Here is a 67,405-nt window from a genome sequence, read left to right on the forward strand (position 1 = left end):
GTTGAAGACTCTATACGCCTTTGTATTTGAGTCATAACCTAACAAAAAACCTTCTACAGCTTTGGGAGCAAATTTAGAATTTCTACCCTTCTTCACTAGAATGTAGCACCTGCTCCCAAATACACGAAAGTAAGATACATTGGGTTTGTTACCGGTTAGTAGCTCATACGAAGTCTTCTTGAGGAGGCGATGAAGGTAGACCCTGTTGATGGCGTGGCAAGCCGTGTTCACGGCTTCCGACCAAAAACGCTCGGGGGTCTTGAATTCTCCAAGCATTGTCCTCGCCATATCGATTAGCGTCCTGTTCTTCCTCTCTACCACACCATTTTGCTGTGGTGTGTAGGGAGCGGAGAACTCGTGCTTGATCCCTTCCTCCTCAAGGAACTCCTCCACTTGAAGGTTCTTGAACTCGGACCCGTTGTCGCTCCTTATCTTCTTCACCTTGAGCTCAAACTCATTTTGAGCTCTCCTGAGGAAGCGCTTGAGGGTCCCTTGGGTTTCAGACTTATCCTGCAAAAAGAACACCCAAGTGAAGCGGGAAAAGTCATCAACAATAACTAAACCATACTTACTTCCTCCTATGTTTAGATAGGCGACGGGTCCGAAGAGGTCCAGATGTAGCAGCTCCAGGGGTCTTGATGTGGTCATCACATTCTTGCTGTGATGCGCTCCTCCCACCTGTTTACCTGCCTGACAAGCTGCACAAGGTCTATCTTTTTCGAATTGTACGTTAGTCAAACCTATCACGTGTTCTCCCTTTAGAAGCTTGTGAAGGTTCTTCATCCCCACATGTGCTAAGCGGCGATGCCACAGCCAGCCCATGCTAGTCTTAGCAATTAAGCATGCATCTAGACTGGCCTCTTCTTTTGCAAAATCAACTAAGTAAAGCTTGCCGTCTAATATACCCTTAAAGGCTAGTGAACCATCACTTCTTCTAAAGACAGACACATCTACATTTGTAAAAAGACAATTATATCCCATATTGCATAGTTGACTAACAGATAGCAAATTGTAACCAAGAGACTCAACTAAAAACACATTGGAGATAGAGTGCTCATTAGAAATTGCAATTTTACCTAACCCTTTTACCTTGCCTTGATTCCCATCACCGAATATAATTGAATCTTGGGAATCCTTATTCTTGACGTAGGAGGTGAACATCTTCTTCTCCCCCGTCATATGGTTTGTGCATCCGCTGTCGATAATCCAGCTTGAACCCCCGGATGCATAAACCTGCAAGGCAAATTTAGGCTTGGGTCTTAGGTACCCAACTCATGTTGGGTCCTACAAGGTTAGTGCAAATATCCTTAGGGACCCAAATGCAAGTTTTGTCTCCCTTGCATTTTGCCCCTAACTTCCTAGCAACTATTTTCCTATCCTTTCTACAAATAGCAAAGGAAGCATTTAAAGCATGATAAATTGTAGAGAGTTCATTCATTACTTTCCTAGGAACATTAACAACATTTCTCCTAGGCATATTATGAACAACATTTCTCCTACCAACATTTCTATCATGCACGTAAGAAGAACTAGAAGCAAACATGTCATGAGAATCAAAAGCATCATATGCGTTACATCTCCTATAAGCATTTCTAGATTGTCTCCTATCATGGTACATAAAGGCATGGTTCTTTTGCACACTACTAGCCATAGGGGCCTTCCCTTTCTCCTTGGCGGAGATGGGAGCCTTATGGCTTGTCAAGTTCTTGGCTTCCTTCTTGTAGCCAAGTCCATCCTTAATTGAGGGGTGTCTACCAATTGTGTAGGCATCCCTTGCAAATTTTAGCTTATCAAAATTACTCTTGCTAGTCTTAAGTTGAGCATTAAGACTATTCAATTCATCATTAAGTTTGGAGATTGAAACTAGGTGTTCACTACAAGCATCAATGTCAAAATCTTTACACCTATTGCAAGTTTCAATAATTTCTACACAAGATGTTGATTTACTAGCTATTTCTAACTTAGCATTCAAATCATCATTAACACTTTTTAATTTAGAGATGGATTCATGACAAGTAGATAATTCACTAGAGAGCATTTCATTCCTTTTAATTTCTAGAGCAAGAGAATTTTGTGCACTAACAAATTTATCATGCTCCTCATATAAAAGATCCTCTTGTTTTTCTAGTAATCTGTTCTTGTCATTCAAAGCATCAATCAACTCATTAATCTTATTAATTTTAGATCTATCTAATCCCTTGAACAAGCATGAGTAATCTATCTCATCATCATCACTAGACTCATCCTCACTTGAAAAAGCATAAGTACTAGTATCATGAGTGCTTACTTTCTTCTCCCTTGCCATGAGGCAAGTGTGACGCTCGTTGGGGAAGAGGGATGACTTGTTGAAGGCGGTGGCGGCGAGTCCTTCATTGTCGGAGTCGGAGGAGGAGCGATCCGAATCCCACTCCTTTCCGATATGTGCCTCGCCCTTGGCCTTCTTGTAATGCTTATTCTTCTCCCTTTTGTTCCCCTTTTCCTGGTCACTTTCATTATCGGGACAGTTAGCAATGAAATGACCAATCTTACCACATTTGAAGCACGAGCGCTTCTCCTTTGTCTTGGTCTTGCTTGGTTGTCCCTTGCGACCTTTAAGCGCCGTCTTGAAGCGCTTAATGATGAGGGCCATCTCCTCATTATTTAGCCCGGCCGCCTCAACTTGCGCCACCTTGCTCGGTAGCGCCTCCTTGCTCCTTGTTGCCTTGAGAGCAATGGGTTGAGGCTCATGAATAGGACCGTTCAACGCGTCGTCCACATATCTTGCCTCCTTGATCATCATTCGCCCGCTTACGAACTTCCCCAGAACTTCTTCGGGCGACATCTTGGTGTACCTAGGATTTTCACGAATATTGTTCACCAAATGAGGATCAAGAACGGTAAAGGACCTTAGCATTAGGCGGACGACGTCGTGATCCGTCCATCGCGTGCTTCCGTAGCTCCTTATTTTGTTGATAAGGGTCTTGAGCCGGTTGTATGTTTGAGTTGGCTCCTCGCCCCTTATCATTGCGAACCGTCCAAGCTCGCCCTCCACCAACTCCATCTTGGTGAGCAAGGTGACATCATTCCCCTCATGAGAGATCTTGAGGGTGTCCCAGATCTGCTTGGCATTGTCCAAACCGCTCACCTTATGGTACTCGTCCCTGCACAAAGAGGCTAGCAACACAGTAGTAGCTTGTGCATTTTTATGAATCTGTTCATTAATAAACATGGGACTATCCGTACTATCGAAGTGCATTCCACTTTCTACAATCTCCCATATGCTAGGATGGAGAGAGAACAAGTGACTACGCATTTTGTGACTCCAAAATCCGTAGTCCTCTCCATCAAAATGAGGAGGTTTACCAAGTGGAATAGATAATAAATGAGCATTAGTACTTTGAGGAATACGAGAGTAATCAAAAGAAAAGTTCGAATTGACCGTTTCTTTCTCTCGTATTCGTTGTGGTCGTCGTCCTTTTGGGAGGAAGTAGACTCATCGCTGTCGTAGTAGACGATCTCCTTGATGCGTCTTGTCTTCTTCTTCTTCCCATCTTTGCGTCTGTGGCCCGAGCCCGAGTCGTTGGACTTGTCATCCCTTGGCTCGTTGACGAAGGACTCCTTCTCCTTGTCGTTGATCACGATTCCCTTCCCTTTAGGATCCATCTCTTCGGGCGGTTAGTCCCTTTGTGAAGAGAACGGCTCCGATACCAATTGAGAGCACCTAGAGGGGGGGTGAATAGGTGATCCTGTGAAACTTAAACTTATAGCCACAAAAACTTGTTAAGTGTTAGCACAATAATCGCCAAGTAGCTAGAGAGGAGTCTCAACAAAACACAATACCACAAGAGATCAAACACAGAGATGACACAGTGGTTTATCCCGTGGTTCGGCCAAGACCAACGCTTGCCTACTCCACGTTGTGGCGTCCCAACGGACGAGGGTTGCAATCAACCCCTCTCAAGCGGTCCAAAGACCAACTTGAATACCACAGTGTTTTGCTTTGCCTTTCAATATCCCATTTGCGAGGAATCTCCACAACTTGGAGCCTCTCGCCCTTACACTTGAGATTCACAAAGAAATACGGAGTAAGGGAGGAACTAGCAACGCACACAAGACTCAAAATCAGAGCAACAGCACGCACACAAGTCGCAACAAGAGCTCGCAACACAACTCAATGAGTTCACAACTCAAGAAGAGCTCTAGATGTTATCACAATGAACCAAATGCGCGGAATTGATGTCTTGGTGCTTAGGAATGTTGTAGGAATGCTTGTTATCCTCCTCCATGCGCCTAGGGGTCCCTTTTATAGCCCCAAGGCAGCTAGGAGCCGTTGAGAGCAAATCTGGAAGGCTGATCTTGCCTTCTGTCGACTGATGCACCGGACAGTCCGGTGCACACCGGACACTCTCCGGTGCCCGATTTCTTTCCTTAAACGGCGCAGCCGACCGTTGGCCGCCAGAGAGCCGTTGGCGCACCGGACATGTCCGGTGCACACCGGACAGTCCGGTGCCCCCTTCTAGCCGTTGGCTCGGCCACGTGTCCCGCGCAGATCGCGCGGCCGACCGTTGACCCGGCCGACCGTTGGCTCACCGGACAGTCCGGTGCACACCGGACAGTCCGGTGAATTATAGCCGTACGTCGCCGGTAAATTCCCGAGAGCAGCCAGTTCGCCCGAGTCAGTCTGGCGCACCGGACACTGTCCGGTGCACCACCGGACAGTCCGGTGCTCCAGACCGAACAGCCTTTTGGCTGTACACAGCCAACTTTTCTCTGACTCGATTTCTCCTGTTTCAAGCACTTAGATGCAATACATTAGTCTTTAAAACAATGTACTAAGGCTTAGAAACATACCTTTACTCTTGATTTGCACTTTGTCCATCCATGGGTATAGATTCACATTTTAGCACTTGTGTTGGCACTCAATCACCAAAATACTTAGAAATGGCCCAAGGGCACATTTCCCTTTCACCCCTTAAAAACGTCAAAAAAATAGTTAAAAAATATTATTGTAAGTCTTTGATACCCTTTTATGCCTATATTTCAATTATCGGTATGGCTTTTGAACTATTTATATTCTACATAGTGGATGGTTTCAACTTAATCCATGCATTTAAGTCTTAACATCGTACTTAGGGCTTATTCGTTTCACCGTTAATCCATGCAGATTGAAGTGTAATGGGATGGATTGAGATAGATTTTGACTTGTATGAATTTAAACTGACTCGATACCATAAAGATATATAATCAAGACATTCATGCCCCTTCAAAAAAAACGTCAAATAAAATAGTTAAAAAATATTATTGTAATCTTTGATACCCTTTTATGCCTATATTTCAATTATCGGTATGGCTTTTGAACTATTTATATTCTACATAGTGGATGGTTTCAACTTAATCCATGCATTTAAGTCTTAACATATTACTTAGGGCTTAATTGTTTCACCGTTAATCCATGTGAATTGGATGGTATTGAGTCGGTTTAAATCTATAGCAAGTCAAAATACATCTCAATCCATTTCAATACACTTTAATTCACATGGAATTAGAATAACCGAACAAGTGTATATACCAAATCACATTAACAATTTCACGGCTATTACTGAATTGCTAAAACAGATCTACAGAATTGTATATGAATATTTTTGGACGGCGTACACTAAGTTAAAATCCTAGATCCGGCAGAAACGGAGGACTACGACCCGTTACCAGGATATATCTACGCGAAACAAAACGACGGAGTTGGAGTCACGCTCACACGACGCTATCTGCCAAGCACCCAAGATCGGCCTAGATTATTTCACGAGGACCCTGACCCTGACGCCGACAACACCGGGTGCGAGAACGCATACGCGAGCAACCGATTCAGCCGACAATATAATGCAGACCGAGACGGAGGAGTCGATTCGCACCTGAGGAATACAAGGAGCAACGCACGGGCAGCCGGCAGCCACGACCACGACCATGAGCGCAGAGGTCCACATGCATGGTGGCCTCAATCAGCAGAGAACAGAAACATCGCACGGCTCTGAGGTCGAAATCACCGGGTCCGCGACAATGGGGGCCCTTAAGGTTGCCTGGTTAACAATGCATTTTTACTTGAGCAGGCGTGATGAAAATTTTGTTTTTTTGAAAAGGGAGGGGCAAAAGATTTGCCGGTCCAATATATTAGAGAGGAGAAACACTTACAAGACACTCACGAAGACAAAAAAGGGGGGAGGGAAGAAAGAAGAAGGGCAAAACTCAACCACCTACTGCTAAATACAACTCCGAGACCACCAGGCCCAAACTAACCCAATAGAGCACCAACTAGCTCTTTCACTAAAGAAGCGACCTGATCTGGATTCTTCTGCTGATTCCTAAAGATCCTGTTGTTTTTTTCTAACCATAAGCTCCACAAAAAATAGATCAGAAGCCCGTCGATTTTTTTTTCTAGATTGCCTATTACAGAGACCTCTTAGATTTCTCCACCAACCATACAGGTGATGAAAATTTCATAAGGGGAAAAATGAAGAGGAGGTAGATGGCACCAAAACTTTCGTATACACAAGGTGCTCAGCCGCTCAGGCCATCAACATCGTCAGGTACGAGGATCTTCCTTGCACTCCAATACAATATCTCCATCACCGACGTGCTAGTTAGTACCTAGTATTGGCTGCGATGGGTATAGGCTCTAGGCTGGTCCTATAGTTGTTGCTCAAGTGGCTGATGATGTGCTCTCTTGGCTGTCCTTTCGCCTTCATGACTTTGGGAAAGCGTATTGGAGGACTTGTTCAACGATGCGCAGCCGTGGACGCCTGGCCTCTAGCAGCTCGACAGGCAATGGCGCAGGGCCGATAATATGATTGGAACCGACAGGTACTCGCGCAGGGCCGATAATACGATTGGGGGGGAAGGCCCTCGAATCCTCCTCGATCGCATCGCGGATGTGGATGCTGTTGGGCCTCGGTCTTAGTTGTCTTTTTCCACCTCTATCTGCGGTAGTTTGCAATGCTCATGTAATTGTCTTTTGTTATTTTTTTTTGTTTATTTATTTATCGTCTCCCTCGACCCTCGATTCCAAATTATAAACTATTTATATCATAATAAAAATAATATATCAAAAAACCAATATATATTGCAACTTTAAATAGAGTTTGTGGTCTTGCAATTGGAAATAGAGATGGAGGGTGCATCAGTGCCCAGTTTTCCAAGATCGTGCAGACCGCCTACACTTTTGCCACGCTTTGAAGGTAACGATCTCAAGGTATAAATGGGTTTGAATCTAACAATCTCAGATCAATAACACATGGGCCACTACGAACATAATCCAAACTGGACCAGAGTATTTAATCAAATTGGCAATGGCCTGTGACAACTGACATTCGTCAGGGGAAAAAATGAACGGCCGGAGTAAAAAGACGCACGTGAGCAGGTTCAGGCCTTCAGGGGTTCAGTGCTCTATGGCCATCAAAAGATGCATCAAGCTGGGCTGGGCTCAGCATTTTTCTTACCAGTACCGCAAGCACTTGTCCCTGACAGCCTCTGACTTCCTGAAAGCTTCAGGATCAATTCAGGCAGGCAGCGGTAGTCGTAGCCTTGTTCGTCCCTCCAACTTGGAGGAAAGGATGCCACATACTCAAGTTTGGCATCCGCTGATCCACACAGGAAAACAACCGTGTCAGCGGAATAAAATATAACCGGTGCGTTTAGTAGCCTGTCAGATTCCAGCATACTCCTGCTGCTAGCTATGTGGCACAACAAACTTTCAGCGTCTCTGGGATGTCAGTAACCATCAAACTGCAGTCTCAGGAGTTAACAAACAGAATGCAACCACTGATTATTACGATAGAACTGGAAAACAAAATACGGCACGTGAATCTAATGGCTGAGCCTAATTGGTAATTGTCTGCACGCGGATGCTAAAGCAAACAAAAGACATGTTCTCCTGGTCCTGTAACGCAAGACATGTGTCATAAACAAGTTACGCATTTGCATGACAGGCAGACACAGCAGCGACAACAAACCTTTTGAGCTATGCCAGCCTCATTCTAACCTTCCAATCCTACCAAATCATGGCCCAACCCATGCACGTATACCTCTGACAGGACCCCACCATGAGGCGAGAGTCCAAGGCCACATGGACTACAGGTGGAAATACCTGGAACACTGCATTGCAAGCAAATGTTCTCCCCGCTGCCTTTGGTAGCAACAGAAGGTACAGAAATAGTTGAGAAAGTTATGAGGAACAGTTGGAAGGATAGGCTGCCTTTCCAATTTAAAGGCACTGCCATCGTTTCTTCAGCCCCATGACAAGCTTCCACACAGTCACAAGCAACCACCTTGCATAGTTCTTAGCCTCATGGAATTCTGCCCCTACCCTGCATTGTCTGCCCTGTGAAGAGAGAGACCAGAGAGAGAGAGGGCTTCGATGCTCTTCTCAGGCTGCAGGTCAAGGAGTGAGAACAAGAAAGCCTTCTTTGAAGTTGGGTTGTTGAGGTGCTCTGAAGAAGTATTAGCGTGTGTTCCATCAGTCAGTTCTCTCATAATTTCATCTTCCTTTCCTTGTGTTGTCCTTGGCCTCTCTTTCTGTGTCCCTGCACTCTCTTGTTATGGACTCCTCTCAGCTTACTGGGGACAATGCTGAAGAGTGCAACAGTAATGAATCTGGGTGGACGATGTACCTGGGCTCCCCAGTGAACAGTGATGATCTCAAAGCCAATGGCAGCAAATGGAGTAATGTTGGCAGTGGCTGTAGCAATGGTAGAAGCAAAAACGACAACATGGATTATGATGATGGAGACTATGATTCATTAGCTTCTGATGCTTCCACAGGACCAGCTCAAGTGAAGGTGCTTAATGGCAAGGAAAAGAAAATTCATGAGAAAAGAGACAATTCCATAGAAGAACAAGATAGCGATGAGCAAGACGAACAAACCAAGCTCCCTAACAACTGTGACAAAAAGGCAGGCAAGATGAAGAAGGAAGAGAAGACCACCAGAAGGAGCCACAACAAGAGACGTAGTTCCTGTTCTTCACGAACAAGCTTCTTTAGGTAACTGTTGTAAAACCCTTGTAGGATGTCTCCCAACCATTTACAATCTAGCTAAAATCAGCATGGGGAATGCAAATCTTTTGGGATCTTAGGGCAAATATGTACCCCTTAGATACTCTTATCACCATCCTCATAGTATCATATAAAAAAGTGCATGTATTTATATAGATATTAACAGAGGGCACTCTCTCCAGATATATTTCGAAGGTTGTTCTCTATTTAATTGCTTTTTTACTTCTTCCCAGTATGTGTAGGGTTTGAAATGTTTTTATATGGCTGCAAAGTGGCAATTTTACTAACAGAAAGAGCTACTAAACTCTATGAAAGAGAGAAATTTATTTTGCCGATTAAGCATCCAGGGTAAACCAATTGACACCAGGGGTTCATTTCTGGCCGTTAAACATGCGAATTAAACAATGCACATACTATTTATATGAGACGTAAATCTTGAAAGAGAGACTGATTACAAAAACTATAGTACAAAGTACAAACATCTCGTTTACAAACCAGCATAAAGAAACATACACGTGGTACAAGAGCCTATAGCTATCACCTGATGTGTGCAATCGACTACTCTTTGCATCTGTAAGTGCTATAAAGCAGTTGATTAAAGCACCTCCTCTGCAATTGATGTGGAGGAATTATACCAGCAACAGTATTACGATCCCTGAAATCGAGCAAGAAAGCCTTGATTGAACTAGTAGATACAAGATGAACCAAAAAGTATATCTAGCATGACAGATGAAAGTCAATGTAGAGTTGTAGACGCTATATGAGCATACAACAAATCTACAATGTCAACCGTCATGATAAATGTTAGTTCATTATCACTCTGCTCATGATGTTTGCCTCGCAATATACAGCTTTCTACGAAAGCCTTGAACATATTATATATACAATTCAAGCAAAAAAGAAATTACATACAGCAAAGATACCTAGAAAGGATTGTCTGAATAGTGTCTGAATGGCCCACACTAGAATATAGAGATATCAAAGTCCTCAACAGGTAGGCAGATGCAGGACTTGTGGAACTCCATAGGCACAATCTTCAGTCAATTTCAATCAGGACCTTTCACCCTGAATTATCTACTAGGGGACCAATCACAAGACAACCAGTGCAACATGGGCGATGCAAAAATTCCCAACCTAGTAGGTTAATTTGTGAAATGTTAAGAAATTGCAACTATAGGACTATAGGTACACATTTTGGCAGCTTCTAGACTCCTGAGCCTAAACTTTAGCATCAAAGGAGGAGCCAATATCGACACTAAGACTAGCCATGTTATTGGTCCTCAAAATTTTCTCCGCACGCCCGCTCATGCCGATGCCAAGAACCATCAGCGATCATCAGAACAGTGTTCTGCATTGATGCTTGGACCAAATCATCAGAACCATCCCTGGTGGTAGGAACAAACGCTGGCTGTGAAATAGTTGTTTATTTGCTCAGCATCAAAGCAAGAAAACTACTCAACTCATGCTTTTTATGATTAAACATCGGTGACCACAATGGGATGATTCAATACTTGAACGCTCTCTCCCTTTTTTCAGCTTGATAGAAAACCGATGCTGTGGATAGTCTTATGGGTACAACAAATCTGCCTAGACAAGTGTCATGATAGATAGTTGTTCCAGTTTAGTGTTTTAGTTTCAGTCACGTGTATTCCTTGAACAATGTGCGGTGAGTTTGTGTCTTGTAAATATTTTCTATCCTGCGTATCCAAGAAAAAAGTTGTCATGGTAGATGCAGGTTCATATCCCTCTGATGATAATGTGTGCCTATAGCAGTATAAATCTTTCTATGGAAACCTTGAACATACACAATTCAACTGAAAAGGAATCTTCATACATCAAAGTCATTCAGACAGGATCATATTGAGTAGTATCTGAATGGCCCAAACTGGAATGTAGAGGCCACAGTCCTCAACAGGTGGACAGGACCTGTGAAGCACCATAGGCACAAATGGAAGGAATTTTTCACTCTGAAATATCTACTGAGGAACCATTCATAAGGAAAAGTAAAAGACAACCTAGGCAACATGGAGGATAAAATTCATCGCCTATACTTGAAATTGTTCGCTTAACAGGCAACTGCTAGAGCCTAAATTTAAATTTTGGGATCACAGATGAGATTGCTTCAATATCCCAGTTAGTAGTTAGTACGTCTGTTTTTTTATTTTACAGAAAAAGATGGAGATTCTAATGCAATGCAATGCAGCACAATACACACTCAAATGCTAAGGAGATACGGCTAACATTCCTGAATGGTCTCATGTTACCATCTACAGTTCAGAAACATAGCACCGAGCGCCATGTTTCAGTTCCACACAGAATAAGCCATACACAGCGCAGGTGAATTTGTTCCGAAACCCAGTCTAGTGGCCACGAAATGAACCCAATCAAATCGGGAAGCACGCGCGTACGATTAGGAACGTACCCAGAGGTTGAGACGCGTTGGTCGCTGTGGAGGCTATGACTACGCGGCGGGCTTGGAGTGGTGGAGGAACGCCGCGGAGCAGAGCAAGGTAGTGATGAGGGCGAAGAACCCGAGCGCCACCGCCAGCGACATCCCGGCCACCGCCAGATCCAGCGCTAGCTGTGCGCCGTGGAACAACACGCCCAGCGCCATCGTCCTCGGCTCGGCTCCCCTCCCTGCCTCCCTAGCATGCGGTGGTGTCCAGCGCGGTCCTCTCGCTCAAGCCTGCGCCTCTTTCATCGCGACGCGCGAGGAGGGAGAATGGGGGCGGGGTGGAATGGAAGAGAAGCGGCGAGTGACACGCGGAGCGGCGAGGGGCGGGAGCGGAGGCGGCGACACGACCACCTGGCCCTGGACCTGCACCAGACGTCCAGACCCAGACACGCACGAGTGTCCGACCGCGACCAGATTCAGGACCAGAGATCGGGCGGACGCCCTGCACTGCACCTCGCTGAGACCGCTCGCGGTAACGACTGCCGTTCACCATCCGATCAAGAGTCTGACGGCCGAGATCATCTGCTAGTGCCTAGTACACCATAACCGGAGCTAGTACACCATAAAGCCCGGTCGTTCGGCAACCTGTGGGAAGCATCTCAACTTCACAAAAATTATGAAGCTGAACCCTTAAACTTGTTTTTTATATCAAACAATCTGCATCCAACAAATCGCAGATGGACAAAGGATCAACCGTTTTGGTGACGAAAATTGACCGTTTGAACTTTGGAGGGGAGAAATTCTCACAAATACCTAACCAAAACATCTTATAATAATTTGAAACTGATAGAGAACATGTAACAGACGTATGATTAAAAAGGCACAAAGGGCATATTTGATTCAGATTTTTTTCTTGCCAGCTTTTTCTGAGAATCTAGGTGTGATAAGAATTTAGCTATGAAAAGAATCTAAATATCATTGTGATTACATGCAAAGGAACATAAATGTGTCTATAAGGTTCAGGATCTAGAAAAGTGACAGATTCATACTATTACAACGACTTGACCGATTATGTGTTTATGTTGATTTTGGATAGTTTTTACCACGAATTTTATAAAATCTGACTAAAAAGTTAAACGTTTAGCAGTCCGCAACAGCTTTTAGTGGCCAGAAACTGAAAAAAGCTGAAACAAAAGTCCAAAACCAGACAGAAAGGAGAGAAACCAAGGGAATGTCGAGTGCCGTAGACAAATGATCTCTAACTGAGATGGAATAATTGGTCTGTTATTCGGGCAGCTACGAAGTCAACAAAACGACCTGCCAGAAAACAACTGATGTACAACAAACAAAGACCAACCCAGTACCACGCGGTAACAGTGCATCACTATCCATCCTTCTACAATCTACCTTTGCCAGAATAAAGTGTAATTGTAACATCGTCATTCCAAAATCTAAACACCTTCAAAATAACCAGAGCAAGTTTTGGTTTCCAGCTATTGTAATCGTAACACCTCTTATTCTTCTGTCACTGCCATGCGACTCGATCTTCGTCGTTGTCATATATATTCCTACAGTTTTGCAAAGCTAATGCTCCCGACAGCCAGTATAATCAGAAATTACAACTGGGTAAATAAAGTGAGCAACCTATCAAGTAATGTAAAGAATCGGAACATAGAGCTGTTGGCCTAGAAGCCTGAAAACGGTACGAGGCCAATTTGGAGCAATCATGCGGAACAAGCTTCACGACAGGTAGGGAGGCCGCCCGATCGTACTGCAATCATGTTAGTTAGGTAAACAAAACATCTACTGGCTTCCAGCAAAACAGAACACAACATTGTCATCATACTCAACAGAGAGATTTGAAACGCTAGACTCCAGCTCTGCCTCAGTTAACGCATGATTGGTTGTAGGGGCGTCTCGCACCAGCATCGTGCCAGCCTGGGCCGCTGGAAACGAGGGGGAGACGGGGAGTTGAGTTTCCGCGCATGCAGGCTACCCAGTGGGGGAAAAAATCAACGCTGCATGCATGGGAGCAGGCGGTAGAGATGCTCTGCAGCCATCCAAACACGTGCCAAGCGTGATCAACGGAAGCGTAGCCAACCAATCAACCAATCACCCGTTAGCCTCCCAATACGGGCGGTTAAGTGGATTCCTTCCCCAAGATTTGGGAGCATCCGAGGGGTTTATATGTGGTCTCTTGTTAGCATCATACGAGGCTGCCAGCCTCATTGCCCAAAGACTCTCCTCCGGTGACCAAGATACGGTGGCACCCATTGTGGCACACCATCTTAGGTTCAGTAAAGCTGTCGCAAGGAATTCTTCGCCTGCTTGGAATGCCCTTATGATCCTGAATTCAGCATCAGGTTCTTCACTGAGGATTAGATCTTCAAAAACAATTCTTTTCTCACTAGGAATGCCGGCATCCTCAGATATCATTCTCATGCTGAGGACTAGCAATGACTCAATTGCAGTATTGTACAGTTCATGCTCCTCGTAGGCACAAAACGTGTACCAAAGTGTTGATGGATCAGGTTGGATTTTTGATCGATGTATACACTCCAAAATATATTCAAGGACATGAATTTGACCCTGTGAAGAATGTCCAAATGAGTTTAACTTCAGCATCATTTTAGCATGGGGAGAAAATATATGATTTCTATCATAAACATACTCTAGCATATGCACGTAAGAGTACTGTGTTGAAAGTCTGTATGCCAGGCTGAAGTCCTTCAATCTTGCATATATCAAGCAGATCCAGAGCCCCTTCAAAATTATCATTTTCTAATACAACCTATCTTACACCATGAAAAAAGCATGAGATCGATCAAATCCCTATAAGTCAACCCAACTAATATGTAATCAGTAATATAATTGATCTAAAAGACATGTACTACTCTTAGCCAGACTTACCTTCAGGAGTGATGTAAAAGTCACAACCGTAGGATTGAAACCATCTCGAAGCATCAAAGACAGCAAAGCACTAGCTGATTTGAAGCATGGCAGCCATTTGCAGCACTCTATCATGGTATTATAAATTGAAATATTAGTTGGAAGACTGCATGATCTCATGATTTTGAACATCTTTACTGCTCTGTGAGTCTGCAAACCAGAAAAAAAACATGGCTCAAAATTTGTAATGTAACAAGTTCAATATCTGCAAAATGCAGCCATGCAATGAAATTTCAGACTGGCACCAAAGTACCAAACCAAGATGAACCAGTTCCCACAATATGGAGTCTTCTACCATACTCCCTCAACTGCAAGCTGTAAATTGTTTCAGTTTTGTCAAAGTGTCTAACTTTGACTAAGTTGGTAGAAAAGTACATTAACATCTAGTCATCTACAGTTTCAAACAAATACACCATCGAACTATATACCACGGTTTATCTAATGAATCTAGTATGATGTTCTAGATGTTTATGCATTTTTCTAAAAACTTAGTCAAAGTTAGAGAACTTAAGTGTTTAACGCAGGACAAAACTAGAACGACTCACAATTTGAGATGGAGGGAGTACTTTAAAATTTCAACTAAAAACCCCAAATTTATTATATATTTAGATAGAACAAAAGAAAATACCTGAATGCTGTATAATCCGTAACACAGAATTAAGCAGGTGAATGAATCTTTTAGAATTTTTTTATTATTGATTTCATGTCCAATTTAACGGTGATTTCTTAACATTGTAACTAAAACTTCTTTCGTAGTTAAGTAACACCGTAACTACAACATAATTGGTCACTGCACTTGGGATCTTCCCATCAATTTTGGTGAAATTAAAATGAGCCGAAATAGCTGTTACAACTAGATTTACATGCTTTACAAAGAAAAGAGATAAAATAATCCTCATTTTGTCACATCAGACCAAACTTAATAGGTTGTTGATACATACTTCCTTCACATCAACCAGAGCATGCAACGCAGTGCTGTAGAGATCACTCTTCTGATGAGGATTTATGTTCCACAGAGTATTTTCTGCTATATTCAGGTACCTCAGCATTTCCTCTATCATCCCCTCAGCTCCAAAAGCTCGTATCTGAAACAGATAAATAGAACATTCAAAGGATTTTTCAGCATAAGCACTTAGGGATGTGACTGGAAGTTAAAACACAACCAAATCTGCCTACAGAGCTTACTACATTGGAGCGGAATCCTTTGAGCCTTGGAAAAGAATTTGGAAGAGCTGGGCAGCCCCTAAGTGTAAGGTCTTTGTATGGCTTGCTATAAACAATAAATGTTGGACAGCCCACAGACTCAAAAAAAGGGGTCTTGATTATCCTGAAAATTGTGTTCTATGTGATCAAGAAGATGAAATTGTGCAGCATATTCTATCAAATTGCGTTTTCACAAGACAGTTTTGGCATAATATATTAACTCCAATTGGTTTCTCTATTGTGGCTCCTAAGAGAAGAGATTCCTGTTTTGCTGAATGGTGGAGGAAGGCTTCAGCTAGGATTCCTAAAAGCAAAAGAAAGGGCTTTAATAGTGTGGTCATCCTTGGGGCTTGGAGTCTTTGGAAGCAGAGAAATAGGTGTATTTTTTATGGAGCTCGGCCCTGCCTTTCTACCTCAGAGGATGGTTTCAAAGATGAGATGTGGCTGTGGTTTTTTGCAGGAGCCAAGAACATGCGCTCTCTTTTTTATCCTGGTTAGAGGAAGGTTTTTTAGCCTCTTTGTATGCTGTGGTGGTGGTGTGTTGTGTGTGGCTGGTATGTGTATGTGTGTGTGTGTTTGGTGTGTGTTTGGTGTGTGAGCCTGTTGTGTGTTTTTGTGTGTTGTGTCCTGTTTGTTCCAGGCCTCAGGTCTTTTCCCCTCTCCTTTAATATAATGATACGCATTCGAGAGAGAAAAAAACACAACAAATACCAGAAACTTTTAGTCTTTTACAAATGGCATGATGATAATTCAATCAGTAAACTGTCTGTGAGAACCAACTGGCAAGATTTTGGGTTATGACATTCAGTGAGAACTAGCTGGCGAGAAATATTCAGACTTTTGACAAAACAACAATGATATATATCCTGTTCAGATGGTGCATTCGATTGCCATAAAAATATAGTACTAAATTGACCACTGGAAGTAGTAGTGGACTTATTACCTTTAATTAATAAATCTCTCACAGTTCACAAGGAAATTTAGATAGAAATAGAGAATATTAAGAAAGTATAAATCAGCTATTTTCTTATTCTGACAAGCTAAAGTATGATGTGAACAATGTGAAAAGGCCAACAAATGGAATTGATTTCTAATTTGATACATACAATCGCCAAATATCTTAGATCTCTATAGTACATGAATAAAAAAAAGGCTTACCAAGTTCTTCATGGACACAAAGCTGTGTTGGATTCCATTGTTAAACATGTCCATCTCAATGATACTTATCCTTTTGGAAACATCGACATGAGAGAGCACATCTCCTTGTTCATAAGGAACATTTACATTTCCAAACAGAGAAAACAAAAGTTCATATGTCCTGAGAGTTGGCTTCATGTTCACATGTTTCATTTTAGCTAGTATGCGGACAGCTCTTTCTGGTTCATTCTGCCAAAAAAAGGGGGGGAGGGGAGGAAAATCTTAGTTCATTCTTGTTAATGAAACAGAAACTTTAATTTGATAGGTTGGTGCAGTGCCAACAATATAAAACTACTTTCTTTGGATGTGATGTTATGTAGAGCATCAAGCATTTGAAGATTCAGCGCAAGGGACAGAAACCCAATATCATAAAATATATTTCCAGATCCAATGCATTACCATAATCGCACATCCAGAAAGCAAAGCATTAAAGGAACCTATATGCTTTGGTTTTATCTCTGAAATTCTTTCCAAAAACTCCTCAGCCAAATCCAACTGTAAACTATTGCTATGACCCTCTGAGAGAGCAGCAAGTGTATCACTGTAAGGTTCAATGCCCCTTCTCTCCATGGCGTTAATCTGGAAAGCAATAAATATAAGATATACATGAGAAAATAATGACATCTCCAAATAAAATTGATATTGTCTGATAATGACATCTCCAAATAAAATTGATATTGCCTGATAATGACATCTCCAAATAAAATTGATATTGTCTGAAATGTGGACTATGCAAAAGGGCCTCTAGCTGAGTTGGTTAGGTGGTCTGAGTAGCAGTCCTCAGGTCCTGGGGGTTCGACTCCCTGTGGGAGCGAATTTCAGACTATGGTTTCTCGACCTGAGAAGGTATTCTTCTTAATATAATGCCCGGAGGCTATCTTAACACCCGCAGGTCGAGTTTTTTTTTTAATGTGGACTATGAAGTCAAGTTTTTGATACAAGTAGAAGTACTTAAATTTATCTTGTAAAAGTGATGATGTATTATAGTTCCATTGTTTTGTTGACATATAGATAATGTAGTAGCCAGACATGCACATTTGAGACTAACAATGTTTTAAGAAAGTAAAATGAACCATAGTTAGAGGGCATAATAGCAATATTACAGGTATATTTCAACTTTGCATAGTGGCTTTTGAGAAGAGTAGGTAAAAATAATCTTAACGTTGCAGTATTCTTAATATTAATTGGACAGACTAATTCACTTTAGGGCCTTGTTTGGTTAGGCCATTCCCAACTGGAATCATGGCCCCATCCACGGGGATGATCCTAGAGCGGATTCAATCCCAGCCCACCGTGAAAGTGGTGTTCGGTTAGCTGAACCGAGGATTATGCTTGGCCTATTCCAGGAGATTCCCCTCCCACCCTGGCCTGGTTTCGACCTAATCCGCATGAGTCACAGAACAACTCCCCCATGGAGGTGAGAGCATATGTCCTTGCATTGCTGCAGAGGGCTCGCGACGGCCCAAGCACTTCAAGGGACACGTCGGCTACAAGCGCCACAGGGAAGCGTCGCCACGGAGGCAAGGTACAACGGCATCTCGACAGCAGGTCACAGTTGGTGATTGGGGTATATGTGGATGATTTGATAATCACTGGCACCAATTGTGAAGATATCAAGCGGTTCAAGCAGGAGATGGCAGCTGTTTTCAAGATGACAGACCTTGGTTTGCTTCGGTATTATCTGGGTACTGAAGTAAAGCAAAGCAAAGAGGGAATTTCACTCAGCCAAGGAGCATATGCAGCACAGATACTGGAAAGAAATGGGATGAAAGAGTGCAATTCGTGTCAAACACCCATGGAGACAAGGTTGAAGCTGAGCAAGTTAAGCACAGAACCCCTGGTGGATGCTACTGCATACAGGAGTATGGTAGGGAGTCTGAGATACTTGGTCAATACTCGACCAGACCTTGCATTTGCTGTTGGTTATGTCAGTCGATTTCTGGAGGAGCCACGCAAGGATCATATGATGGCTGTGAAACATTTCCTGCGATATGTGAAGGGGACCAAGAATTGGGGTCTGTGGTTTGGTAGGAATAAAGGAAAGGAGGCTGGACTGATCGGGTACATTGATAGTGATTATGCTGGGGATATTGATGGCAGAAGGAGCACGACTGGAGTAGTCTTCTTCCTTAACAACAGTTCAATCACCTGGACTTTGATGAAGCAAAGAGTAGTGGCTCAGTCAACCTGTGAAGCAGAATACATAGCTGCTGCCAATGCAGCTTTTCAGGCATTATGGCTTGCACGGGTTCTGGCCGAAGTACAAGGAGCAGCAAGGAAAGCCCCAATGCTTAACGTGGACTATAAATCAGCCATTGCTCTCATCAAGAATCCAGTGCTACATGGTCAGAGCAAGCATATTGAGGTGAAGTATCATTTTGTCCGGGAGTGTGCTGATAATGGGCTGGTCAAGGTGGATTTCATCAGGAGTGAGGAACAGTTGGGGGATTTCCTGACAACCACTAGGCAAGACCAAGTTTCAGAAGATGTGTTCTAAGGTCGGGCTGGTGGATGTAAGTAGTTTGCACCACAAGGCTTAGGAGGAGATTGTTAGGAAAGTAATCCTTGATTGGTGCTAGTTTACTTATCTGTTTTAGGAAATAGCAGTTATGGTAGTGTAGTGGTCCTATATGAACAGGTGTGATTGACAGTCCAGATATGGACGTCTGTATCAGGTCTGATTGAAACCTGATTTTGTTTCCTTGTAATCCACTATTAATATACGGCCTTAGAGGCTGAGAAAAGGCAGTCATTAGGACCGCACAAAAATACCTGTGTTCAAGTGCTCGTGTGTGTAAAACCAGTGAGGGACATACCTGTCCGACTTACCTGGGAGTTGGAGCTTGCCGGCAACCTGGTTGTGGTTGTCTCTCCGGCGTGACTCTGTCAGGGCCTAAGCCCATTACAGTTAAGACACACACGTCTAACCAATGATTTCAAGTCGGCCGACTTGCTAGTCGATCCACCTGGGCGACCAGACGACTAATCACGATTAGGACGACGATTAGGTCGACTAATCGGGTCCTGGTCGACCCGGGCGTCCATACAGTCGTCCTGCATATTTACAGGACCTATATATATAATATATATAGCATATAGGAGGCAATACCACACATAGCAAATATGAATATTGAATACTAGAACTGGACAGATCAGAATTCAGATTTCAGAACATCAGTCATACCAGTCACTAACACAAAGAATGAAAGAAATTGAGGTTTGTAAAGGTGCAGAGATGAACAGAAGGGTGCAGTGATGAACAGAGGGGAATTCAAGAGAGGAACAGATCACTAGGAGAGGGCAGCCGCCGGAATCAAACAGTTTGCTGGTAGAACAGGGAGAGGGGCAGAGCGTAGCAGACGGTTTTACTAAACCCTAACACTAATGGGCCCTATTACCAGCCCATTAGTTGTTCCCACCCAAACTGGGCCACAACCGGGAGTCCACGGCAAAAACAGATCCTAGTCGTCCCTACCCAAATTGGACAACTAATCGCGCTTAGTCGACGATTAGTCGGACGACCAGACGATTAGTCGAGCAGATCGGGTCGGACTTCCTAGTCGCATCAACAAAACCGACTTGCCCGACTAATCGCGATTAGTCGGACGACTTGAAATCATTGCGTCTAACAATTAGTATAAATGATGTTTTGATTTGCTTGCCTTAACCTCTGAAAAGAGAAGAGCAATGGCCATAATTGTAATTTTTGTGCCAGTGCAACTGTATCTTGTGTTTGGTCGCATTGAGGCAAACATGTCCCATACTTCAATTTCATATTGTTTAATTACTATATTATATGATTGCATATCATTTTTTCATCCCCTTATGTGATAATTTGTATCTTTTTGTTGGTAGCAGTGTTCTAAAATTCGTTATTAATCGGCGATTAATCGTTTTCGACAGACATCCGATATGATTAACAGGTAATCAGCTAAGTAATCAGTCAACCCGATTAATCGTTAGTTGACCCGATTAATCAACTGTTGACCCGTTTATCGACCATTGACCTAGCCCATTCAAACAAAAAGGCCCATTAGAAGTCTGGCACGATGGCCTAGCAATGTTGTACACACCACATATTCCTCTTGTGAAAGAATTTGGAGCACATTTGATATGGTAACTCAATTTGTCCAATGTCATATTGTCATCAATTAGACTAAAAATAGCCTTGTCTATTCTAAATTGTTTGACTGATTCGATTTGCAATGTAGGTGCATACCAAAAGAAGAAATAAGATAGATGTACAACATGCAAGTGATCTTGTCTTTGTTCAATTAAATGCAAGATTGCTTAGCAAAAAAGAGAGAAGCAAGACTAAAAATGTCGATGTACTTCTACCTAATGTTGCTTCTAATGTTCAAGACTGGCCGGTTGAAGGATGTGACGATATTGATGAAGAAAATGAAGCTATGCAACTTTGTAGAAGTTCAAGAGTTAGAGAACTTCATGAAGATGGTTTTGAGTCTGATAGTGAATGTGAAGACATCAAAATACAGGATGAGGATGTTGAGTTTGAATCAGACCATGATGAAGTGCTCCCAACAGATGATTATGAGCAAGACGATGAAGATTGATGATGGCTAGTTGTCTATATTTTATATCCTAATTATTACAATGCACATTGACACTACAATTTGGTCGATTAGTGCCTACCGATTAATTTCTGATTAATCCCTGATAACCGATTAATCGCTCATGTCCAGCTTGCCGATTAAATTCCGATATCCGATATATTGAACCTTGGTTGGTAGGCATGTACTGGACTAGTTGTGGGAGGAGGTTGATAAGGTTAAGGGTGTTGTTCTGTACACTGCTGTTCTGCCAGAGCAAAATATACCATTGTCTAGATCCATGGCGACAATCCATGTCCCTCGTCATGTTCAGTTCTTTTGAGAATTGAGATGTACAAGTCTTTTGAGAGTTATAATATTTTATTTTATGAACTTATTGTCCAGATCCATGTTCTAGTCATGTTCAGTTCATTGTCCAACTAGGTCCATATTCTCGTAATCTAATGCTTTATTCATACATTTGTCATGCATGTATTAACAGTAAGATGTATGTACATCTATGTAAAGCTGGAACTGTGATTGACAACCTAATACAACTGAACAGGAAAAGAACAGAGAGATTAACCGAACACCATTTGGACAGAGAGTGAGAATGGGGAAGAAAGGATTTAATACTCGGTTCGAGTGACAAGGGAGGGATCCACTCAGTCCCTCTCTGGATTGGTTCCACTTGGGGATTCAACCCCTCCAACCGAACATGGCCTAATGGAAATAGAAATACGTCTAATTGGTTTAGTTAAAAATAAAATAAAAAATGGTGCATGTCATCATCAAGTTAGTGAAATGTTCTTTCAGGCTACAGGATCATAAACGAAAAGCTGCTGGTAGCATACCACTTTGTTGGCATATGCAATTCCTTTCCCAGCTATCACGGTTTTAATAAAACCGTCATATGTATAACTTGTTGGTTGCAATCCAAGTTTCTGCATCTGCAAAGAAAAATCAAATTACCAATACAGTTTGTAAACACATGAGAATTTTTGCGAATATTCTCATTTCCATTACCTTTTACACTAATGACAATTAACAAAACTACAAAGAATTCATGAAAATTCAGAATCAAATTTCTCTGCAGGACTAAAACTGTTTGAAGAATAATCGTTCAAAGAGATTTCATGATCTATGTTGGTGTCAATCTTAAGTAGGTGAAATCTGTTTGGAACTGTGCCTGTGCTGAAAAAAAAAGGCTAAAGCCCATATATATATATATATATATATATATATATATATATATATATATATATATATATATATATATATATATATATATATATATATATATATATATATATATATATATATATATATATATATATATATATATATATATATATATATATATATATATATATATATATATATATATATATATATATATATATTATATATATATATATATATATATATATATATATATATATAATACGGCGGCACTAAAATGCACCTGGGTGCATTCTCTATATTGAATGCACCCACCTGCAATAACACCTCGAGCACGCCTCGGCCTCCTGTATGCGCGCCTTCCTGCCCCCCGCCGCCGCGCGCCTCCCTGTCCCCGCGCCACCCTCTCCCCCACCGCCGCCGAGTGCCACCCTCTCCCCCACCGCCGCCGAGCGCCACCCTCTTCCCCACCGCCGCCGAGCGCCTCCCTGTCCCCGCGCCGTCGCGTGCCTCCCTGTCCCCGCGCCGCCGCGCGCCTCTCTGTCAGCGCGCCTCCATGTCCCTCGCATTAGGTGTGATTGCAACTGTTGTATAATTCTACCCAAATATCTGTTAAAAATGTAAACACAATGATTGCAACTGCTGGTGTGTTGTAATTGCAACTGCTGGTGTGGTGTGGATGCAACTGCTGAGTTGCTCTGATGTGATTGCAAGTACTGAATAACTCTGGAAATTTTGTTAAAAAATATGATTGCAACTGCTGGTCTGGTGTAATTGCAACTTCTGGTCTGGTGTGATTGCAACTTCTGGTCTGGTGTGATTGCAACTTCTATATAACTATGTCCAAAAATTTGTTAAACAAACAATGATTGCAACTGTTGTCTGGTGTAATTGCAACTGTTGTCTGGTGTAATTGCAACTGTTGGTCTGGTGTGATTGCAACTTCTTTATAACTATGTTCAAAAATTTGTTAAACAAACAATGATTGCAACTGTTGTCTGGTGTAATTGCAACTGCTGGTCTGGTGTGATTGCAACTTCTATATAACTATGTCCAAAAATCTGTTAAACAAACAATGATTGCAACTGTTGTCTGGTGTGATTGCAACTGCTTTCTAGTGTAATTGCAACTGCTGGTGTGATTCCAACTTCTATATAACTATGTCCAAAAATCTGTTAAACAAAACAATGATTGCAACTACTGTCTGGTGTAATTGCAACTGCTGGTCTGATGTGATTGCAACTTATGTGAAGAGGTTGAGTCGTTCGTGGAGAAAGAGGGGCGTGGGCAGGAAAGTGAAAAGGTTCTGTCGGGAGCGGGCGGGAGCGACGAAGACGTGCGGGAGGGACGAAGACGGACGAAGACGACCTGGGTGGGACGGTTGGCTCGGACCTGGCGCGTAGGTTCGGCCTGGGTGCATTCTCTATATTGAATGCACCCAGGTGTAATATATAAAAACAGTATATATATATATAGGCAGGAATGCATGAAGAGCCTTAAACAACGAGGAAAATACATATACACCTAACATCCCCTCTATTAGAGTGGATTGTTCCTATTGGGCCTAGGCCTTGTATCCAGCCCACTATCGGGCTACTATTCGTATTACACGCATATTTTGATATATTGTTCTTCTCTCTCTGCACCCTTCTACCCTAACCCTAGCCGTTGGCCCTTCCTTGCCGCTGGCGGCTGGCGCTGGCTATGGCTGGCCACCAGCCGTCGCGCTGCCCCTCCCCCTTACCGATGACACCTCCTCCCCTCTTCTCAGCCAAGCGGCTGCCGGCGCTGCTGGCCCCTGTCCTAACCATCGGGGGCTCGACCGGTCCTGTTTCGCCTCCACCCGCCGCCAGGGAAGTCGCCGGAGCCCCACCCCCTACGACGGCCTCATGATGAGGTTGTCGCTGCCCACTCCACCCTTGTCGCAGCCCTCACCGCAGCCAAGTCCATCATCTCGACCGCGCAGGAGCGCAAGCAGGTCGCCACTCTTGTCTGGGAGCAGGAGTGCGCTTCGGCGGATGCCCTTGCTCGTTAGCTCGCGGAAGCCGAGCGTCAACTGGAGGCGTCGCTGTCGACTGCATGCCCTTCGACTCCACTGATGTCAACGCCCCCACCCCCCTCACGAAGCCTCCATCGTCGCCGAACTTCACGCTCAGGCAGCTGGTATCCAGAACACCCGCTCGCTAGTCACGGTTGTTCTCGACCCATCCTCCAACTACGCTCGTTGGCGTGACCATGTACACCTCACCTTGCAGTGTTACGCTCTCGACGACCATGTCCTCACTGACAGTTGCCTTCCTGCGCCTTCCTGGTGTTCGCATGGACAGTGCGGTTCTGTCTTGGATCCTCTGCACTATCACTGTCGAGCTGCAGGACATCGTCCACGAGCGTGGTGGCACTGCTCATCAAACCTAGGTTGCCATCGAGGACCAGTTCCTCGACAACCGTGAGGTCGTGCCCTCTACCTCGACAATGTCTTCCGAATCTTCATCTAGGGCGACCTCTCCGTCACCGAGTACTATCGCCAGATGAAGGGCGTGGCCGATGCTCTCCGTGACTTCGATGAGCTTGTCCCGACCGTACCATCGTCCTCAACCTCCTTCGTGGCCTCAACGAGTGCTACGACCACCTGCAAACTTGGATTGTGCGATATGTTTCGTTCCCCTCCTTCCAAAAGGTTTGAAACGACCTCCTCCTTGCATAGCTCACTAAGGGGGCCTCGATTCCCCCTACCCCACAGCAGGCTCTCTACAACCTCGGTCCTAGCGGGTCGTCTCCGCGTCCTGCACCCTTCACTTCAACCGGTGGGGCCTCATCGCCGCGTCCTCCTGTCCCCTCTGGCCCTCCTGTCGACTATGGTGGGGGCAACCATCGTCGGCACAAGCGTGGTGGTGGAGGCCACGCTGGAAGCGGAGGTCACAGTTCTGGCAAGCGTGGTGTGTCCTAGTATTTCCCTCTACAACTCGTGGACCGTCCAAATCACTATGTGGCCCACCATCGCGCCACCCGTCGTCTCACCATGCACTCTATCATTTCATCCTTTAATGGTCCAGAGTGTCCTTTTGGGCCCTAGCCTTTGGCTCCACCGATGTTGCCGCTGGCACCACTTCTCCCTCAACCACCGTTGTCGCCCCACATGGCTCTGTCGTGCGTTGGGGCATGGGACCAGCTGTCTCTTGCTAATTGGTTTAGCACGATGACCTTGGCCCCTCCTACGGACATCATCGATTGGGTGGCTGGCTTCGGTGCCTCGTTCCATACCACTCTGAACGCTGGTATCCTCTCTTCTTCCCATCCTCCCCATCCTACATATCCTTCCTCCATTGTTGGCAATGGTTCTCTTCTTCCGGTCGCCTCCATCGACGTCTTGATTCTCCCTAGTCCTTTTCGTCTTCGCAACGTTCTTATTGCTCCTGGCATCATTTAGAACCTTTTGTTTGTTCGTCAGATCACACTGACAATTCATGTTCTATGGAGTTTGACCCTTTTGGTTTGTCAGTGAAGGATCTTGCCGCTCAAAGTCTTCTTGTGTGGTGTGACAGCTCTGGGCCCCTGTACACCCTTCGCTTTCCTGCATCCACTACTTCGCCATCTTCGTCAGCCTCACCTGCTTTGACTACTACCGCTTCGTCCACTAGTTGGCACCGTCGGCTCGGTCATACATCGTCCCGATGTTATGTCCAAGGTGTCTAGTAGTTTTGTCCTCTATTGTACTCAAGGCCACCATGAGTCTTTATGCCATGCTTGTCAGTTGGGTCGTCATATTAGGCTCCCTTTTCCTCACTCCACTCAAGTCGTGCGCCCTTTTGATCTAATTCACTGTGATTTGTGGGCCTCACCTGTTCAGAGTATTTTGGGTTGTAAGTATTATCTTGTGATTCTTGATGGTTGCTCCCACGAGTATTCTGTTGCACTTGAAGTCTGATATGTTCCCCCACACTTTCTCACTTCTTCGCCTGGGTGTCCACTTAGTTCGATCGCACCCTCCAGGCCATTCAGTCTGACAACGGGAGAGTTTGATAACTCCTCATGTCTTATTCCTTTGCCATGGTGTCCAGCTCCGGATGTCATGCGCCTACACTTCCCTCCAGAACGGCAAGGTTGAGTGCATGATTCACACTATCAACAACGTCTTGCGCTCCCTGCTTTTACTAGCCTCAATTTTTGTTCGGTTCTAGGCTGAGGCTCTCCACGCCGCGACCTACCCACTTACTCCCTCCGGTGGTCCTATTATTTGTCGTTTAGGACAATCGCACGATCTCCAAAATATAGCTTTGACCAATATCTTTTGTTAAAATACAAATAAACTCTTAATACATTTATACTTTTATAAACTTATTTTTTAAGACAAATTGATGCATATAAATATTAGGTTTCAAAACTAAATAATAAAACAGTTATTTGTAGTCAAAATTGTATAAATTTGACTCAAACCTTGTCGGAAACGACAAAAAATAGGATACCAGAGGGAGTAATCGTCTTCCCACTAAGACGATCAGTGCACCCACCCCTCACTTTGCCTTATTTGGCTCCACTCCTACCTATGAGCAGCGGGGCAGTGGCAGGCTGGATGAACCACACTGGTCGTGCGGCGACGAACGACAAGTAGACCCTAGACCTAGCTATATTCCATGTTTGGAGCTGTGCTTGTACTAAGAAGGGCTAAAGCCCAAATATGTACATAGACAAGAATGCATAAAGGTCCTTATACAAAGAGGAAAATATATATACACCTAACAAAATCAAACACGAAGTTAGAAAAAAATGTCCAGTAAGCAAGGTTGAGATCCTCCATCGACGAAACAGCAATCCTCCTATTCTACGATCAAACACAGTGCACCAAAGGAACCAAACAAGTTAGCAAATGCAATGTTGCCACATGGCATTTCAACCATCCAAAAGATAGAAATCCTTAAAAGTTTCTGAGAAATATTTAAGGTGAAGTTCAACACATAGATTGCATGGTCATTATATAGACTGGAATATAGGTCTATATATTCATTACCTCTGTAAATAAATGCTCAGCTAACTGGCAGTTGTTGAACGGTACACATGCATGCAAAACATCATTGAACGCCCATCTCAAAATTTGTTTTACTGTGCTTGGTGCAGACTTCAATGTATTTGCAACACTCGCATCTACTACAACCTTATAAGAAAGATTGTTGCCTGAACAAAGCTGAAACAAGATAAGTTTTATATCTCTCATTGGGACTATGACTACACTAATATAGTGGATGTCTGCATGGTCTATGAAATGGAATGCAGACCTGGCCGAGTTTTCTCATCAAATAGCTCAGGTTGAGCATCAACCAAATGTTCGCCGGTAGCCAGCTTCCCTTGGCATGATGGCAGGTTGAGATCTTCAAATTCATTCAAAGCAGGTACAGGAATGTCTAGTCTCGATGATCGGTATCTTCTTTTAGAAGACACCCTCAGATAGTCACAGCTTTGTGCAGCAAGGGCTACCATATGCTGCAATATGTGATACGCAGATTGAAGGTCACCTAGCGCAGTTAAAGCCCTTATAAATCTCCTTTGCGTGACAATGCTTGGGCTATAATACCTAGAGCACTCCTTCCAGATATCATAAGCTGCAGGCAAATTTCCCTGTAACACTGCAAGCTAAAAACACAAAAGAAACTAATATGTGAAGCTGCTACAGTATATATAAATATAAAAATAAATTAATGATGCTAGAATGAACATTCAAGCTGAATAAAGAAGAAAGCTGTCACAACATTAGTTATATTGGCATGCAAGGGCTAGTATGTTTTCCAACGACTACGGTACATAAATATATATAGTAATGGCCATAGTTTTTAAGGCATTAAGGCAAGGTAAGACGAAGAATCCCCTTTTTACCTTTCAAGTGGTAAAGTGTAAGTTGATGCCTTAAATATATTTAAAATAGAATAATATTGATATTTGAGAAAGTGTTTAGGACAAAAATATCAATGAAGAGGAAAAATATACAGAAAAGAAAAAAGGAAAAGGTTACTAGCCCAGGCAGCCCATCAAAATTAGGTTAGCACACCCCAGTCTCTAGGTAACACCTTCCAGCCAGCTATTCCCCTTCCCTCCCCTAGCCGTCAGGATCCCTCTGCTCGCCGACAGCCACTCCCCTGCTAGGACGGCACCAATCTTCCCTCCCCTCCCCTCCCCTCCCCTCTCCTCTTCCCTCTTTCCGTCATGGGGCGACGGTGGTCTCGCCTGTGGCCACCGCCGCAGCTGCTCTGGGCGTGCCTTCCAAGCTGCCGGCGCTGCCCTCAACCCGCCGCCCGCCGGCGCGTCCACCCGGGCACCCTGTCCGGTCGCCTTCCCCTCCCTGGCGCGGGCGCCATCGGCCAGAGCCCTCTCCCACCAGCCTTAGGTGTCAGAGCAAGGCGAGGGTGACACCTTACCTCACCGGACCGCCTAGGCGACGCTTAAGTGTCGCCTAGGCAAGACCTTAAAAACTATGGTGATGGCTACTGCACATATGAAATGTAGTATATTTCATGAAAGAAACAGAAAATAAAAGGGCACGAGAACTTCCATGCGAGAAAACTAAAATTGAATCAGCAATAATACTAAGAAAAAAATGGTTAAGCCACATAGATAAAACAATATGCGAAAAAGGAACTACTTAGGCAGCAACATGTCAATATTTTTTTAAAAAGTGGACCAAAAAGGAAGCAATATGATGAAAAAGTTTGGTATGAAAGTAGGCTTGTGACCACAACAGAAAAATCGGGTGAGTTGATGTGGGCATACAAGAAAGAACATTTCTTCATACAAACCTTCAAAAGCTCACAGTATGTTATTTCAGACTTCCCAAGAAAAAGATTTTCCAGTATCTCTAGACAGTTTTCGGCGTCCTTCAGATTTGCTCTACCACAGGCATTTAGAAAGATATTAAAAATCGGTGTAGTGGCATGAGTGCTTTCTTTCTCCCCTAGAAGAGCCAGCCAGTGAAGTGCCTATATAGGAAAGAAGATTCTGAACTTGCAGACTGCATGGAGCTAAACTATTCATTAAGCTGTCAAACATATAGCACACATAAATGCAATTAAATTCCACTGGATCATGCACAATTTGTCAAAAAATCAGTAATAAACTTACCGGAATATCCATCAACTCATCGAAGTAACACACTAAAAAGGGTCAAAATCCTTTAAATGTGGAGACAAGCATGTGATTAAGCCTGTCTATCTTATATTTCGAATGGAAATACAGTGTGCAGTATACCTATTTTTTCCGCAAATCAGCATTTTTTTTTGTTAGCTAATTTTATGAGACACTTGTGCAGCAGAATTTACAACTTCCAATTCACCTCTATTACAAATGAAAAAATAAAAATACACAAAGAAGCTCCCTGCAAGCTATCAGTGTGCAGGAAAATATTTGTAGCTGTACCCTTGCACAAAAGGGTGGCAACAACAACAGAAGCAGCAACAATAAAGCCTTTCAGTCCCAAGGTGGGCTAGCAAGGACAAGTTATGATTTTATGAACATAACGGACTCACTCAACCAGTATCACGAACATGGGTCTGTTATCTATGGTGCGTCATTTATGGCATTTGGACTAGACATCCAAGCTAGTGTCACAAGAAAATGGAAGTTTTGTGGCAATCTTGTGGTCTATTTATCTTTAACAAAAGAATATGGTGTGCTACTGATATTGCTATTAACTTGAGAAAAGAGAAGTACTATGTACCTCCTTCGCATATCCCCCTCTGCTCAGAGCTCTAATGACATATCTGTAGATACTTTTACTCATGCCAATGGCCTTCTCCTCCATGAGTTCCAAAGTTTCCATAACAAACTAGAAGTATTGGAAAAGCTCCAAATGGAGTTCTAATCAAAATGACTGTATCAAAGTCATGTTGTGGTAAAAATAAAAAACATGCATTTAACAGTAGATTTACCAAAGGATCAGGTGCCTCTGCACAATACTCCAATATATAAGAAAAATCTTCCTTGGTCAGTGATTCCTTAGTGTGATGAAAGTTCGAAAGAATCAATGATGCTCGCTGCCGGTCACCTCTACGGAGGGCATTGACGACTTCTGATTGCATGGGTCTAACAAAACTAGTCTTCCATGTAAAATCATCGTTCTCTGTAATCACTGTAAAATTGTTTACTTACTGATATGCACAAAATTCGCATAGAGTAATTCTGCTAATTGAGGGTAATATTCAGCTCGGAGACCATGGTAAGATGATAATAAGAGTCAACAGGCATGGTATATCAAAGTGAAACTTGCTGTAGGCAGAGAACAATCAGTCATACCAGGCAGTGAGCCAAGCCTCTGATGAACAAAAACATATATGCTATGCAGGCAAAGACAAGGCATCAAATATACAGGCATATAAACAAATTAAACCATTTTTTTCATACACTGACAACGTTCATCTGAATTGTCTGTAGCATTTCCAGATTAATAATCATACAAGCATATCCAAACACGAAACCAACTACAACATTCATACAAACCAATAACAAAAACAAAATAACTGAAAGTACACTTACTGTTTGAACAAGTTGGGGCGTCTTCAGAGTGAACACTTGCTGCATTGGCCTGCGCCTGCAAGAACTCAGTATTATTAGCATCTAATCCACACGCAAATAAATGAAACAGCATGGAGCGTCAGGGAGAAATCCTGCATATTACGTGAGGTGAGTTGAACGCCGCCGAGGAGTTCGTGCACCGGCGAGCGGCCCTCGATCTAAATGACACGGAAATGAAGATGATTGTGAGAACACCACGTGACCCGCCCGAATCATTCATTCCTTGGATAGCTCGCTTACAGTATCCTCTGCATCGCAGACAGCGAAGAGGGGAGGTGAGCGCCTTTCGCCGGCGGACGGGGCAAGGATCTCTGGGTTTGCCGCCGCACAGATCGAGGTGGCGTGGAGGAAGCGTGTGAAGTGGAAGCAGTATACACCGCGCAGCCTACAAAATGGAAGCAGACGAGAGCGACACCGGCGACGAGGGGTTCAGCGATGCTGCCACCGGACCTCGGGCCGAATCCTGGCCGTCTGTTGTGATCCAAAGGACGAGACGCCACCAGCACACAACTGGCTCTTCTCGCAGGCCGTGGAGCTGGGCTGGCACACACTCCTGGCCCAGCAGAGCACGTACGCCTCACTCTGTTAGAGCGTGGCTTTGTGTTTTTGGCGTGGTACCTCTTTTTTTGGTGTGAGATCAGTGCCGTAACACGGATGATCGCCAAATCGACATTGATCCTGTTGGAATAAGTCTCGTGGTTTGTGGGAAGGACAACAGCAGTTTTTTGGTCTTTGCTACAGGACAGCAGTCCTGCAGTCTGTTGGTCCTTGCTACAGGACAGCAGTCCTTGCTGCAGTGTGGTGTGGACAGTCCTTTTGGTCTTTACTGCAGTATGGACAGCAGTAGTGGTGTGGACAGTCCTTTTGGTCTTTGCTGCAGTATGGACAGCAGCAGTCCTTGCTGCAGTGTGGTGCAGGCGGTTAGCATCTGCTTTTGTAAAGCAGTCCTTGCTGCAGTGTGGTGTGAACAGCAGTTAGCATCTGCTTTTGTAAAGGTGTAGGACAGCATCTAGTGTAGCCATAGTGTAGGACAGCACCTCAGGAGCATATGATCGGCACCTCGGCAGCTCCTTGGGCTATAAGTATGTATCCCAACCCTTAGAAGGGTATGGCATTGTGTAGTGTTTGAGGAAATAAACAGAAAATTGCTCCAACTCATAGTGTCATCCTCTGATGAGAGTTAGAGTCCCTCTACTTACAATTGGTATCAGAGCAAACTATCCTGCAGCCTAAACATCTCGTGCTCATCTCCTTCCCGCGCCTCTCCCCACACTCAGTCGGCAGCAAGAGCTTCAACTGTTCCTTCCTCCCCTGCTCAGACGAGCAGCCTTTCGTCTGAGACAGCCTCTTCCACACGCAGCGACCCCTCACTAGCCCACCATGTCCCTACGCTCGGCCATTTCGAGTGCGCGGCGCCAGCAGGAGGCCGAGGTCGCCGCGGCACAAGAACGCGAGCGAGCAGCAGCGGCGGCTGCAGCAGCGGCGAGGGCAGCACGGTTGGCGGCGGCGGAACTGGCAGCGGCGAGAGCGGAAGTAGAAGCAGCGGAGGCGGCAGATGCTGCACGTGCGGCGGCAACAGAACTCGAGGTTCTGCGCGGCAGTAGAGCTGGCAGCTCTACTTCTGTCGACGACAACACCGATGAAGAGCTCAGACTGGCGAGGGAAGCAGCGCGAGAGCATGCGGCACAGTGGGCAGCCGCACATCCCCATGGGGGCGCGCGTGGCGGCAGCCCGGATAGGCGCCGACGCGCTGACGGCGCTCCAGGCGGGGGCGCACGCGGCGGCAGCCTAGACGGGCGTAGACGCGCCGGCGGTGCTCCCGGCGGCGGCGACCGAGTCGACGGAGATCGTGGCCTCTACAGGCGGCGCGGTTCTCCCTCACCAGATCGGTACCATGGTCGCCGCATGGCCCAGGCCATTGTCAGGGACATCGGTCCCGGCAGTGGGTGGCCTACCCTCACCAAGACCAACTACGTCGAGTGGGCCGCGGTGATGAGGGTACGGCTCCAGGTTCGCCACATGTGGGAAGCAGTTCGTTACGACGACGTCGACTACCACGAGGATCGGCGGGCGCTGGATGCCCTCATTGTTGCAGTCCCGCCCGAGATGCACTTTTCGCTTTCCCAGAAGCGGACTGCCAAGGAGGCCTGGGACGCCATCGCTGCGACCCGCATCGGCAGCGATCGTGCCCGCAAGACCACACTGCAGGCACTTCGCAAGGAGTGGGAGAACCTGGCCTTCAAGCCAGGTGAGGATGTTGATGACTTTGCTCTCTGCCTCAACACTCTGTTGCAGAAGATGGTGCAGTTCGGCGATGACACCTACGATGAGGAGAGAGCTGTTGAGAAGCTCTTCCGTTGCATCCCCGAGAAGTACAGGCAGATTGCTCGCTCGATCGAGTCTCTGCTAGACCTCTCTACGATGACGATCGAAGAGGCGATTGGTCGCCTCAAGGTGGTCGACGGCGACGAACCACAGGCTCTCTCTGGGCCTATCACTATCGGCGGGAAGCTACATCTCACTCGGGAGCAGTGAGAGGCCTGCCAGGGTGACAAGAAGAAGGGGGAGTCCTCCTCGACACGAGGCTGCAAACGCGGCAAGCCGCGCAAGGCGCGTGGAGGCGCCCAGGCCGGGGCGCGAGGACATGCTGAGGGTGGTGCACGTGGAGGTGCCCAAGGCGGCGCCATCGGCAACAAGAAGTCGGCACGAGACGACGGCTGCCACAACTGCGGCAAGCTTGGCCACTGGGCCAGGGATTGTCGGCAGCCACGACGTGGCCAGGCCAACGTCGCACAGGCGGAGGCGGAGGAGGAGGCCCTGCTCCTGGCACATGCAAGCATCGAGCCATCTCCAGCGGCACCGGCCGCAGCGGCACTCCTCCACCTTGATGAGTCGAAAGCACGCGCTTTCCTCGGCGACGGCTCCAACAAGGACATGATCGAAGGATGGTGCCTCGACACCGGCGCCACTCATCACATGACCGGCCGACGGGAGTTCTTCACCGAGCTTGACTCTAGCGTCCGAGGCTCCGTCAAGTTTGGGGACGCCTCCGGCGTAGAGATCAAGGGCGTCGGCTCAGTCGTCTTCACCGCCGCGTCTGGTGAGCACAAGCTGCTCACCGGAGTCTACTACATCCCCGCGTTGAGGAACTCTATCATCAGCTTGGGACAGATGGATGAGAACGGTTCGCGCGTGGAGGTCGAGCACGGAGTCATGAGGATCTGGGATCCCTCTCGTCGCCTTCTTGCCAAGGTACGCAGGAGTGCAAATCGGCTTTACATCCTCAATGTGAAGGTGGCACAACCTTGCTGCCTTGCTGCTCGTCGAGACGACGGGGCATGGCAGTGGCACGAGCGCTTCGGGCACCTTAACTTCGAAGCCCTGAAGCGGCTCAGCGTCAAGGAGATGGTACGAGGCCTGCCGTGCCTTGACCATGTGGAGCAATTCTGCGATGTCTGTGTGTTGACAAAGCAGAGACGACTCCCCTTTCCCCAGCAGTCGAGCTTCCGAGCCAAGGAGAGGCTCGAGCTCGTGCATGGGGACTTGTGTGGCCCGGTGACACCAGCCACACCAGGAGGACGACGCTACTTCTTGCTGCTCGTCGACGATCTCTCCCGCTACATGTGGGTGATGATCCTTGGCAGCAAGGGAGAGGCTGCGAACGCCATCAGGCGTGTGCAGGTCGCTGCGGAGGCGGAGTGCGGCTGCAAGCTGCGCGTGCTGCGCACCGACAACGGCGGCGAATTCACGGTGGCTGAGTTCGCGTCGTACTACGCGGATGAGGGCATTCAGCGCCACTACTCCGCGTCGTACAGCCCGCAGCAGAACGGCGTCGTCGAGCGGCGCAACCAGACGGTTGTGGGGATGGCTCGGGCTCTCCTCAAGCAGAGAGGAATGCCAGATGTCTTCTAGGGAGAGGCGGTGGTGACAGCGGTTTACATCCTCAACCGCTCGCCCACCAAGGCTCTCAACGGGATGACACCGTACGAGGCTTGGCATGGGCGCAAGCCGGCGGTCTCTCACCTACGGGTCTTCGGCTGCCTCACGTTCACCAAGGAGCTTGGCCACATCAGCAAGCTCGATGATCGGAGCACCCCGGGGGTGTTCATTGGCTACGCGGAGGGCTCGAAGGCCTACCGCATCCTTGACCCAAGAACACAGCGTGTGCGCACGACGCGCGACGTAGTGTTCGACGAAGGGCGAGGATGGGCGTGGGACAAGGCGGTGGACGACGGCATGACTCCGACGTACGACTTCACCATCGAGTACGTCCACTTTGAGGGAGCTGGGGGAGTAGGCAACTCTTCTCCGAGCAGGTCTACCCCAGCCCCCAAGTCTCCACCGACTCCAGTGCCACACTCTCCAGCTCCTGCTACAACGAGCTCTTCACCACCACGCACTCCAGCACGACTCCGGCTACAGCGAGCTCTTCACCACCACGTACTCCAGCGCCGACGGTACCCTCTCCGGGAACGTCCTCTTCGACACCAGCTCGTGTCGAGCACGACCCAGTGGAGCTCGTGACCCCGCTCTCCCGCGACGAGGAGCGCGTCGACGCGTGCTACGACGGTGAGCCGTTGAGGTATCGAAGGGTGGAGGGCCTTCTCATCGACACGTCGGTGCCGGGCCCTGCGTCTCGCATTCTGGCAGGAGAGTTGCATCTTGCATGCGACGATGGTGAGCCTCGGTCTTTCGCGGAGGCCGAGAAACATGCGGCTTGGCGTGCCACGATGCAGTCGGAGATGGATGCGGTTGAGACGAACCGCACTTGGGAGCTCGCTGATCTCCCTCATGGTCATCGCGCGATCACCCTTAAGTGGGTGTTCAAACTGAAGAGGGATGAAGCCGGCGCCATCGTCAAGCATAAGGCTCGCTTGGTGGCACGCAGTTTCTTGCAACAGGAGGGGACCGACTTTGACGATGCCTTCGCCCCTGTAGCACGGATGGAATCCGTGCGACTCCTCCTCGCGCTGGCAGCCCTGGAGGGTTGGCATGTTCATCACATGGATGTCAAGTCGGCGTTTCTTAACGACGACTTAAAGGAGGAGGTCTACGTACACCAGCCGCCAGGTTTTGCGATCCCTGACAAGGAGGGCAAGGTGTTGCGCCTGCGCAAGGCTCTCTATGGCCTGCGACAGGCACCGAGGGCGTGGAATGCCAAGCTGGATTCCACGCTCAAAGAATGGGTTTCACGCCAAGCCCGCACGAGGCGGCCATCTATCGGCGGGGCAATGGAGGAAGTGCCCTGCTGGTGGGTGTCTACGTCGACGACTTGGTGATCACCGGCGCCAAGGATGCAGAGGTGGCAGCGTTCAAGGAAGAGATGAAGGCCACCTTCCAAATGAGTGACCTGGGGCATCTCTCCTTCTACCTGTGGATTGAGGTGCACCAGGGGGGCTCCGGGATCACACTTCGTCAGACCGCCTACGCCAAGCGCATTGTTGAGCTGGCTGGGCTCACCGACTGCAACCCAGCTCTCACTCCGATGGAGGAGAGGCTGAAGCTGAGTCGCGACAGCACGACGGAGGAGGTGGATGCTACACAGTATCGGCGTCTTGTGGGGAGCCTTCGCTACCTCGTCCACACACGGCCGGACTTGTCATATTCCGTCGGCTACGTTAGTCGGTTCCTGCAGCGACCGACGACGGAGCACGAGCAGGCTGTGAAGAGGATCATCCGCTATGTTGTGGGGACTCTCGACCACGGCCTCTACTACCCGAGGTGCCCTGGGGAGGCACACCTTATCGGGTACAGCGACAGCGACCACGCCGGCGACATCGACACAAGCAAGAGCACGAGCGGGATCCTCTTCTTCCTCGGCAAGTGCCTCATTAGCTGGCAGTCGGTCAAGCAGCAGGTGGTGGCCATGTCCAGCTGCGAGGCCGAGTACATAGCAGCCTCCACCGCTTCGACTCAGGCGCTCTGGCTGGCTAGACTGCTCGGTGATCTTCTTGGGAGAGACACTGGAGCGGTGGAACTCAGGGTGGACAGCCAGTCCGCTCTAGCGTTGGCCAAGAACCCCGTGTTCCATGAACGGAGCAAGCACATCCGGGTGAAGTACCACTTCATCCGTGATTGTTTGGCAGAAGGGAGTATCAAGGCGCGCTACATCAACACCAAGGATCAGCTTGCGGACCTGCTCACCAAGCCCCTTGGGAGGATCAAGTTCGTTGAGCTTTGCTCCAGGTCCGGGATGGTCCAGCTAGCCAACAAGACGACGCACAAGACTTAGGGGAGAATTGTTGGAATAAGTCTCGTGGTTTGTGGGAAGGACAACAGCAGTTTTTTGGTCTTTGCTACAGGACAGCAGTCCTGCAGTCTGTTGGTCCTTGCTACAGGACATCAGTCCTTGCTGCAGTGTGGTGTGGACAGTCCTTTTGGTCTTTGCTGCAGTATGGACAACAGCAGTGGTGTGGACAGTCCTTTTGGTCTTTGCTGCAGTATGGACAGCAGCAGTCCTTGCTGCAGTGTGGTGCAGGCGGTTAGCATCTGCTTTTGTAAAGCAGTCCTTGCTGCAGTGTGGTGTGGACAGCAGTTAGCATCTGCTTTTGTAAAGGTGTAGGACATCATCTAGTGTAGCCATAGTGTAGGACAGCACCTCAGGATCATATGCTCGGCACCTCGGCAGCTCCTTGGGCTATAAGTATGTATCTCAACCCTTAGAAGGGTATGACATTGTGTAGTGTTTGAGGAAATAAACAGAAAATTGTCCCAACTCATAGTGTCATCCTCTGATGGGAGTTAGAGTCCCTCTACTTACAGATCCAGAATAAAGGAACATGTAATGAAGTATGCATCCACATCTCTTCCTATGTGTCTGCTCTTCCTCGATTAACTAGCTAGCTAGGCTGCACTTTTTTTGTTGTATGTATCTGATTCTCCTGATTTAGGGCTACAATAAATCGATGGTGGACTTTGCGCATAAAGCATCACTAGCTTAGCTAAAAATGGTTGCCTCTGCCTTTCTTATTAAGATTTTGTTGAAACAGACTGAAGGAACCTTTGTCTTTTAGATGGAAAAACAATAGGTGTGTAATGGTATGCAGTTTCCTTCTTTGTTTTTGTTCACTATCACCAAAATCAAATATTTTGTATTGTAGGAAGGGTTTGTTGCCTATTTTGTCACCTAAAATTGTTGATGATAATATTTCAAAACGATGACATAATTATTCAGATGATATTTCATAATAAAAAGAGTTCAATTGTTGTTCTTTTCTCTTGTAGGGATCAATCACCTATGATCTTACTAGTGAATTTTAGTTTAAAAATCAACATGCTTGCTTTTTGTACAGCCTTAGATGTTTGTCTTTGCAGATGGAGAACAATATAAGCTTTGTGTAGACTTTCCACTTGCAGATGAAGAATGCTATGAGCTTTTCGTTTTTGTGGCTGAAGTATGAGCTTTTGGTGTGCACCGTGTGAAGGTGAATAATACGATCACTTTTATAAATTGGAGCATGGTCATTCTGGAATCAACACTATCTGATGTTACACTTGAATTTATATGTACTTTGCAAGTGTGAAACTTGTTTGACTTTTTCATCCAGATTTCACAAATTGGCACAAAGATTACAATAGCACGAGAGCCTCACATTGACACAATTAAACCTGAAAATTAACCCAAAAAAACAATTGTCGTATTTGATATTGATTCGCAATCTCGATCTAAAATTATTTCCTGTATAATCAGAATATTCTCTCATTCTACTCTCAAACTTGATTGTTGTGCTGCTAGTGCTAGAGCTTTCTATCCGGCGAAATTAGATGGGCCACTTGTCCAGCCTACGAGTAGACCATAGCCTGCGAGACGAGCCAGTTGTGTGCTAGTGGCCTGCTGACGCCTGGTCCCTTGGATCACAACAGATGGCCAGGATTCAGTGACTGCAAACGGATGTCGAGGGGCCCGACGTCAGTTGAACTAAATTAGGGATGAAAACGGTCAAAACAATTGAAAAAATAGCTAAAGTGATTTTGTTTTCAAATTTTTTAACAGGATGAAAACAAAAACCCAACAATCGAAATATGGTATCGAAATCGTCGAATTTTCGAAAACGATAAATTCTAGTCAGAAAGAAAAATATTTTGTAGTTCCAAATATACATAATAAAGTGGTATATTACCTAATTTTTAAGATATTAAAATACATAAACAACTCTTCTTCATCATTCATACTATTTAGATTAATTACAGTTTTGTTTTTCTCTTATTCATTCACCTAAACACAACAAAAGTTTGTAACTTGCATAAATTATACACTATGTATCCCATATTATATAAAAAGCGGTATCATCACGGCTCGGAAACAAAAAATATAAAAACGATCGAAAAACTACCTAAAATGTTTTCATGCCATTTTTATTCGGTTCTTGAACAATTTGGAAATGAATAGAATTGGAACTGGACGGTACGAGATTTTTCCGTCTCGTTTTCATCCCTAATCAGAATCCATAAGCGAAAGGGTTGTTTTGGTGTGGGCTTAATAAGAAGCGTGTGCACCCCAATTTATACATATAAAAAATATCCTTCATCATATTGAATCGTCCAGATCTCTCTCATTTTCTCTCTCGCTCACTCACTCACATCTAACGGTTAAGGACCTCTAGGTCATCCCACCCTTGTGCACGCACCACATGTGTCCTCACGCGTACCACCAGGTTTTAAAAATTGTTATTATCAAGAAACAAACGTACCAACACACATATTTTTTAGATCCAGTCTGGTCCATGCTATATGGGCTGAGAACCACGACGTTAGCGTAGAGGAAGCAAATGAACAACGAGCAGTCGTGATTGCGCTTTCCAAAAAACTGATATGGCCCCTACTTCATGCAAGGACACGAGGGGATGTAGGCTTCGGGGACTTTGCTCTTCCAAACCCGTTGGCACGTCGACGGTGGCATGGGGAAGACGAGGGCGACACATCACAATGGAACTGGGAGATGAAAAACTCTGTACGGGGAACGACACCTCACCTCGTCCTCATTATATACACATGACACGGCTAAGGTAAGTAAGTAGTCGCGTGATCACAACACTAATATGATTGACCCGCAATCAATTAGATCAATCAGAATTAATATGAGAATAATTGCTTACTATAATAGGTCAACACAATTTTCTCCATGCATGCAAAAATATCGAGCAGCAAAATGAGGTCGCACACTCGTAAGGGTGGACGCAAGAAATCGTCGGACCATTCACGTGCATATCGTGCGGCCGCGCCCATTGTCCCGCCTCGCGTGTTTAATTTCCCTTTTCCCTCTTCAATAGCTTCAATCGGGTGGAGAAAACTTAACTATTTAAGTTAGTCTCACTCCATCTAAAATAGCAATGTGATACTAAATCTACCACCATATCATGTATGTGAGTGGGCATTTTTTATGTACGTGTTGTTGTTTAGCATTTTAAAGAGTCAAGTTATCTCGAATCTGACTAAATTTATATGATAAAATAATACCAAATTAGTTTCTATTGATTATATTTCGCAGTATACTTATTTGATGTCATTTTTTTTTTGTATTTTTGGAGGTTTAGTCAAACTTGTTTTGATTGTCAAGAAAGCTGAAATGATTTGTAATTATAATCGGGAACGGAGAAGGTAGAATATACCCGTAGACATATAGGGGGCAAAAAAAATGAAGCGGAGAAACAACCTGTGAAAACATATTTTATTTCGTATACTATAGTAACAGAAGCACCGTATATATGGAAGCTAAAATGCGAAGATAAGAATGAATTTATTCAGTAGCGGCGTCGTGTTGCGGTTGCGGCTCCGAGGAGGAGCTTGGCAGGGCGGCGTTCTGCGGCTGGGTGAGGCGCTGGAGCTTGGTACCGAGATCGGTCTTCTCCTTCTGGAGCCGGGCCTTCTCGCGGCGCATGTCGCTGCAGCCCCTCACGGCGCGGTTCAGCTCGTCGAGGAGGCGGCGGTTGGCGCCGCGGAGGTGGACGACCTGCGCCCACAGCTCGGTGAGCTGGCGCTGCTTGCGCATGCGCGACCTCCGGGCGGACTCCCGGTTGGAGGCCATCCTCCGCCGCCTCCGCTCAGCCTCCGCCGTGCCGCCGCCGCCGCCGTCATCGGCACTGCCGGACCCGGCTGGGCTGTTGCCGGCGGCGACGGCCGCCGGAGCTTCGTGGACGACGGGTTGTTCGAAGGTTTGGGCCGTAGAAGGCCAGAGGTGGTGGAACGACGGAGTGGGCGGCAGCGGCGTGGCGATGATGTTGCTGTGGTGGTAGTAGTGAGCGTGGAATGCCTGGTCCGGATTCGAGAGGTAGCTGTGGAGGCTAGCCACTCCTCCATGGTAATGGTGCTGGTGCTGGTGCAGCATGCGTGCTTGCTGCTGGGGACCTTCGAGGGGTGAGGTCGTCGTTGAGCTGAGATCAACTCGTCTCGATCGATGTGTGGCTGGCTTCTTGGTTGGTTTTTGCTCTGGCTGAGCGGAGGGACACTTGGTTGGTGAAGGCCTTTTTATAGCTAGCGTACCACCAGGGCCGTGCGGGAGGGAGTTCAAACCGTACAGTGGAACAGGGCCCCCAAATTTTTAAGGGCCTCCAAATTTATACACGTATAGCCCATATATAATATAAAAGTAGGTTATGCAAAGTAAATAGATAATCTTCCTCTTCTGCCAGCGGTTGCGACGTTTCAGCCTCTCTCGCCTCTGGCCTCCGCCGCCAGGCACCCTTCGGGTCTGCACCCAGCACCCCATCCAATCCTATCCCTATTCGGCTCTTCCCTAATCATGGTGACGTGACAACAATAGTTGCTAGCCTGCTACCGAGTTAGTGAGTTGCATGCTCTGCTCTGGCTCTTGAAGACATTTCCTGCTTGTGTCCGGAATTCTAAATCCTAATCGCCTGCCAGTACCATACTGCTTATGTCTGGAATTCTAAATCCTGATCCCTGCTTGTCATCCGGAATTACGAAGCATCAAGGTAATTTTCCAAAAAAAATCCTCTGTTAATATATCCTTTAATAATTATAATAGTTTAATTGTTCTTTTCATCTTTTGTGTGCATGTTTATTAATTTACTAGACGTCTAGTATTTCAAGAGCACAACAAAGACTTATTGATTTAGTAGAGCAGAGCTTTTCTAAACTAAAACTATTGAAGTCTTATTTATGACACAACAAAGACTTAATGATTTAGCCACAATAGCACGGAGAGTGGATTATTGGACAAGATTGAATATGAGTATATCATTGAAGAATTTATTTCAAGGAACAATAAGAGAATGAAGCTGTTCAAGTAAATTTCATACAATAAAGAGTTAAATAGGTATTTTTTCATAAACTTCATTTCTATGTACTACAATTCAACATTTTAATACTTACAGTTCTGTTTTTAAATAGTTTAGTAAGAAAAGTTTTTTATCCAATAGTTTTGTACAGGGCCTCATTTTCTCCCGGCACGGCCCTGCGTACCACAAAGGTTGCCGTTGCGGCGTCGTTGCCCCCTAGCCTTGCATTGGCCTTGGCCTTGCCCAGCGCCCCAGCCCGAGACGAGAGAGAAGCCACCTTGTCTCGCCTCTCCTCCTTCTTTCTCTTATAGGAGTATAATATTATTCTGGTAGACCATTTGGTTTTGTCCATTTGGTAGGTACATGGCCATGGGGAGAGCGACCTTTAATCCTTTCGCCTTTCATGCTCAACAACAACATGCCACCCCTTCCAGCTCTGGAGTCTGACCTAATACTCTTCAAGAGAACATTGGCATTTTCTTTTTACCCTCTTGCGTGCATCATCCATGACTTGACTCGCATGAGTAGCCTTGTCTAATGGTAAAATGTATTCCGGATAGCGTTCGTGTGCGTTCATGCATGCGCCGAACTTTCACCTGTAATATATTCTCCATTCCCCCCAAGATGCCTGCCCGGCCGGCCGGGCGGGTTTTGCCTGGTTCATTAGTTTTTAATTATTACACCTGCCGCATGTACGCAACGCACCGTGCAGATCGACCGACACCCATGACTTTGATCGAGAGTTGCAGCTGCTGATATCGTGAGCCTTTGATAAGTACCAGCTTTATATCACTTGTGTGTAAGGGCTCGACAGCTAATGAGAGGATGACGGATCGGTGCCTCAGCTCGTTCCTTTTGTGCACTAGCTAGTAGCGCTTTACTGATACTGTGTATAATAATAATTATAGTTTCTTCTTCTTCTTCTTTTTTACCTCGTTATTTCTCCTTTTTTTCCTGTAAAGGAATAGAAGAAGCAGATTTCTCTTTGGTTTAGGAGACCGTATCCTGTGCGCAAGGAGCGCTGCTGTTTCCATGAGTAAAATCAATCTAGACCACACCCTCCACATCTAACGGTGCTGCGTCAGGGGATTTTTGTAAAATGTTCTTTACAACTCTGTACATTTTACAAAAAACTCCTGACGCAGCACCGTTGGATGTGGAGGGTGTGGTCTGGATTGATTTTGCTCGTGGGAGCAGCAGGGCTCCTTGCGCATAAGATACGGTGTCTTGGTTTAGACCGTGCTGTTTCGCCTGTACGTAAATATAATTTCTCTGAGACATTCAAGTAGCGATACAGACCAAGAGCATAGTCCTCTCCAGACTGGCACAAGAAATTCCATGCGTGCTTACCAACACCTGTACCCCCAGATAAAGCTCACAGCGACTCAGCAGCGTTGTTGATATGCATGCAGGCGTCGGCATCTCCATTCCATGCCGTGACAGAGACAGAGCTGGAATACTGTTGCACTATTCGCGGCAGCTGCTGATTTCGCGGCTCAGGTACGCCACCGGACGCATGCTTTTGCCAAAAAAAAAAAAGAAAAGAAAAGAAGCATGGACGCGGAAATATTTGGGCGATTAAAAAAAACGAACCCCACGGCGCAGCGAGCGACCAACTAGCGACAGGTTTGGGCTGGCGAGACTGGGACGGATGCTTGGGCGTCCGGATCGGACCGTTCCTCGGCTAATTGAATTGGCTATCCTGCTCTGCTTTCCTTGTTGCCGACCGTGACGCCCCTGTCCAAGTCCAACACGTTGTTTTCGGCCCGGCTTTTCTTTTAGGCCCTGTTTCAATATTAAGAGATAAACTTTAGCAACCTTTTTAGCTATTTTAGCAATTTGGTGATCTAAACAGTAGAGCTAATAGTGGTGTGATAAAATTTAGCATATATTATCTTATAAGCTACTTAAGAGGTGCTAAAAGGAGCTAAAGGTAGGCCATAGAATCTAATTTTTCACCAATACCCTATAACCTCATTCTCTCTCACTCCGTATTAGAGGCATGTGTGTTTTTTTATTCTAATATACTAAACTTTATTAAAGTAGTCTAAACACCTCAAGGAGTTAAACTTTAGCATTTCAATTCATATGATAAAGTTTAGTAGGAAGCTAAAGTTTATCTCATGAGATTGAAACGAGCCCTTAGTATACGTGCATGCATATACGATCATGTGGTTCGGAGATCTAACTTTTGTGAACCGTAACAGTGCCGGACTTTTTCTTGTTGTGACTTTGTCAGTGAGTACCACCATTGGTATGATCGTGTCCTGATCGATGTAGTGGCCGCCATGGAACGACGATGAAAGTCAAGAACCAAGGGCAAGGACGAGTAAACGTAAGTTTCTCAGTTCATCAATTTTCTGGCAGTTTCAACTTTCAAGTATTATCAGCAGCTCAACAGGAAAAAAAAAAAATCAGTGCAGGGCGGCGCTAGGATATGTGCTCCGAGTCACTACCAGGTAACAAGGACACCTGACCCTAATCGTTCATGTTTTTGCTTGCCAAAATATGGGGCCGTCAACGTCAATTGACTATAGGCAGGTGTTATGGCAGATTCTAATCGTGTACTAGCTCCAAGAATTAATTAGATGCAAACTTGCGGATAAAAAACTTAGGTGATTAGACCAACTCCAGCAAAGGGCCCGTATACGGGCAGCTTCCGTAAAATATGCGGCCGAGGCTACTGTTCACACGGCCAGCGGACTCCATATTCGAGCGCGGAGAACATGCGGTGCCGGTGCTCGCTCCCTTTTCTCGCGTCCTCTCTCTCTTCCCCGCACTTCAACCGTCGCTTTTGCAAACGAGGTATGTCTCCGCGAGTTCGTTCATCCGGACGTCGAGATGTAGATTCCAGATTGACCTCATTCCTCCTCCTTCAAAGTTTCGATTTCGGCAACTGTAGGTTGAACGGCGACGGTTTCGTAGCCAAGCTGGAGCGGAGAGGGGAGCGGCGGCGATCGACGTCTCCGGGTAGTGCTTGCTCCTCGTCGGCGATTGGCCCTTCGAGCCCTCGGTACGCCGTCCAAATCCGAACTTCGGAGCCCTCGGTGCCGCGCGCGGACGATATGGTGGGAGACTGCCGCCGGTCTTCGCTGCTGCCGAAGTCAAAGCAGCACGCAGCAGCCACGGTCGGACGGAGACAACACCTTGAGCACGGTGGCTTCCAACATGGCCTAACGGGGTCCGTTTTCCGACCGTTAGTGGCAACAGAAACGGCTGCCCTTCCCTCCACCGAGTACGGAGCCGTATACGGACTCTGCTGGAAACGCCTCCTCGCTCCGCCTACGCAAACACGGAGGGCGCTCCCTATAATACGGATATGGAGGCGCCGTTGCTGGAGTTGGTCTTACACTCGGGAGGAGGCCAGACCGTGGAATGGGGATAACTACCTCTATATACCCTCCATAATTACTAGGAATAAAATATCTGATTAAAATATCCTCTAACAGATCCTTTATTATTTGGTTATTAAAATAAAGATTTATTTCTATTTCGAATATCCAGTTAGTCAAAGATAGAAAATAAGAATAACTCTCTAGCTACCGTGCACGTAAGATACACAACTATTGAAAAGCGATTTTTTATGCAAACGACTTCAAATAATAATTTAAAAATGTGAGCTTTAGAAGACTCTTAGACTCCGTTTGTTTTTCTTTATTTTGAAAATTTAAAATCTACTAATGGAGTTATTTTTTTAGAATGTGATATTCTACAACTTTCCAAAGTTTATATATAAGTCTATCTTAAATTCATGGGGTGAGAGATGTAAATTGATTCTATAAATTTACATGTTACTTTTCTAATGTACGATTTATAACACACTATTCTACTTGTTTCTTTATAGCATAAGTTTAGTGTATAACTATTTCTCTCATATGATTTATGATAATATACAAATATTTATATAAACAAATATATTAACTTATTTAGTTTATGTCTAAATTATGGTTATTTGACTGGAATTCAATTCTAATGAAACAAACGGGCGTTAGAGATGCTCTAAGCTGAGGACACTTTCTGATGTTTTTTTTATCCTTATTCATTTCTTCTTGGCAACAATTTTGAAACAATAAATGAATTTAAAACACCTAAAAAATGGGTAGATGCATATTCATATACACGGATTCACCTTTCCCTGAGAGGAAGCACGATAACCGCATACCATCCCCTTCAGAGCAAAGTTGAACATGAGAGGAGAAGAAAGAAAAGGTGAACACATACAGCTCGAAATGATAGGCTGGGAGTCGAGATTCCATATATTTGTGGCGCATCACGCTCTTGTATAGTTCGTTTAGCTACCTTGCCTGCTTGATAGGGCCACATTGTTGAAAATCTTGTGCGATAAGTTCTGCTTTCCATTTCTCTAAGGAAAGCTCTGCTAGCTACTTTAGTTTCTTTCTCTTTGAAAAGAAAAATTATTCAGTTTTAGAAAAAAGAAAAGAATGGTTTCCTGTTCATGAAAATGAGGTCTGCTGTTCAACTGACGAAAACATAAAGTTCCAATAATGAATTCCCTTAATACCGTTGTTAGCTATATTATTTCATAATATTTAAGAAAGCTCAATAGGCATCTCATGGTATGTCCCAACGCTGAATCTACCTACCATCACGGAATGTATTAAGAAAAAACTAAAACCTAGAAATTCTTACAATAATCATAAACATCTGAAATTTAATTTAGTAGACTCCATTGAATATGGTCCGCTGCATAAAAAGGGTACCTATCTCTATTATTATAAAAAAACATAGAGTGTCTTTCGAAATTTGCATCTTAATTACCCACCTCTATTATCATGGAACATTCTAACATACAGAATGCATGTCTGAATTACCCATATCTATACTTAAGGAATAAAAGTTTAAATAACTCTTAAATTTATATATAAATTATCCACTGACCCTATATTAGCATTTTAATGATACATATATACCATTATGAAATATAATACAAACTAACACCTTTAATTTGTATCTAAATTATCCAACTATATTGCCATAAAATAAATTGAATTATCCCCCAAATCAACATGTAAATACTAATATAAATTATTAAAAACAATCAAATAGCCATAAATTATGAATTACACACTTATACTAATGTTAAATAAAGTAAATATAATTCTACATGCCATGATAAGTGTCGATACCATAAACATGGGGTACCCACTTCTGCTGGGTCAAGACGAGACCCCTTTGGCTTCCCATAACCACTGAGCTACTGGCTAACTAGCCCGACTCAGGGTTGGGCCCACCATATGTGACCTCGGGCCAGCTTGACTCGTTTCCTAGGCTAGACTAGTGTTGGGAGTATAGGTCAGGCTTTTTGGACTAGCACGAACACGACCCCAAAACAGGAGCCTAAAGCACGGTCCCGAACAAAATAATATGGGCCAAGCTAGTATCGCCCGAAGGCGGGCCTGGGTTGGGCCTCAAATTTCGGCCTGTCGGGCCCCAGCACGTCACACATGTATGGATCGGCATGACCCAATTAAGCCCATATTGTTTAATTTCTTTAATTTAGTAAGATATAGATTTAATTTGGTTATAATATTTGGACCCTTGCGAATGGTTTTGGACCCGCGTGTGTTATCCGAACCTCAAGCTAGGTGAGGTTCAGTGTCGCCACATGTCCGGATCATGACGAATGGGGCTCGTCCCCCTCAAGCATGTTTCGGACCCCCAGTCAGGGGAGGTACGGGGGTGCCATGTCTCCACACATTCCTAGGCCTCCTCCCTACGCAGACAGAAGTTTGATGCTGAAGCGGGACCGAGGACGCTTGACATAAGCCACCGGGCGGCGCCTAACGTAAGCTTCTGACATGGAGCATGCTAGCATTAAATGCGGATGGGATGCACGCTTGCTCGCGTCAGTGGTAGGTGACGTGCTCCCCGCATTAAACGCACGCGGTGTCTCCAGTCCGCAAAGCATGGGGTACAATGTTACCCACGCGTTACCAAGGCAATACCATTGACTCAATGCGCTGCATGGACACCCTTCATTATTACTCATGTTGTTCCCCCGCGTTACCGAGGCAGGGTGGAATATGCGGAGAGGATATGACGACACCGTCCATAGACCCCTACGCACGACAACCTACCAGACTACGTCGCAACCAACGCCTAGGCCTACACCTGTGCTCTGATTAGACGGGGCAAGAGAGTAGGATGCCAGGAGACCACACGATGACCAAGGGAGATACGCGCCCAAAAGATCTACAATGGCTAGCTCTACCCGACGCTTCACGCTTCATATTATAGTAACTTCTGGGTCCACCTGTAAGGGCCCAGTTCCCTCGTAACGTGCCTTCTTGGACTATAGAAGGGAGGGCACCTGTGATACATAGGGGGAGCTTATTAAGACCCACTACACTCAAGCTCTCAAGAAATACAACTCTACGGTATTACGCTTCGGCGGCCCGAACCACTCTAAATTCTGGTGTTCTTATGTTCGTCCTTCCAGTTAGGGAAGAAAACGGACGGAAAAAATCTCGTCCCGACCCGCCCCATTTCCACATTTAATCTGCCCGTTTTCGGATTTCCGGAAAATACGGGTTCAGGACGGGTTACGGGTTGGCCGTCGACGGGAGCGGGACGGAAACGGGAAATACTATTTTCTGTTTGGATTGTCGGGATCCTGTATTCGGTCGGGATATTTCCGTATTTATTCCAGATTTAACTCGAAGCGGAGTCACCAGTTGTCACACCCGGTTTTAGAAGGCAAACCGAATGCGAACCATGTACGTGCCAGGATCAGTTATTCACGTACACAGCAGTTACATAATATGGACATCATCACACAGTGCTCAAAATAGTATTAATAAGGGAAATAGTCGATTACATCATACGTCTGAGACGTCCATATAGTTCTTACAATAAATCAAAGTGCGGAAAAGAAACGTAGATAACCGCGGCCTTCACAGGCAGCCAACTGGGGGTTGCCGCTAACCCACACCTAGAACTCGTCGTAATCATGGAACTCCTGGAAGTCTCCTTCCACAGCTTCATCTTCGCCTGAGCAGTGGTTGCAATGCTGACAACCTGGGGGGGGGGGGGTTTGGTGTGTAGAGCAAGGGTGAGTACACATCAACATACTCAGCAAGTATCCTGTTTGGCTGTAGTGGACTAGCTGTATGTGGGGATAAGTCAAGCAGTTGCTTTTAGTTGGTCAGATTATTACTTACTAGTAGAAAGCCAAGTTTTAGCATTAACCCAAGTTATTAACCCGAACGTACTCCTTTCCAAACGGAAAGAGTACCACTTACCAGCACCATAGTCATAACCAAAACCATCAATCTCATAACCACCTGTACCAAAGTATCTCTGATCAAGTACCACTAATCATTGGAGCTCCCTTGGCCGCTCATAACCGTGAGCACGGCTGATATATCAGTTTTCAAACACTCTGCAGAGGTTGTGCACTTTACCCACAAGCCGTGATTCCCATTCTGCCCGGAGAGAGCTACTCCCCATTGACCACTACCTAGGTGGCCTAGCAGGGCATCACTACGTAGCCTTTACAAAGATTCCCCGGGACTGTAGCCACCCGTTAGGTTTCCTAAATGCACCACACTCCTCCCCAAGGGGCGAACCCAAACTTGGCAGAGCGAGCCGCATACACCGAGCCCCATTGACGGCACGACGGCTAAGCGAACTACACCCCGGGTCCCTTAATTATTCAGCTAAGGGCACACCATTCCACCCTCATGGTTGCACTGTTTTCCCGGGCGGTCATCCATAGAACAGGTCCTTACGGAGAGGCACTCGAGAAACCGCTCGAGCCCCCTTGATGACCACAAGCATACATCATAATAAGAGAAGGGGAAAACAGCGTATCATAGATATTCTCATCATGTTCATTGATTAGAGTTGAGCAATAGCATAAAGCTAAACAGTAATAATCCAACCCAAATAGGTAAACAAGGACATGGATAACAAAAGCTAGTCAATCCTTAGGCATAAGTGTGTAAAGCGGGAGGTGAATTAAATAATGAATAGGACATAGATAGGTCAAGGGACACTTGCCTCCACCAACTGACTGCTGCTCAGGGGCTTCTCCTGCGAGTTCCTCGGGCTCTTCAACCGGATCGTTCTCTATACGAGCGCAAACATACATACATCCACACGTTTAATACAAAAGAACAGTACACCATACAATAGAATGCAATAAGTAAACAGACGTTCCACGCGGGCTCGCGAGTACGGTTAAGAGAGAAAGAGGAAAAGACAGTCGAGAAACGATCACGTTACATGATTATAAATTAGCCACTAGCTTAATGGAAGGAAATTTAATGTAGACACTATGTTTAGCGTAAAGTAAAGTCATGTTTCATGTCTAATTATTATAAGCAGGTGGAGATAAATAAAAGGATGGTCGTGCGGCGAGACGCGCGACAAAGCTCTCTAAAACAAATTAAGAAGTTAACGACTCGTCGCGCGACTGAGCACGCAGCGAGACACTTCGCCTTAGTTAAGAGGAGACGTTAAACTGAGTCCAAAGTGGAACGTCGCGTGAATACACACGCGGCGTTACACCTTAAACAACCTGAAACAAAAATGGATCGTCGCGCGACGAAGCGCACGACGCAACACAAGATAGAATCTGAATTTAGACAAATTCGTCGCGCGGCGAAGCGCGCGACGCAACACGCTAATTAACGAATAATCACCGCGAGCGCGGGCGAGCGAAGATACGGGCGAGGCCGGGACGGGGAACGGGCAGCCGAGCCGTGGCCGGGGCGGTTGAACCGGCCAGGGGCGGCCGAGCCGGGGGCGCGCGGGGCTCGCCGCGCCGCGGGAGGGCGCCGGGCCACCACGGCCGGCCGAGCCGAGGGGCGGGGCCGCGCGCAGGGGCCGGGGCCGGCAGGGGGCGAGGCCGAGCGCCGCCCGGGGCCGGGGCGGGGCCGCGCGAGGGGAGGCCGGGGACGGGCGCCGCCGCGCCGGGGAGGGCCAAGCGGGGGCCGAACGCTGCCGGGGAGGGAGGGGGAGGGGCCGAGCGGGGGGCCGAGCGCCGCCGGGGAGGGGCCGAGCGCCGCCGCGCCGAGGGAGGCCGGGCGGGGCCGAGCGCCGCCGCGGGGAGGGGCCGAGCGGGGGCCGGGGCGCCACCGCGGGGAGGGGCCGAGCGGGGGGCCGCGCCGCCGCGCCGAGGGGGCCGAGCGGGGGCCGCGCCGCCGCGCCGAGGAGGCCGAGCGGGGGCCGCGCTGCCGGGGAGGGCCGAGCGAGGGGGGGGGGGGGGCGGGGTCGGGGTAGCGCGCGGGCAGGGGGAGAAAGGGGGCGCGCGTGGGGAGGAAGGAGAGGAGGGAGAGAGAGAGGAGAAGGGGAGGGGAGCTCACCTCGGGGTCCAAAATCCGGTGATCGCCGTCTCCAAACCCTAGGGCACCACGGGGAGAGAGAGGTGGAAGAGGGAGAGGAGAGGTTGTTGCGCGGGAGATCCAAATGAGAGAGAGAGAGAGAGGAGGGGGGCGCATGGGGGGTTTTGGGCGCCAGGGGCGCGCAGGCCGGGGCGGGCCGGGCCGGTTGGGCTGGGCTGGACTAGGTTGGGCTGGGCCGGGCCACTTCGCGGATCAAAAACCCACGACGAGCGTGACCACTAAACGGAATTAAATCGCGAACCGAAATCCGGAACGAAACGAGACGAACATTCAACATCAGACAAAGAAATGTGCTTCGGCATGATGCAACACCCATGACACTTAGGTTTTGGTTTATGCATGACACGGACACCTGCCGCTATACTGGTTTGAAATTGGGAAGAAAGAGCAAACGGGGAAAGAGAAAAGAGAGTAACGCCCGAATTTGGTGAGAGAAAAGAAGAAAAAATTCTACCCCCAAATTCAGGGCGTTACAAACCTATCCCACTTAAAAGAATCTCGCCCTCGAGATTCAGGGTTGGCTAGCAAAGAGCTCAGGGTATTTAGCCATCAGATCATCTTCACGCTCCCAGGTTGCTTCTTCCTCTGAGTGATGATCCCATTTTACTTTGCACATTCTGATGGTCTTCCTTCGGGTGACTCTGTCTGCAACCTCAAGGATTTGCACTGGCTTCTCAACGTAGGTCAAGTCCTCCTGGACTTCAAGACCTTCCACTGGCAACTGCTCTTCTGGCACACGCAAGCACTTCTTCAACTGAGACACATGAAAGACATCATGCACAGCAGACAAATTCTCGGGCAAACTGAGCTGATAGGCCACTTCTCCACGTCTTGCAAGAATCTGATACGGACCAATGTAGCAGGGTGCTAGCTTGCCTTTCACTCCGAATCTTCTGACTCCTCTGATCGGTGACACTTTCAGATAGACAAAGTCTCCGACTTCGAAACTTAGCTCTCTTCTTCTTGTGTCTGCATAGCTTCGCTGCCTCGATTGCGCTGTCTTCAGATTCTCTCGGACCATCTTGATGTTCTCTTCGGCTTCAAGCAAAACGTCTGGCCCAAACACTTGCTTTTCTCCAGGCTGATCCCATTGCAACGGAGTTCTACAACTCCTTCCATAAAGCGCCTGAAATGGTGACATCTTCAAACTGGCCTAGTAACTGTTGTTATAGGAAAACTCTGCATAAGGCAATCTCTTATCCCATCCGGACTGATCTTGCAACGCACAGGCTCTCAACATATCTTCAAGAATTTGATTGGTTCTTTCGGTCTGGCCATCTGTCTGCGGATGATAAGCTGAACTGAAACTCAGATGTGTGCCCAAAGCTTCATGCAACTGCTGCCAGAAATGAGAGGTGAACTGCGTTCCTCTGTCTGACACTATCTTCTTTGGCACACCATGAAGACAAACGATCCGAGACATATACAATTCTGCCAATACTGCACTGCTATAGTTGGTCTTGACAGGTATGAAGTGGGCTGACTTGGTCAAGCGGTCCACTACTACCCAAATGGAATCGTAGCCGGCTCGAGTGCGAGGCAATCCGACTATGAAATCCATACCAATTTCATCCCATTTCCACTGAGGGATCTGCAACGGTTGCAACAATCCAGCAGGTCTCTGGTGCTCTGCCTTAATTCTTCGGCAACTATCACACATAGCCACATGCTCTGCGATTTCCCTCTTCATTCCGTACCACCAGAATTTCTTCTTCAGATCCTGATACATCTTCTCACTGCCAGGGTGAATCGAATAAGCTGTCTCATAAGCTTCCTTAAGAATCAACTCCCGAATGGACTGGACATTGGGAACACACAAGCGGTCTTTGAACCATATCACGCCTTCTGCATCTTCTCGAAAATCTTTGCCTTTGCCATCTAGAATCAGTCGCCGGATCTCACTGATTTTCTCATCATTCTTCTGCGCTTCTTTGATTTCGCGCTCTAAGGTAGGTTCCAACTCGACTGTGACTCCTCGCAAATTGTTCAGAAATCCGAGACTCAACCTGTCAAACTCCTTGGCCAACTCATAAGGCATCGGACGAGCGACCATCAGATTGACTTGACTCTTTCTGCTCAAAGCATCTGCCACTACGTTTGCTTTGCCTAGATGGTAATGAATCTCCAACTCATAATCTTTGATCAACTCTAACCATCTTCGTTGCCTCATATTCAACTCTGACTGAGTGAATATGTACTTCAGACTCTTGTGGTCTGTGTAAACATCACATTTCTGTCCATACAAATAGTGCCTCCATGTCTTCAGTGCGTGAACCACTGCTGCCAACTCTAGATCATGGATTGGGTAATTCTTCTCATGAACCTTCAACTGTCGGGACGAGTAAGCCACAACTCTTCCCTCTTGCATCAACACACATCCCAAACCTGTGTAACAAGCATCGCAATACACCGAAAAGGGCTTGTGCACATCAGGCAAGACTAGGACAGGCGCTGTAGTCAACTTCTCTTTCAGCGCTTCAAAGGCCTCTTGACATTTCTGGGTCCACTTGAACTCAACCTTGTTGCCTAGCAACGCTGTCATTGGTTTCGCAATCTTCGAAAACCCTTCAATGAATCACCGATAATATCCGGCCATTCCAATGAAGCTCTTGATTCCTCGGGCATCTGTTGGCGCTTTCCAGTTCAAAATGTCTGCCACTTTCTTCGGATCCACAGCCAATCCTTCTTTGTTGATTATGTGACCCAAGAACAGGACCTCATTGATCCAGAACTCACACTTGCTCAACTTTGCATACAACTGGTGCTCTCGCAATCTCTGCAATACCATCCTCAAATGTTCTGCGTGCTCTTCTTCGCTTTGAGAATAAACCAGAATGTCATCAATGAATACCACCACAAACTTATCAAGGTAATCCATGAATACACTGTTCATCAAGTTCATGAAGAATGCTGGCGCATTGGTCAAACCAAAAGACATCACTGTGAACTCATACAACCCATACTTGGAAATGAATGCCGTCTTCGGAATGTCCGAAGGTCGGATCCTGAGCTGATGATAACCTGACCTCAGATCAATCTTGGAGAACACACTGGCTCCTCTCAACTGGTCGAACAGATCTTCTATTCTGGGCAAGGGATACTTGTTCTTGATCGTGACCTCATTCAAAGCTCGGTAATCAATACACATCCTTTTGGTGCCATCTTTCTTTTCCACGAACAAGACAGGGGCGGCCCAAGGCGAGGTGCTTGGCCGAATGTAACCTTTCTCTGACAGCTCATCAATTTGCTTCTTAAGCTCATCCAACTCTGGTCCAGATATTCTGTAAGCTCTCTTAAAGATAGGGGCGGTTCCAGGAAGAAGCTCTATAGCAAACTCAACTTTCTGCTCTGGTGGCATACCCGATAAGTCCTTTGGAAACACATCTGGGAACTCGGACACAACCTTGATACTCTCAATTGGGTCTGCTCCACTGCTATCAACAGCTATCTGATAACAACTTCCTTTCTTTGGCTCAGGCGGGACTAACTCGGTCACCACTTCCTCTCCTAGTGGGGACACCAACTTGATTGTCCTTTTATCACAACTGATGACTGTCTGATACTTATCTAGCCAATTCATCCCTAGGATGACATCTATTCCCTGAGTACCCATTACTATAAGGTTGGCGGGAAACGCTATCCCCCTTATTTCCACACTTATATTCAAACAAATGCTATCGGCTCGAATTCTACCACCGCCTGAGTCAATTTGAATGGGGGTTGACATGGTAGTAATTGGAAGATCATGTGCTTCTACCCATGATGCAGTAATGAAAGAATGCGTTGCTCCAGTATCAAATAACACTTCTGCAATATGGGAGTCGACTGGGAACATACCTACTATCATGTCGGGGGTCTCCTGAACTGCTTCAGCCTCCAAGTGGTTCAGCCTTCCATGATTATAGCGCGGCTGAGAGCGATTGCCTACTCCGGGCTGGGGCACATTCTGCTTTGCTGGGGCATTGGGGCCTGACTGCTGCTGGGCTGCCTTCTTCGGACATTGCATCACCCAGTGGCCTTGCTCTCCACAGTGGAAACATGCTCTGTTTCCAACCTGAGCTGGTGCTGCCTGACTGTTCTGCTGGTTTGCTGGGGCAGGAAGGCGAGGTGCCTGCTGATTCTGCCTCTGAAACTGACCTCCTGACTGATTGCTCTAACGGTTCTGGTACTGGTGCTGAGGATACTGCCTTTGGAACTGCTGATGCTGAGGTGGACGCTGGTTCTGCCTGAACTGCTGAGGTTGATTGCCCGAGAAACGAGGACGATTGCTGCTTCCAGGCTGGGGTCCACTGATCTTGCGCTTACGATCCTCCATCTCCTTACGCTTCCTCTCTGTCATGATTGCTCTGTCGATCAGGTGCTGGAATGTCGGGAAGGTGTGATTCATCAGTTGATACTGCAGAGGGTCAACCAAGCCTCTCAGAAAACGGTACTGTCGCTTGGCGTCGGTGTTGACATCTTCAGGAGCATAGCGAGACAATTGCAGAAACTTGTCCCGGTACTCACTGACAGACAATGACCCTTGCTTGAGGGCCAGGAACTCCTCCTTCTTCACTGTCATCAGACCTGCAGGGACATGGTACTGACGAAAGCTACTTCTGAACTCTTCCCAGGTGATGGCGTCAGGGTGGGCATGAGTGGCAAGGTAAGACTCCCACCATGATTGGGCTGCCCCTCTCAACAGACGGGGACCATACAGGACTTTCTCCCTGTCATCACACTGAGCGGTATGCAACTCCCGCTCCATAGTGCGCAACCAGTCTTCAGCATCCATGGGGTCAGAAGAGTGAGCGAACGTTGGTGGATGACCTCTCATGAATTCAGCACGCTTGTCTCTGGGCATCTGAGGCATCTGAGGCTGAGGTGGGGCCTGCTGCTGCTGCTGCTGAATGGCGGCCAAAGTCTGACCGATGGCTTGAACTGCTTGAGTCTGCATCAGAAACATCTGCTCGATGGACATCGGGGGCGGGGGCGGCAGGTGCTGCTGCTGAGGCACCTCCTCCTGTTGAGCGGCTCGCTCCTGCTGAGCACGCCTTCCTCCTCTGCGCCTGTTCTCTGACATCTGCAGAATGCAACCACACATCAGAACTGACCTGGCGAATCTTGCAGCATAAGAAAAGAGAATAGAATTTTTCAACAGCACTGGACAGATGAGCATCTTCACTGATCTCCAACACAGACCACACAGCTTCTCAGATAAAGAGGAGAGTGGAATAAAAAGTTTCCCAACTATATAACTAACTCCATTAACATAATAGGCAAACCAAAATGCAGAGGATACCCACACTCTGGTGACAGTCATTACAAAGATCCAAACCAAACATAGTTCATCATGACAAACACAAATGCACAGGATATAGCAAACTACCCTGTCTAACTAAGACTAACTAAGACTGAGACTAACGCTAAGACTGAAGCTTCTACGTATATATTTCGTATTAATTACAAGATCCAACTCTAACGGTCTATGGTTCTAGAGTTATCTTGGTCTTGCAGTCGGGATTGCCATAAGACTGGTGTCCACGCTGAGGTGAGCGGTACGGGTGCTGAGTCCCGACGGGAGCGGGGGAACCACCGTCCAGGTGACGACGTTCCGCGCGCTCAGCCCGCAGCAGGGCGATCTCAGCACGAGCCCTACTCAGCTCGTCTAATGCATGGTCCAGCTCCGTGTTTAGCACGGCGGCTAGGTTGACTGTGCTGCTCAACCTAGGATTGCCCTCACCGACCGGTGAGACAATCACGCCTCCTGTGCTGCCAGATGGACGGCGGGGGTAATACTTCAGGTCAAGACCGTCAGCTGCCCCACCGAAAACCGAGCAGTAGTGCGAAAGCGCACGCCGTGCAGCATCTTGCATGGCTGCCTCAGCTGAGTCCCGCTTAGAGATAGAATAGTGCTCTGAGCAGGCCTCCGCACCCTGGAGACTGTTCTCCGGGCAGCGCACCAAGCAGGTTGCCTCCCAGCGGTCCGGGTAGACCCCGCGACTGTGCTGGTAGACCACACAGCGATACTCGACAGACCAAGTATGCCGGTTAAATGCCCGACGTAGCAGGGTGTCGAGCGCATCGTGGAAGTGACACCCGCGAGCAGCGTCGCGAGTGATGGGTCGAGCAACCCATCCTTCCGGCTCAAGGTTAGCAGAGAAGTCGGTGTCGTGGCTCGAGCTGTCGTCGCCATCTCCGTCGCCTAGGTCTCCTCCAGCAGCTACTCCAGAAGATGGGGCGCCCAGTGGTGGTGCAGGGGGCGGCTCCAGAGGAAGCACAGGGGAGCAGCTCCTCACAGACTCTATCTCCTGGTGGAGCGAGAAGGAAGAGCCCTGCTGCTCCTGTCGTCGACGCTCCTGCTCCTCACGCAGGCGGTGGTGTAGTCTCTCCAAGTGGCTGGACTGTCCGGCCACGGGACGGCGAAGCGGACGCTCAGCAAGGCGGGAGGGTAAGAAGGGGATGACTGACTTTCGTGCAGTGTGTCTAAGTCGAGCCATCTACAAAAGACATCGCAAGCAAAAGGGTGAGAACAGAATTAATATGACCAGCAAATAATGAATCATAAGTAAATGAAGGATTAGAATAAAACATAATTTTCAACAAGGTATAATATATAGTAGAACATAGGTTTGGTCGGTATGACCAACTTTTGAAGGGATATCAAAGTCAAGGCAGAGACAGAGGTCTATAGTCCTTAGAACGACCATTCTACTCTAGGTTAGCGGTCCTACAGTCAGCACGGCTTTGATACCACTTATGTCACACCCGGTTTTAGAAGGCAAACCGAATGCGAACCATGTACGTGCCAGGATCAGTTATTCACGTACACAGCAGTTACATAATATGGACATCATCACACAGTGCTCAAAATAGTATTAATAAGGGAAATAGTCGATTACATCATACGTCTGAGACGTCCATATAGTTCTTACAATAAATCAAAGTGCGGAAAAGAAACGTAGATAACCGCGGCCTTCACAGGCAGCCAACTGGGGGTTGCCGCTAACCCACACCTAGAACTCGTCGTAATCATGGAACTCCTGGAAGTCTCCTTCCACAGCTTCATCTTCGCCTGAGCAGTGGTTGCAATGCTGACAACCTGGGGGGGGGGTTTGGTGTGTAGAGCAAGGGTGAGTACACATCAACATACTCAGCAAGTATCCTGTTTGGCTGTAGTGGACTAGCTGTATGTGGGGATAAGTCAAGCAGTTGCTTTTAGTTGGTCAGATTATTACTTACTAGTAGAAAGCCAAGTTTTAGCATTAACCCAAGTTATTAACCCGAACGTACTCCTTTCCAAACGGAAAGAGTACCACTTACCAGCACCATAGTCATAACCAAAACCATCAATCTCATAACCACCTGTACCAAAGTATCTCTGATCAAGTACCACTAATCATTGGAGCTCCCTTGGCCGCTCATAACCGTGAGCACGGCTGATATATCAGTTTTCAAACACTCTACAGAGGTTGTGCACTTTACCCACAAGCCGTGATTCCCATTCTGCCCGAAGAGAGCTACTCCCCATTGACCACTACCTAGGTGGCCTAGCAGGGCATCACTACGTAGCCTTTACAAAGATTCCCCGGGACTGTAGCCACCCGTTAGGTTTCCTAAATGCACCGCACTCCTCCCCAAGGGGCGAACCCAAACTTGGCAGAGCGAGCTGCATACACCGAGCCCCATTGACGGCATGACGGCTAAGCGAACTACACCCCGGGTCCCCTAATTATTCAGCTAAGGGCACCCCATTCCACCCTCATGGTTGCACTGTTTTCCCGGGCGGTCATCCATAGAACAGGTCCTTACGGAGAGGCACTCGAGAAACCGCTCGAGCCCCCTTGATGACCACAAGCATACATCATAATAAGAGAAGGGGAAAACAACGTATCATAGATATTCTCATCATGTTCATTGATTAGAGTTGAGCAATAGCATAAAGCTAAACAGTAATAATCCAACCCAAATAGGTAAACAAGGACATGGATAACAAAAGCTAGTCAATCCTTAGGCATAAGTGTGTAAAGCGGGAGGTGAATTAAATAATGAATAGGACATAGATAGGTCAAGGGACACTTGCCTCCACCAACTGACTGCTGCTCAGGGGCTTCTCCTGCGAGTTCCTCGGGCTCTTCAACCGGATCGTTCTCTATACGAGCGCAAACATACATACATCCACACGTTTAATACAAAAGAACAGTACACCATACAATAGAATGCAATAAGTAAACAGACGTTCCACGCGGGCTCGCGAGTACGGTTAAGAGAGAAAGAGGAAAAGACAGTCGAGAAACGATCACGTTACATGATTATAAATTAGCCACTAGCTTAATGGAAGGAAATTTAATGTAGACACTATGTTTAGCGTAAAGTAAAGTCATGTTTCATGTCTAATTATTATAAGCAGGTGAAGATAAATAAAAGGATGGTCGCGCGGCGAGACGCGCGACAAAGCTCTCTAAAACAAATTAAGAAGTTAACGACTCGTCGCACGACTGAGCACGCAGCGAGACACTTCGCCTTAGTTAAGAGGAGACGTTAAACTGAGTCCAAAGTGGAACGTCGCGTGAATACACACGCGGCGTTACACCTTAAACAACCTGAAACAAAAATGGATCGTCGCGCGACGAAGCGCACGACGCAACACAAGATAGAATCTGAATTTAGACAAATTCGTCGCGCGGCGAAGCGCGCGACGCAACACGCTAATTAACGAATAATCACCGCGAGCGCGGGCGAGCGAAGATACGGGCGAGGCCGGGACGGGGAACGGGCAGCCGAGCCGGGGCCGAGGCGGTTGAACCGGCCAAGGGGCGGTTGAACCGGCCAGGGGGCGGTTGAACCGGCCAGGGGGCGGTTGAACCGGCCAGAGGCGGCCGAGCCGGGGGCGGGGGCGCGCGGGCGAGCGGGGCTCGCCGCGCCGCGGGAGGGCGCCGGGCCACCACGGCCGGCCGAGCCGAGGGGCGGGGCCGCGCGCAGGGGCCGGGGCCGACAGGGGGCGAGGCCGAGCGCCGCCGGGGGCCGGGGCGGGGCCGCGCGCAGGGGCCGGGGTCGGCAGGGGGCGAGGCCGAGCGCCGCCGGGGGCCGGGGCGGGGCCGCGCGAGGGGAGGCCGGGGACGGGCGCCGCCGCGCCGGGGAGGGCCGAGCGGGGGCCGAACGCCGCCGGGGAGGGAGGGGGAGGGGCCGAGCGGGGGCCGAGCGCCGCCGGGGAGGCCGGGCGGGGCCGAGCGCCGCCGGGGAGGGGCCGAGCGCCGCCGCGAGGAGGGGCCGAGCGGGGGCCGGGGCGCCGCCGCGGGGAGGGGCCGAGCGGGGGGGCCGGGGCGGGCAGGGGCCGTGCCGAGGGGGCCGAGCGGGGGCCGCGCCGCCGCGCCGAGGAGGCCGGGCGGGGGCCGCGCCGCCGTGGAGGGCCGAGCGGGGGGGGGGGGGGGGTCGGGGTAGCGCGCGGGCAGGGGGAGAAAGGGGGCGCGCGTGGGGAGGAAGGAGAGGAGGGAGAGAGAGAGAGGAGAAGGGGAGGGGAGGGGAGCTCACCTCGGGGTCCAAAATCCGGTGATCGCCGTCTCCAAACCCTAGGGCACCACGGGGAGAGAGAGGTGGAAGAGGGAGAGGAGAGGTTGTTGCGCGGGAGATCCAAATGAGAGAGAGGAGGGGGGCGCATGGGGGGTTTTGGGCGCCAGGGGCGCGCAGGCCGGGGCGGGCCGGGCCGGTTGGGCTGGGCTGGACTAGGTTGGGCTGGGCCGGGCCACTTCGCGGATCAAAAACCCACGACGAGCGCGACCACTAAACGGAATTAAATCGCGAACCGAAATCCGGAACGGAACGAGACGAACATTCAACATCAGACAAAGAAATGTGCTTCGGCATGATGCAACACCCATGACACTTAGGTTTTGGTTTATGCATGACACAGACACCTGCCGCTATACTGGTTTGAAATTGGGAAGAAAGAGCAAACGAGGAAAGAGAAAAGAGAGTAACGCCCGAATTTGGTGAGAGAAAAGAAGAAAAAATTCTACCCCCAAATTCAGGGCGTTACACCAGTCAAGGCCCAAATCTACCAAGCCCAACCCAACATCCCAACAGGCAACAGGCCTGGCTGGCTGGCTGCTGGCTCCACGCGCTCAACCCAACAGCCCAACTGGCAAGTAGGCAACATGCTACAGCCTACAGGCCTGGGCGCCTGGCTGCTGGCTCCACGCGGCCACGCCACACCTGCACTTGGTGAGACGATGCAAATTGCTAAAGTCCATGCTAATTGCTAAAGTGAAACCCTAAGTCTTTCTTTCTTCCAGTCGTCCACCGACAACACGCGACACTCACCCGTCTGGTCGTCCGCCGACCGCCGTCCAGGTCGTCCTGCTGTCGCTGGCACTGCTGTAGCGTCGAGCCGTCGAAGCCGTCGGTCCAGGTGTTGTTCTCCAGGCTCCAGCTGCCGTCTGTCGAAGACATGGCCGTCGAAGCCGTCGGTCCAAGCGTCGTTCTCCAGGCTCCATCTGTCGTCTGCCGAAGACACGGCCAATACCGCAGTACGTGTATGTCTCTCTCGCCAAGCACTGGAAAAGATAAAAGATTTGGTACTAACTATGAAGGGCTCTCCCTTGCAATGGGAGGAACTTATGAAGCGTGCTACTGAGTGTGGATTGGATACATCAAAGGGAAATCAACTAGATGTTTCCACAAGGTGGAATTCAACTTACATGATGCTAAGGGATGCATTGCACTATAAGGATGCTTTTAGTAGGCTCAAGACATCAAATCGTCGTAAGTATGAAACCATATCTCCTTCTGAAAGTGAATGGAACATGGCTGTAGCAGTTTTTGAATGTCTAAGCAAATTTTATGATCTCACTGAATTGCTTTCTGGTACATCATACCCCACTGCAAATCTATTCTACAAAGGATTTTGTGAGGTTAGGGACTTACTTGATGACTGGTGTATTAGTACAGATTTGACTATTAGGCACATGGCTACTGGTTTGAGAGAACAATTTGAGAAATATTGGAGTTCTTCTAGTATGAGTCTTGCTGTGGCATGCTTCTTTGATCCTAGGTATAAGAGAAGGGTCATAGAGTTCTACATGAAAAGGTTTTATGGTGACTATTATCAAGTGACCCTTGAAGAATTTATGAGTGTTTTAAGAAAGTTGTATAGCTTTTATGCTTCTGAAACACCACGTCCGACAAAAGAATACTGAACATATCATCCCAACAAATTCATCACAAAAGAGGAATGTAAATTTGGAACTTGAGAGTTACTTGTATGATGACTTGCCTGATAGAGATGAGTCTAATGAATTGGATAAATATATGGCTGAGCCACTTATCAAACAAGATCTGTTTGACATTTTAGCATATTGGAAGAACCAAACAGATAAGTATCCAATTCTTTCCCAAATAGCTCGTGACTTAATGTCTGTTCAAGTGTCAACAATAGCATCTGAGTCGAACCCAACGGGTAGAAGGGTGCCCGATCTTTCGATGAGAGATGATGGAGGTGGAAAACTTGTTGGAGAACGACATTGGCTGCCCGACTACCACAACCAAGATGGTGTGGCGCCTTGAGCGACAGGTACACCGTCTCCTGATAACTACAATTTGGGGTGGAGGTCGACGTTGTGCTATCCGACTACAACAACCACAAGGGTGCTGCGCCTTAGCGATAGTTACACCGGCTCCTGTTGTTGCTGCTCTTGCCGTGCCAAGAACAGCCTTGAACCTGCAAGCAATCGAGAACAAGCAAGAACAAGATAAAAAGCAGACGCTCACGGATCTGATAGAGTTGGGGTTCTGTTTCAAGTATCCGGGTGGTCTAGCCGACACACGCGTTTACAAGGAAGTAGCAAAGGCTAAACTTACATCAAACAAAACCCAAGTTCTTTGGTGGCTGCTAGTTGCTTAAATAGAGAAATAGGAAGAAGGAATTTTGGTGGAGTCATGAAGTTCCCTCGGCAGTTCCTGGACGCCTCGGGTGTAGTCTCCCATTAATTCTTGATCCACCAGCAAGTAGACGAAGGGAGCTTTCCAACAAGTATTTATTTGCATTAAACGACCTTGGAAGTTGGAAGATATGCCCCATTTAAACTTGTACTTGATGCTGTTACGAAATCCTCTCGGGTGCAGCAGCCTTTATTGCCTTGTTGCCTTCTCCAGTCCAAGATGGTTCACCTCCCAAACACCTAAGCATAATAAAGTCATCGCAAGGCTTTAGTACCTCATTTAAAGAAGAATTAGCTTCAGCAGCAAGAAACAAGTTCACCTTATAAATAAGTTTACGTGCACAAGCTCGTGTCATTGGTCCCTGATTAGCTACGAATGGTGAAGTGATGTGTGGTTGTATCAATGGCAGAAATGTCCTCATCATCCTCCCCTTCTTACAATAGAGTCGTCCTCGACTCTAGCGTGTACGGTATGTGGTAAATTCTGATAATATGATTGCCTGATTAAGGGATGTTGAAAATATCATTACTTGGTCCCCAATCAACTTCTTTGTTCCTCAAAGCCTTCCTTGCACCCTTAACACCTCGCTTAATCCATGTAAGAAGTTCTACAAATAAAAGTATACACACTTTACGGCGCAATATCAATTCTTCAAATATATCGATGGTAGTTTTAATGTGGAAGAGTTTCACCTTCGCAGCAGGAGCCATTGACATGGTCAAATCTGGGCAGGTTATGTTCTCATCATTCTCCCCTTCTTGACAGCAAACTGTCCTCAGTTTTGCATCATGGTTGATGTTCATGACTAAGGTTTTATCATGATCTTCTAAAAAGAAACCTGAAACTTTTACTAAAGTACATGGAAACAATAATTTCTCCACTTCTTGAGAACATGCCAATATCTTATTTGTGCAAAGTGAAGAAACACTATATATTGATGAAATATAAACTCTATGCACTAAAAATTGTCATGTATTGTTGTACTTGCCATCAAAGTAAAATATAGCATGAGAAGGACAAGGCATAGTTGACCTATCAAATAAAATATTGTCCAAATTACCGAGCTCACAAAGATCATCAAACTCAATATAGCCCCAAGTATTTAAAGAAGAGAGCAAATTTATTTCTTCAGTTTCATTTGCAATACAAATGACATGTTCCTTTTTAGCCAAAATGTTTGGTTCAATATCAGATGTAACATGTTCATTCACTAGTTGTTTCCTGAATAAAAGTGAATTATCCACCAACTCTTCGCTATCACAAGGGTCTGCAAACAATACTTCTTGTGATGATGGAAAAACAACATCAATTTTCTCTATTTTGTGCTCTTGTTCAGCATGTAGAGGAGACAAAAAAGAGGAACTATGTGTCGCATGTTCGGTGCATGTATAATTGTATAACACGATCTCTTTTTCAGCTTTACATGCAAGCAAAAACAAGTGAGAAAGGTGTCCATAAGTTTCATGCATGACCATAGTATGAATTTCAGAATTGAGTCCGTTTGTAAACCTTGTCATTACATCTTCCATGCATTCATCTAAACCAGCAAACGTGGTACAAATTTTAAAATCATGATAATATTCTTTCACGGTCCTAGGCCCCTGCTTTAACGTGTCTAATTTAGAAAGCAAATGATCAGCATAGTATGTAGGAATGAATGCATCTCTAAAATGAAGTTTGAAGTCTTCCCAAGACTGTGGAACTTTGTTATGCCTACAAATATATTTCCATTCCATCAATGCATGCTCAGTTAACACATTAGAGGCAATATAAATCTTTTGTTTTTGAGATAGATCATACTCATCAAATTCCTTATCTACCTTGAGCTCCCAATCAATGTATGCATGAGGATCGAATTTACCGGCATATGAAGGTAAGTGTTGAATGATGCCTTGAATATAATGTTCGGTTGGCTCAAAAATCTCCATATCACCTGCCATATTTAGTAAAGACAAGAAACAATAAAAAATATCTTTGATCCTATAAACTACTAGGAATCATTGTTGTAATCTCTCACTCTCAAACTGGTTAAACAAGTTCTTACAAATTCTCACCACGCAATACAGGAGGTGCCGGCAAACAGCAAGAACAGCAACAGTGGCTACTAGCACAACCTGGTGGTGTTGTAGAAAAATTTGTGGATTTATAGGTGGCTGCTAAAACAATAGTTCCAAGGAATAGCTAGTACCACGTTAGCCACAACAAGTTGAATAAATGTTCCACAATGGTGTTGTGCTGGTCCTAGTCCAAACCGTAATAGAGACGCGAGCCGTTACACAAATGATTTCACCAAATACTCAAAACAGCAAGCTAACTTTTAAACTTGTGAAACAGTGGCACACAAACTGTCTTTTTTTGTTGCACATGGAATTTTATCTACCAATATTCTTACTGCGGTTTTTTTCTCTTTTTTGTACGTGCTTTTTTTATGATCAGCGCAGCTTTTTTTGTGCACTTGCCTTTTTCCTTTCCCTTGTTTTTTTTGAACAACAGCTAGAGAACTAAAAATGGTGATCTAAACAAGGTGGCGCGAACTCGAAACTCTAGCAGCAAGAAACTTTAGACCAGCAACTCGACACAAATGCAGCAACCGTGAATTCAACAAGTCAAAAACTAAGTAGTAAAGCAAAGGCTCAAAATATTTTTAGGTGATTTTCTGCTCTAAATATATCTTTGGCAAAAGTGGACTGTAGGTAAATAAAATAAAGAAGATGGAGATCTCTCACCGAGCAACCTGAAATTTGATACCACTTGATGAACCCAACGGGTAGAAGGGTGCCCGATCTTTCGATGAGAGATGATGGAGGTGGAAAACTTGTTGGAGAACGACGTTGGCTGCCCGACTACCACAACCAAGATGGTGTGGCGCCTTGAGCGACAGGTACACCGTCTCCTGATAACTACGATTTGGGGTGGAGGTCGACGTTGTGCTATCCGACTACAACAACCACAAGGGTGCTGCGCCTTAGCGATAGTTACACCGGCTCCTGTTGTTGCTGCTCTTGCCGTGCCAAGAACAGCCTTGAACCTGCAAGCAATCGAGAACAAGCAAGAACAAGATAAAAAGCAGACGCTCACGGATCTGATAGAGTTGGGGTTCTGTTTCAAGTATCCGGGTGGTCTAGCCGACACACGCATTTACAAGGAAGTAGCAAAGGCTAAACTTACATCAAACAAAACCCAAGTTCTTTGGTGGCTGCTAGTTGCTTAAATAGAGAAATAGGAAGAAGGAATTCTAGTGGAGCCATGAAGTTCCCTCGGCAGTTCCTGGACGCCTCGGGTGTAGTCTCCCATTAATTCTTGATCCACCAGCAAGTAGACGAAGGGAGCTTTCCAACAAGTATTTATTTGCATTAAACGACCTTGGAAGTTGGAAGATATGCCACATTTAAACTTGTACTTGATGCTGTTACGAAATCCTCTCGGGTGCAGCAGCCTTTATTGCCTTGTTGCCTTCTCCAGTCCAAGATGGTTCACCTCCCAAACACCTAAGCATAATAAAGTCATCGCAAGGCTTTAGTACCTTATTTAAAGAAGAATTAGCTTCAGCAGCAAGAAACGAGTTCACCTTATAAATAAGTTTACGTGCACAAGCTCGTGTCATTGGTCCCTGATTAGCTACGAATGGTGAAGTGATGTGTGGTTGTATCAATGGCAGAAATGTCCTCATCAGATAAATATATGGCTGAGCCACTTATCAAACAAGATCTGTTTGACATTTTAGCATATTGGAAGAACCAAACAGATAAGTATCCAATTCTTTCCCAAATAGCTCGTGACTTAATGTCTGTTCAAGTGTCAACAATAGCATCTGAGTCGACATTTAGTGCTGG

The 67,405-nt window shown here is 46.7% G+C and overlaps 3 protein-coding genes and 1 long non-coding RNA gene across 11 annotated transcripts; 1 reads left to right on the forward strand and 3 right to left on the reverse strand.

Moving 5' to 3' along the window:
• The first annotated feature begins 8,226 nt into the window (after nt 1–8,226).
• Nucleotides 8,227–9,228, forward strand: LOC100278455 (uncharacterized). Its single transcript, NM_001151729.2, has one exon. It carries the CDS (start codon nt 8,568–8,570, stop codon nt 9,012–9,014), a length of 447 nt encoding a protein of 148 aa, NP_001145201.2. The 5' UTR covers nt 8,227–8,567; the 3' UTR covers nt 9,015–9,228.
• Nucleotides 9,229–9,400: 172 nt separating this feature from the next.
• On the reverse strand, nt 9,401–11,851 carry LOC100277473 (uncharacterized). Its single transcript, NR_157099.1, has 2 exons — nt 11,445–11,851; nt 9,401–9,677 (listed from the first exon to the last, which is right to left on the reverse strand). It is a non-coding gene; the product is annotated as an uncharacterized lncRNA (long non-coding RNA).
• An 805-nt stretch (nt 11,852–12,656) lies between these two features.
• LOC103632892 (pentatricopeptide repeat-containing protein At1g76280) lies at nt 12,657–31,536 on the reverse strand. Of its 8 annotated transcripts, XR_004851523.1 has the most exons (16): nt 31,292–31,451; nt 31,155–31,209; nt 31,013–31,067; nt 30,409–30,608; nt 30,198–30,337; nt 29,281–29,460; nt 27,769–28,123; nt 27,504–27,677; nt 22,171–22,266; nt 17,166–17,345; nt 16,728–16,955; nt 15,552–15,693; nt 15,308–15,451; nt 14,328–14,516; nt 14,089–14,208; nt 13,108–14,006 (listed from the first exon to the last, which is right to left on the reverse strand). XR_004851523.1 is itself a non-coding variant. In XM_008654603.4 (15 exons), the coding sequence occupies exons 1-15, from the start codon at nt 31,303–31,305 to the stop codon at nt 13,530–13,532; spliced, it is 2,565 nt and encodes an 854-aa protein (XP_008652825.1). In that variant the 5' UTR covers nt 31,306–31,536; the 3' UTR covers nt 12,657–13,529. The 8 variants fall into 8 exon arrangements, 6 of the variants coding, with proteins under 6 accessions (XP_008652825.1, XP_008652826.1, XP_008652828.1 ...); XR_004851522.1 differs by lacking the exon at nt 15,552–15,693 and having other exon boundaries at nt 12,657–14,006; nt 14,089–14,212; nt 27,504–27,667; nt 30,198–30,305; nt 31,292–31,530; XM_008654603.4 differs by lacking the exon at nt 15,552–15,693 and having other exon boundaries at nt 12,657–14,006; nt 27,504–27,667; nt 30,198–30,305; nt 31,292–31,536.
• A 9,150-nt stretch (nt 31,537–40,686) lies between these two features.
• On the reverse strand, nt 40,687–41,484 carry LOC103632894 (basic leucine zipper 8). Its single transcript, XM_008654609.3, has one exon. It carries the CDS (start codon nt 41,373–41,375, stop codon nt 40,788–40,790), a length of 588 nt encoding a protein of 195 aa, XP_008652831.1. The 5' UTR covers nt 41,376–41,484; the 3' UTR covers nt 40,687–40,787.
• Nucleotides 41,485–67,405: the final 25,921 nt, after the last annotated feature.

The sequence above is a fragment of the Zea mays genome, chromosome 7, assembly GCF_902167145.1.
Source record: "Zea mays cultivar B73 chromosome 7, Zm-B73-REFERENCE-NAM-5.0, whole genome shotgun sequence".
NCBI lineage: Eukaryota > Viridiplantae > Streptophyta > Magnoliopsida > Poales > Poaceae > Zea > Zea mays.

What these genes read in the sequence shown, in the direction of transcription:
- LOC100278455 (NM_001151729.2), top strand. Translation starts at nt 8,568, where the DNA reads ATGGACTCCTCTCAGCTTACTGGGGACAATGCTGAAGAGTGCAACAGT.
- LOC103632892 (XM_008654603.4), bottom strand. An exon ending in CAGAGGCACCTGATCCTTTG is followed by an intron (nt 30,306 to 30,408) that starts GTAAATCTACTG and finishes CAATACTTCTAG; the next exon opens with TTTGTTATGGAAACTTTGGA. An exon ending in GAGGGGGATATGCGAAGGAG is followed by an intron (nt 29,461 to 30,197) that starts GTACATAGTACT and finishes TTTCCTATATAG; the next exon opens with GCACTTCACTGGCTGGCTCT.
- LOC103632894 (XM_008654609.3), bottom strand. Translation starts at nt 41,375, where the DNA reads ATGCTGCACCAGCACCAGCACCATTACCATGGAGGAGTGGCTAGCCTC.